Source organism: Phyllobates terribilis, unplaced genomic scaffold (genome assembly GCF_046119375.1).
Source record: "Phyllobates terribilis strain yellow unplaced genomic scaffold, ASM4611937v1 Scaffold_7__3_contigs__length_470593459, whole genome shotgun sequence".
Classification (NCBI taxonomy): domain Eukaryota; kingdom Metazoa; phylum Chordata; class Amphibia; order Anura; family Dendrobatidae; genus Phyllobates; species Phyllobates terribilis.
This window is the reverse complement of record NW_027362767.1, coordinates 145,862,897-145,934,985: the sequence shown is the minus strand read 5'-3', so window position 1 is coordinate 145,934,985 and position 72,089 is coordinate 145,862,897.

Below are 72,089 nucleotides of genomic sequence, written 5' to 3'. Positions count from 1 at the left end.
CGTCTAAGCACAATAGCCAGCCCTCGGTCCCTCAGATGTGGACAAGTAAAAGACCATTTCCTCCTAGCCATGAGAAAGCTAAGAGGTTGAATTTCACCATCTGCAAGCTCTTGGCTACAGAAATGCTGCCTTTCCGCCTGGTGGACACAGAGGATTTTCGAGACCTTATGTCCGTCGCAGTGCCCCAGTACCAGATGCCCAGTCGGCACTACTTCTCAAAGAAAGGTGTGCCTGCGCTCCACCAGCATGTCGCACACAACATCACCGCTTCTTTGAGAAACTCTGTGTGTGACAGGGTGCATTTCACCACAGACACTTGGACGAGTAGGCATGGACAGGGGCGTTACATGTCGCTGACTGGGCACTGGGTAACTATGGTGACAGCAGGACAAGGGGCTGCTGTCCAAGTCTTGCCGTCCCCACGAGTTGTGCGTCAATCCTCTTTATGTCATTTTTCCTCCACTGCTTCTGCCTCCTCAACCTCCTCTCGGTCTTCCACCTGCACCCAAAGCCTGTCTGGTCATGCCACAAGCTTTCTAACTGCGCAGAAGGGATCCTGCACACCTCCTTACTATGCTGGCAGTAGGGCTCAACGTCATCAGGCGGTTTTTACATTGAAATGTCTGGGAAATGTGAGTCACACAGCTGAGGAGTTGTGGTCAGCTCTGGAGAACCAATTTCATGAATGGTTGTCTCCACTGGACCTGAAACCAGGGAAGGCCGTGTGCGACAATGCTGCAAACCTGGGTGCGGCCCTTCGCCGGGGCAATGTCACACACGTGCCTTGTATGGCTCACGTGTTGAACCTGGTTGTCCAGCAATTTTTAGCCCACTATCCCAGACTAGATGGCCTTCTGCAGAGGGCACGGTCGCTGTGTGCTCACTTCCGCCGTTCGCATCCCGCAGCTCAGCGACTTACATCTCTACAGAAGTCGTTGGGCCTGCCACTTCACCGGCTAAAATGCGATGTGCCTACCCGGTGGAATTCAACTCTGCACATGTTGCAGCGACTGTGGCAGCACCGACAAGCCCTGGTGCAATACGTTCTGACGTATAGCCTGGGCCAACGAGATTCAGAGGTGGGGCAAATCACGCTGGAGGAGTGGTCTCAGATCAGGGACCTATGCACCCTTCTGCACAGTTTTGAAATGGCGACGAAGATGTTTAGTGCTGACGATGCCATTATCAGCATGACTATTCCGGTGATTTACATGCTGGAGCACATGTTAAACAGAATTCGGAGTCAGGTGGTGGCACAAGAGGAGGTGGAGGAAGTAGAGGAGGAGGAGTTGTATGCGGAAGGGCTAACATCTGCAAGGTCCAGACGGTCGGCAGCACCAAGGCGGCAGGCATGTGAGGGTGGGGGAGATGATTTTACCAGGGCGCATGGTAGCAGCCAAACTAGTGAGGAAGGTGCAGGAGCCCAGGAAGAAGTGGAGGACGAACTGATGGAAGACTCATCAGATGAGGGAGACCTTGATCACATTTCTGTTGTGCGAGGTTGGGGGGAGAGGACAGAGGAAGGAAGCATGATTGCTACCTCGCCACCAACACAACAGGGACTTGGTGCTCCTGGATGCGCAACACACATGAGTGCCTTCTTGCTGCACTACCTGCAACATGACCCTCGAATTGTGAGAATTAGAAATAATCCTGACTACTGGGTTGCCACACTGTTAGATCCCCGGTACAAAAGTAAATTTGCAGAAATTATTCCTGCCATAGAAAGGGATGCACGCATGCAGGAGTATCAGCAGAGACTGTTGCAGAATCTTACATGTGCTTTTCCACAAAATACCAGTGGTGCACGTAGTGAATCTCACAGTTCCAACTTGCCAACCGTGGGACCGTCAAGTGTTCAGCACTCAAACCGTAACAGAACCACAGTATCTGCTGGTAACATCAATTTTGCGGAATCATTTCACCACTTTTTTAGCCCATCCTTTGCAAGGCCACAGGAGACAAGAAGTCTGACACATAGTCAACGCCTAGAGACGATGGTACAGGAGTATCTCCAAGTAAACATTGAAGCCACGACTGTGTCACTGGACCCTTGCTCTTTTTGGGCTTCCAATCTGGATAAATGGCCGGAGCTAGCCACTTACGCCTTGGAGATCTTGTCATGCCCCGCAGCCAGCGTTCTGTCTGAACGTGTGTTCAGCGCTGCTGGTGGTGTGCTGACAGATAAGCGCACGCGGCTCTCCACTGATAATGTAGACAGACTCACGTTCATAAAGATGAACAAATCATGGATCCGAAACGACTTTTCTACCCCTGTGTCATCCTGGGGAGAGTAAAAGCTTGATGATTGGTTAAAATCACCCTACCAACCGTTTTAAGCTTTCAAATTACTAATCATGTTTATCTGTATCTTGACTGGAAAATAATTTGGGCTTTGTAGCAGTGTGCAGCACTGATCCTATTAGGCCATCTATAATAAGCTTCACCAGATTTAAAATTAAAAATAATTTTTAGCTGCATCTAGCCCGGAAAATAATTTTGGGGCTCCGAGATGCGCAAGACACATAAGTGCCTTCTTGCTGCACTACCTGCAGCATGACCCTCATATTGTCAGAATTCGAAGTAATCATGACTACTGGGTTGCCACACTCTTAGATCCCCCAAACTTTTCGATCAACCTTTTCATTTTAATAAAGACCAAAAAAATGGTCATTTTTTAAATTATAAGCATTAGCAGGTTGTTAGAAACTGAAATCAAACAGTTTTCAACTCAAAACTTTATTCTAGGTGATGTTACATTTTCACATAGGACCCCTTGTTCGAAAGGAGCTTCTGAACTCTCTCGTCCATTGAATTTGTCAGGTTTTGGATGGTTTCTGCTTCAATTGTTTTGCATGAGGACAGAATACCCTCCCAGAGCTGTTGCTTAGATGTGAACTGCCTCCCGCCATCATAGACACTCCTTTTAATGATGCTCCAAAGGTTCTGAATGGGGTAGAGGTCAGGGGAGCATGGGGGTCACACCATAAGTTTGTCCCCTTTTATGCCCATATCAGCCAGAGATGCAGATGTTTTATGTGCAGCATGAGATGGTGCATTATCATGCAGAAAAATGATCTTGCTGTGAAATACACGGTTCTTCTTCTTGAACCATGGCAGGAAGTGCTGTTTGAGAAAATCCACATACATTATGGAGTTCATCTTTAGCGCCTTCAGGGATCCTAAAGGGGCCGACAATCTCTCTCCCCATGATTCCAGCCCAAAACATTACTCCACCTCCTCCTTGTTGGCGCTGTAGCCGTGTTTGCGTGGGGTGTCCATCAACCAGCCATCCTCCACTCCATTCATCTGGACCATCGAGCGCTGCACGGCACTCATCCGTGAACAAAACAGTTTTGAAATCAGTCTTCATGTAATGTTTGGCCCACTGGAGCCGTTTCTGCTTGTGTGAAGTGGATAGAGGAGGTCGACAGGATGGCATATGCACAGCTGCAAACCTCTGAAGGACCCTGCATCTTGTTGTTCGGGGGACGTTGGAGGCACAAGCAGCTTCAAAAACTTGTCTGCTGCTATGACAAGGCTTTTTTGCCGCTGCTGTTTCAACCTGACGTAATTGCCTGTAGGAAAGAGTCCTCAATTTGCCCTTATCAGCACGCACACGTGTGTACTGTGAATCAGCTACATACTTCTTGATTGCCAAGACACTTCATCCTGATCATCGCACAATGTTGATTGTAGTCATGCCTTGACCTAAACACTCCACAATTTGTTGCTTCTCAGCAGCCGACACATCCTTTTTCTTTCCCATTTTGGCAGAAAATGTAGGCTGCTTAATAATGTGAGAGAGCCTTCTTAAGTAGTCTTGCCTTTCATTGGACACACCTGCCAAACTAATTAGCACAGGTGTCTGCAATTGCTTACAGTGATATAAAGAGCCCTGACACACATCACCATCAATGAGTTTAACTGACAAACAAACAAATTCTTCCCTTATCACTCCTAAACACTTTTTGCATAATAATTTGGAACGCGGTGTACATGTGCTTTTCCACAAAACACCAGTGGTTCACGTAGTGAATCTTACAGTTCTAACTTGCCAACCGTGGTCTGTATGGAATTGTTCAATAAAGGGCCCAAAATTAAGATAACATAGATGGGAGAGGTCTCTATGAATAGGAATTCCTAAGTATTTGATACCCTGTGAGGGCCAGGCAAAGGGAAAGTTGGACTGGATGGAATCCTATATGGATTTAGGGAGGGAGACATCGAGGGCCTCAGACTTCGCTGCATTGATTTTAAAATTTTACCATGTAACAAAGTGATCTATTTCAGCCATAACAGCAGGGATGGATATATGTGATTAAGTGATATATACTAGGACATCATCAGCAAATAGAGAGCACTTGTACTCGGTGCCTCCCACCTCAATCCACCTAATATTGGGGTTATGGCGAATTGATGAGAGCAGGTGCTCCGTCACTAGGATGTATAAGAGAGGGGACAGAGGACATCCCTGCCTTGTCCCATTGGTGATTGTGAAAGGTGATGAAAATGTTCTGACGCACCCCCTGGGCCTTGGGACACCCGGAGCCGGACCCTTTTTGGTGGATGCTGGTGGTTGTAGTCTTCGTGGCGGCGATCCGGTTCCGTGGCTCAGGGCGGTCAAACCAGTGGCGGAACTATTTATGTGGTTTTGATGTTTAAATGTCCGACTACGCCACCCGTGGATTGCGGTCAGAGTGAACCGCCGCTACAGGGCAGACCGCTAAGGCTGGTGTTGTGGGTGCAGCAGAGCGTAGCATAACTCCCCACGGGAGGAGTATAGCCTCAGGGCAGTGTATGCGGAGGATGGGGGTGATGGTGCAGGGCAGCAGCAGTAACGACACGGAGTCAGTGATGCAGTTCAGGGCCTTTACTCACAGTTCTTATTATCCAGACCACGTCTGCAGGTAACGGCTGCCCACGTCGTACTGTGCTCACCAGGTGAGGGGCTCAGACAACTCCCAGATAACTTTGGAGCGCTTCACAGGACCCCCTTTGTGTGTCCTTTGTCTGGCCTTTCTTACCAACACTTCTGTCCGGCTGCCTCGGGCCTCCTCTTGGTAAACTTGGCGCCAGTTTCCCTGACCCTATGTGGTGCCTTCCTAGCGGGTGGAGCAAGGGGCTGCGCCACATAAAATGTCAGAGCCTCCGGTTTCTAGCTGAGGGTCGTTTCCTGCCTCCACTAGTTCGGGGACCGGTCTCCCCCTTTGGCCTGACCCCTCCACGCAGGTGGATTCGGGCGTGCGGTGGCGACTCGCCCGTCCGCACCCCTGGGATCCCTTCATTCCTCGTTCCTGGAGCCTTCTCCGCTCCTCTTCCTTCCTTCTCCCTCTTGCAGGCCTGGGCCTCTGTTACTAGGCCCGCCTCCGGAGCAGAGCTCATGCAGAGCCCCTGCTCCCTGCCACTTCTGCTCAGACTTCTCTGCACTGAACTAAGATGGTGCCCACCTTTTATACTCCCTTCTCAATGCACCCAGGAACTGCTTCCTCCCTGCTCCTGCACTGCAGGGTTCCCCTTCCTCAGTGTTCCCTCCCCCCACTCCAGCCAGGGACAGGGACTGTCGTGCCCATCTCAGGGGCATATTGGTCGCCCTGCCCCACGGCAATGTGGTGTAATGCATGCAGGTGTCGGGTCCTGATCTACACTCCATCCTTATCTGAGAGTGAGATATCACACCTCTGGGTGAGGTGCAATACGTCTGTAGCAACCGAGCCCTCGGTGCTACAGTTCCATTTATCTTCAGCCTAGGTGACGTATTGTGATACAGGGTCGTGATTTTGGCTATAAAATGGTCCCCTAGACCCCTACCCCAAGCTTTTTAAGAGAATCATATATGGCGTGCCAGGAGACTCTATGGAATGCTTTCTCAGCATCCAACGAGAGTATCTACTTACAAATTTTTAACTGCATCTAGCCCAGGAAATACTTTGTGCCTAGTAGCAGTGTCTGCTAGTCAGCGGATTATCCCGGCTGTTAAGCAAGCTACACCACCTGTAGTTTGGACACTTAATTTTTTCAAAGGAAATGCTTCGGGACCACGGGATACTCAGTGAAGAGCATCAGGAGGCACCCCAAGGCATAGGGGCTGGGACTGGCACTAGGATGCCTTGCGGTGGACAGCCGAGCTCGATCCTTATAAAGGCTTTTTAACTGCAGCAGCTTTAGTGGACGATACTGGAGCTGGAATTACGCGGCTGCTGGCATGAGACTTGCCCTCCAATAGATCCTTGTAAATGGATTTAAAGTGTATTCATTCAAATTAGAGGGACAATTTAAATTAAAAAGCTTAGAGCTGCCTCCACCACAGGGGGGCTCTCTCGACCCACCAGCGGACAGGCACCAGTATTGGGAGAGGGGGGCTGGCCGTCAGGGTTCACCGCGGCTCTGGCACAAACCCGGCGACACGGAGGTGGCACGGGCAGGAGCGGACTGGCCGTCTCGGCTTCTCACTTTTTGGATTTTAGAAGGGCATGACATGCCTATATCTGTGTCTCCCCCTCCTTTTACTCCTCCACCTCTTTTCTTTTCGCATGACTATATGTACTTGTCACTTTTCCATGTGTTAGTTGTGTCTTCTGAGCAGTTTGTCAGCTTTTGGACACCTTTGAAGGTGTTTTCTATGTGTTTCTATGTGTTTTTGTTTGCCTGCCATTGGTTTTAACGGTGTTCGAAGGTGTTCGACGAACAGTTCGACGAACAGTTCGGCGAACACACGGGTGTTCGACGAACCGAACCGAACTCGAACACTACGGGGGTGGCTCAACACTAGTTACAACACTTGTCATAACACTTAGGGCTCCAGGACTTAATTTCATTGGTAGACCAATCCAGTACAGGATTGTGCAATTTTAACCAGGGCAACCCCAAAACTACTGGAGAAGGCAAATTATTTAATACCACTAAATCCAAATTTTCTTGGTGAATACCATTAATAGTGAGGGGAAATTCATAAACCTTGTGAGTAACACATTTCAAGGGAGAGCCAGCGACAGAAACCACGGCAATAGGGGATGACAAAGGTTTGGGTTTTAAATTAAGTTTTTCCAAGAATCCCCCATCAATCACATTCAGAGTTGAACCACAATCTACAAATACCCGAAATTCAATTAATTCTTCCTGAGCTGCGGTAGTAGCAGAAAGAAATACACCCTTAGTGTTTAAACAGGTTATACGGGCGTAACTGACCTTTTTTTTTTCTTTGTTCATACGAAGCACACAGTTCTTAATGAAATGGTCAGATTTGCCGCAATAAAAGCACAAACCTTCAGAAAACCTGCGGTCTTTTTCCTGAGAGCGGGGTGACATCGCCCCAATCTCCATCGGCTCTCCAGTGTCAGTACAGACCCTCTCAAGACTCGGAGCTGACATGGCAGAGGATTTACTCTCATTAACCCTTGCACGCAGTCTCCTGTCCACCCGTATAGCTAATTGCATTGCCTCCTGCAAGTTTCCAGGTGTAGGATAAGCAATCAGCAGATCCTTAACCCTTTCACCTAGCCCAGCAAGAAACAAACTTTTCAGAGTTGAATCGTTCCACCCCACCTGAGCAGACCACCGACGGAAGTGAGTACAATAATTTTCCACATTACCTGATCCCTGCCTCAAATGTCTCAATTCCGTCTCAGCTGATGAGACACGATCAGGATCATCATACAACAACCCCAAAGCAGAAAAAAAACTATCCACTGATCTAAAGCACGGATCACTAGGTTGGAGAGAAAAGGCCCATCCCTGAGGTTCTTTGCGCAAAAGTGACATTATGAACCCTATGCGCTGTGATTCATCACCAGAGGATCTGGGTCTCAAATGAAAATACAATAAACAAGCATTTTTAAAGGAAAAAAAATCTTGTTGTTCACCAAAAAATAAATCAGGCAATCGTACCTTTGGCTCCACAAAATGCGCTCCAGAACAGCTACTCACGTGTTGTTGGAGCTCAGCCACCTCCAGAGAGAGTCCCTGCAGGCGTTGAGCCAAATCCTGAACCGACACCATGATGGAAACTGGAGGTCTTTCCTTAGAGAAATTTTTTAGGCTGGACTTACTGTTATGATCTGCTACAAGCACTAAGGAAAGACAGGAGATCTGTCCCTACAATAGAACTAAGCTAGATCCCTACGATGTAACGGGGAACCTGATCCTGCGATCAGACCCGCTAAAGTCCTCAGCTAGTCTGAACGAAGACCTATAGATGTGAGGGAGGGATCCCTACAAGAACTAGGGACTGGGAGAAAGATGGACACCTCCTAGCAGAAATTGTAGCAGTAAAAAGACAAACAAACAACATAGAACATAGAGGTCAAAAGACCTAGCAAAACTGACTGAGTAAGGAAAAAAGCACCTGGCTAGCTTAAGAGTAGAAATTACAATGAAGTCCAGCAAGGCCAGAAGGGCGGAGCAGGATTAAATAGGCAAAAAAGGTCATGTGACCAGCATAATAGAAAAAACCTAACAGGAGAGTTCTAACACCCGCTATCCTATATGGTGCCTTCCTAGCAGGTTTGGCGGGGGGTCGCACCAATACATGATCACGACCTCCAGTTCTTGGCTGAGGGATAATTTACCTCCACCAACTTGGGAATCCTGTACCCTTCCAAAGCCTGACCCTTCACCCGATATAGCGCGGGTTTGCAACGGTTGCTGTCCCTTCTGCTCTCTTAGGGTCCCTTCTGCCTTCTTGTTTCTGGAGCCTTTCTACTCCTCTGTCTCTCCTCTTTCCTTCCTTCTTCTCTTCTCCTCTCTGGCCCCGGCCTTCTCTCTAGGCCTGCTTCGTGGAGCTGAGCTCAGGCTGAGCCGCAGCTCCCTGTCAGCTCTCTCTCCCTCCTGCTCTGACTGACTTCACTGAACTCTAAAGATGGCTCCCACCTTTTATCTGTTTCTCTGTGTCTGAGCTCAGGTGACCTGCACCAAATGAGTTCATTCCTGTGCTCCAGAAACCATCCCCTTCTGCTCCTACACCACTGGGTTCTCTCCCCCCTCCCCACTTCAGCCAGGGACATGGTCAGTTGTGCCTGCAATTATATGGGAGCACCGTCGAGCTGTCCCCCGGAAATGGGGTGAGTGTGTAAGTGTGCATGCAGCTAACTGAGCCCTGGTCCACACTTCATCCTTACCTGGGAGTGGAATATCACACCTCTGGTTGAGGTGCAATACCCCTGTAGCAACCGAACCCTCGGGGCGCTACATGGGGGGTACTCGGAGCCGGGTCCTAAGTTGTCGATGGGGTGCAGCCGTGGCCCGGACCTGCTCCGTGCCCAGGGCCGTCACACTAAAAAGAGATGGTACGGGCTCATCCGGGTTGAGTGGCTGATCTCGACTATGCCTCCTGTGGTACCTGGTGAAGGCCACCAGCGCTGCTGCAGTCCTCTGAGGCGGGATGTTGTGGCAGCCGTCGTTGTTAATACTCCCCACAGGCGGAGCAGGGCCTCAGGGCAGAGGAGAGAACAGGATGGCGAGGGTTGTAGTGTAGGAGGTCTGGTGCTGCGTAATGCGGTGTTGTGCAGAATAAAGAGTCCGGAAGCCATAGGGGTTAACTTCCAGGGTTTTTACTCACGTTGAAGAGTACAGCTGCAAGGCTTCTCCCTGCTCCTCGCGGAGTTCTGCGGTCACCAGTAACAAGGGTCCAACAACCTCCGAGTAATACAAGTGTTTAATCAGGACCCCGCAATAGAGTGTTCCTAGACTTCAGACCGGGTCCATTCCTGTCCGTGTGTGTGTAGATAGGCCGGGTCTCCTTCTGAACTTCTCTCAGAAACAGGGTACGGGTGGCAACTCCGCTCTTTCCGTTACCCGGTGGGATCCTCAGGGCCTACCGGGCTTCCCTGACCAGGACGTGGAGTAGCAAGGTCAGGTGTCGGGGGCCGGTACCCGTCTTGCAGCCGGAACCCCTCTGAATAGATCAGAGTAGTGAGGACAGGTGGTGTATACCGCTCCGTCTGCATCCTCCCTGGGATCCATTTGTGGTGGAGCTACACTCCTAAGCTCCGGGCCTTCTTGGTCATGGTCCTTGACCGGGTTGAGACATACATTATCTACAACCTGCCCCTCGACCCAAGGCCAGAGTATGAGGGCTATGTCTCCATCCACTGCAGGTCCACACAGGATCCACGTTCAGGGTGGGAGATCACAGTAGAAGAACAGTCAAAGAACACTGAGCCCAAGATGGCTGAGTATTAAATATGAAATATTCAGTGTCACTAAAATGTGAATCCTCCACCCTCACCCACTAAATGGTTCCCCTATCGCTTGGTTCCCCTCCCTCCCAACTCCAGTAGGGGCAGCAGCTGGTGCATAATAGCCCCCTCTGGTGGGAGAAGTGTGGTGTTGGATGTGGAGGTTGGGTCCTGACTAGAGATGAGCGTTGTTCTACTCGAACTGTTCGCCAATCTCAAATTCGAGCTGTTTTGGGCGGTGTTCGAGCCGGTCGGCGAACACGAACAATTTGAGAAAAATTCGGCTGTTCGAGGTTATGTTCGATAACTGTTCGTGCACCAAAATCATAACTGGATTTTTTCTCAGTAATGATGAAAATTAATGTTAATACGCAGTTTGAGTGTACAGCGGGGCGGGGGGAGGGGCAGGGGATGGATCTCTGCAGGAACAATGAAGATCTCCATTTTTTTTTCTCTTTCCCGCATTTGCAGTGGGGAGGTGCAATCTGTCAGCCTATCAGCAGCGCACACACGGAGCGAAGTGCTTTTTTTCACACAAGCAAGGGCATGTGTGATTGGCAGTGTATGTCACATGTCCTTGCCCTATAAGACCAAGCCATTTTCCCCGTCGCCACCATTTTCTCACTGCTGCAGCTGCGTGTTAGACGGCACCGCTGTTGCTGTGTGCGCTATACCTTGTTAATTTCAAGCCAATTTTCGCACAAATATACAGATAGCTTGGGAGTAGGGAATAGTTGTGATTGCAGTCCTTTTAAGGACTAGGTTACAGCATTTCCTACGACTTTTATCAAGCAGGTCTGTGCTCTTAAATAGATAGATTGTGGGAGTAAAGACTAATTGTAATTGGAGTCCTTTTCAGGACTAGGTTACATCAGTTCCTATCAGTTTTTGCCAGGCAGGTCTGTGCCAGTGCTGTGCAAGTTTTTTTCACAGCATTTGTCTGAATCTAGCAAAGCTAATCCTTTTTGGCCTATTGCAGAGTGTGTTAGTCAGTGGAGTAGCCTATCTGTGTTGCAAGATATACCACCTGTGTATAGAATACCAATTTTTTTACTGCACCTAGTGAAGTAAAATCTTTTGGGCATAGCATCATTCTATTAGTCCATCTATACTGACCTCCATCAGGTTGCAAATTAAAAATAATTTTTTTCTGCATCTAGCTCTGAAAAAATATTTGGGCTTCTAGCAGTGTGTGGGACTTGGTCTATTAGTCCATCTATACTGACCTCCATCAGGTTGCAAATTAAAAATAATTTTTATCTGCATCTACAGTACCTCTGAAAAAATATTTGGGCTTCTAGCAGTGTGTGGGACTTGGTCTATTAGTCCATCTATACTGACCTCCATCAGGTTGCAAATTAAAAATAATTTTTTTCTTCATTTATCTCTGAAAAAATATTTGGGCTTCTAGCAGCGTCTGGGACTTGTTCTATTAGTCCATCTATACTGACCTCCATCAGGTTGCAAATTAAAAATAATTTTTTTCTGCATCTAGCTCTGAAAAAATATTTGGGCTTCTAGCAGTGTGTGGGACTTGGTCTATTAGTCCATCTATACTGACCTCCATCAGGTTGCAAATTGAATAAAAAAATTTTCTGCATCTAGCTCTGAAAAAATATTTGGGCTTCTAGCGGTGTGTGGGACTTGGTCTATTAGTCCATCTATACTGACCTCCATCAGGTTGCAAATTAAAAATAATTTTTTTCTGCATCTAGCTCTGAAAAAATATTTGGGCTTCTAGCAGTGTGTGGGACTTGGTCTATTAGTCCATCTATACTGACCTCCATCAGGTTGCAAATTAAAAATAATTTTTTTCTTCATTTAGCTCTGAAAAAATATTTGGGCTTCTAGCGGTGTGTGGGACTTGTTCTATTAGTCCTTCTATACTGACGTCCAGCAGGTTGCAAATTGAATATAATTTTTTTCTGCATCTAGCTCTGAAAAAATATTTGGGCTTCTAGCGGTGTGTGGGACTTGGTCTATTAGTCCATCTATACTGACCTCCATCAGGTTGCAAATTAAAAATAATTTTTTTCTTCATTTATCTCTGAAAAAATATTTGGGCTTCTAGCAGTGTGTGGGATTTGTTCTATTAGTCCATCTATACTGACCTCCATCAGGTTGCAAATTAAAAATAATTTTTTTCTTCATTTATCTCTGAAAAAATATTTGGGCTTCTAGCAGCGTCTGGGACTTGTTCTATTAGTCCATCTATACTGACCTCCATCAGGTTGCAAATTAAAAATAATTTTTTTCTGCATCTAGCTCTGAAAAAATATTTGGGCTTCTAGCAGTGTGTGGGACTTGGTCTATTAGTCCATCTATACTGACCTCCATCAGGTTGCAAATTGAATAAAAAAATTTTCTGCATCTAGCTCTGAAAAAATATTTGGGCTTCTAGCGGTGTGTGGGACTTGGTCTATTAGTCCATCTATACTGACCTCCATCAGGTTGCAAATTAAAAATAATTTTTTTCTGCATCTAGCTCTGAAAAAATATTTGGGCTTCTAGCAGTGTGTGGGACTTGGTCTACTAGTCCATCTATACTGACCTCCATCAGGTTGCAAATTAAAAATAATTTTTTTCTTCATTTAGCTCTGAAAAAATATTTGGGCTTCTAGCGGTGTGTGGGACTTGTTCTATTAGTCCTTCTATACTGACGTCCAGCAGGTTGCAAATTGAATATAATTTTTTTCTGCATCTAGCTCTGAAAAAATATTTGGGCTTCTAGCGGTGTGTGGGACTTGGTCTATTAGTCCATCTATACTGACCTCCATCAGGTTGCAAATTAAAAATAATTTTTTTCTTCATTTATCTCTGAAAAAATATTTGGGCTTCTAGCAGTGTGTGGGATTTGTTCTATTAGTCCATCTATACTGACCTCCATCAGGTTGCAAATTAAAAATAATTTTTTTCTGCATCTAGCTCTGAAAAAATATTTGGGCTTCTAGCGGTGTGTGGGATTTGTTCTATTAGTCCATCTATACTGACCTCCATCAGGTTGCAAATTAAAAATAATTTTTTTCTGCATCTAGCTCTGAAAAAATATTTGGGCTTCTAGCAGTGTGTGGGACTTGGTCTATTAGTCCATCTATACTGACCTCCATCAGGTTGCAAATTAAAAATAATTTTTTTCTGCATCTAGCTCTGAAAAAATATTTGGGCTTCTAGCAGTGTGTGGGACTTGGTCTATTAGTCCATCTATACTGACCTCCATCAGGTTGCAAATTAAAAATAATTTTTTTCTTCATTTAGCTCTGAAAAAATATTTGGGCTTCTAGCAGTGTGTGGGACTTGTTCTATTAGTCCTTCTATACTGACCTCCAGCAGGTTGCAAATTGAATATAATTTTTTTCTGCATCTAGCTCTGAAAAAATATTTGGGCTTCTAGCGGTGTGTGGGACTTGGTCTATTAGTCCATCTATACTGACCTCCATCAGGTTGCAAATTAAAAATAATTTTTTTCTGCATCTAGCTCTGAAAAAATATTTGGGCTTCTAGCAGTGTGTGGGACTTGGTCTATTAGTCCATCTATACTGACCTCCATCAGGTTGCAAATTGAATAAAAAAATTTTCTGCATCTAGCTCTGAAAAAATATTTGGGCTTCTAGCGGTGTGTGGGACTTGGTCTATTAGTCCATCTATACTGACCTCCATCAGGTTGCAAATTAAAAATAATTTTTTTCTGCATCTAACCCAGCCAATAGTTTTGGCCTAATACCACAGTTTGGCCACTCAGCTCTGCTCGGTTACCATCCATTGTTTTTTTGTGCAAACAACTCCAGAGTTGTGAATTAGTTAACCACCAAAATGAGTGGAAAAAGGCCTGCTGCTGGTGGAAAGGGGAATAGGCGTGTTGGGAAGGGGAAAAAAGGTTGTGTCCGTGGGGTAGGTGCAGAAGAAAGACCATCTTCCAGCCAAACTAAAATGTCTACTTCTTTTAGCGGACAATGTGATAAGATCCCTTTCTTACGGCCACGCCAATCGCTACAAATTCCAGATGAGGCACAAAAACAGCAGGTGCTTCAACGGATATCAAGTGTTCCTTTAAGTGGGCTCTCCTCCACATCAACTTCAACATCACAAATACTCCAGTCCTCAAAGGTGTCACCCAAATCGCACTTGCTTCCTCACAGCTCCCAAATCTCCAGCTGCCCGTCTGAGTATGAGGTAGAACAGATGGTTGAGTCTGCAGAGCTGTTTACTCATACTATAGCCTGGGAATCAGAGGTCGACTCCAGCGCTTCTGTGAATCCAGACGAGGAAATGATCTGCACTGATGCCCAGAATCTTTATGAGTCGGATCCAGGACCAGACGCAGAAGGTTCTGACCATAATGTAGACCCTCATTCCCAAACTGTAACTCCTGTTGGTGGAGACAATGAGGAAGACGATGATAAGACTCAAATACCTGATTGGAGCGACAACTTTAGTTTTTTGTCAGGGCAGGAACAGGTTGGCTCTGAGGACGACGGGTGTGATAACGCACAGGGTGATGATGATGAGGTCGGAGATCCCACTTACTGTCAACCCACAGTCAGCCAAGAGATGAGGTCAGCAGAGGAGGTGGAGGAAGATGCTAGTGACGACGAGGTCAGGTTGCGCCTTCCTGGACAGAGACGTAGTACTGGAAGCACGTCAACAACTGCATCCTCAAACACAACTCTGCCTCTCACCACAAGTCGTGGTGGCTCTTCAGGTCGCATGGGTGCTAAGCCTTGCATAGCCTGGGCATTTTTTCAGATCGATAAAGATGACCCAACTCGTGTTATCTGTAACATTTGTCAGCAAAAGCTAAGTAGAGGCCAAAAAATACATAGTTTGAGTACTTCATGCATGAACCGGCACATGGACATGAAGCATAAGTTGCAGTGGGAAGCTCAGTGTGCTACAATGCGGCCTAGCCGGCCGGGCCAACCACCGTCTGCCATATCTTGTGCATCCGCGGCCTCTTCATCCTCTGTGACTGGGGGGACAGCAGTCACACCTGTTTTGGGGCGCAGACCTGCCACCTCTTTACCCGCAACAGCCAGCGTGATTGGCAGGTCATCATTTTCTTTGGAGGTGGTAACACCAGCTGGTCTTGAGCGCTGTCCGACATCGATAGCACCACCTTTGGATCAAGGCAACCTAACATGTCCGCCTGCATCTTCCTCACAGACCGGCAGTTTGCCGGGGACACCCTTATCAACCCCGTCTAAGCACAATAGCCAGCCCTCGGTCCCTCAGATGTGGACAAGTAAAAGACCATTTCCTCCTAGCCATGAGAAAGCTAAGAGGTTGAATTTCACCATCTGCAAGCTCTTGGCTACAGAAATGCTGCCTTTCCGCCTGGTGGACACAGAGGATTTTCGAGACCTTATGTCCGTCGCAGTGCCCCAGTACCAGATGCCCAGTCGGCACTACTTCTCAAAGAAAGGTGTGCCTGCGCTCCACCAGCATGTCGCACACAACATCACCGCTTCTTTGAGAAACTCTGTGTGTGACAGGGTGCATTTCACCACAGACACTTGGACGAGTAGGCATGGACAGGGGCGTTACATGTCGCTGACTGGGCACTGGGTAACTATGGTGACAGCAGGACAAGGGGCTGCTGTCCAAGTCTTGCCGTCCCCACGAGTTGTGCGTCAATCCTCTTTATGTCATTTTTCCTCCACTGCTTCTGCCTCCTCAACCTCCTCTCGGTCTTCCACCTGCACCCAAAGCCTGTCTGGTCATGCCACAAGCTTTCTAACTGCGCAGAAGGGATCCTGCACACCTCCTTACTATGCTGGCAGTAGGGCTCAACGTCATCAGGCGGTTTTTACATTGAAATGTCTGGGAAATGTGAGTCACACAGCTGAGGAGTTGTGGTCAGCTCTGGAGAACCAATTTCATGAATGGTTGTCTCCACTGGACCTGAAACCAGGGAAGGCCGTGTGCGACAATGCTGCAAACCTGGGTGCGGCCCTTCGCCGGGGCAATGTCACACACGTGCCTTGTATGGCTCACGTGTTGAACCTGGTTGTCCAGCAATTTTTAGCCCACTATCCCAGACTAGATGGCCTTCTGCAGAGGGCACGGTCGCTGTGTGCTCACTTCCGCCGTTCGCATCCCGCAGCTCAGCGACTTACATCTCTACAGAAGTCGTTGGGCCTGCCACTTCACCGGCTAAAATGCGATGTGCCTACCCGGTGGAATTCAACTCTGCACATGTTGCAGCGACTGTGGCAGCACCGACAAGCCCTGGTGCAATACGTTCTGACGTATAGCCTGGGCCAACGAGATTCAGAGGTGGGGCAAATCACGCTGGAGGAGTGGTCTCAGATCAGGGACCTATGCACCCTTCTGCACAGTTTTGAAATGGCGACGAAGATGTTTAGTGCTGACGATGCCATTATCAGCATGACTATTCCGGTGATTTACATGCTGGAGCACATGTTAAACAGAATTCGGAGTCAGGTGGTGGCACAAGAGGAGGTGGAGGAAGTAGAGGAGGAGGAGTTGTATGCGGAAGGGCTAACATCTGCAAGGTCCAGACGGTCGGCAGCACCAAGGCGGCAGGCATGTGAGGGTGGGGGAGATGATTTTACCAGGGCGCATGGTAGCAGCCAAACTAGTGAGGAAGGTGCAGGAGCCCAGGAAGAAGTGGAGGACGAACTGATGGAAGACTCATCAGATGAGGGAGACCTTGATCACATTTCTGTTGTGCGAGGTTGGGGGGAGAGGACAGAGGAAGGAAGCATGATTGCTACCTCGCCACCAACACAACAGGGACTTGGTGCTCCTGGATGCGCAACACACATGAGTGCCTTCTTGCTGCACTACCTGCAACATGACCCTCGAATTGTGAGAATTAGAAATAATCCTGACTACTGGGTTGCCACACTGTTAGATCCCCGGTACAAAAGTAAATTTGCAGAAATTATTCCTGCCATAGAAAGGGATGCACGCATGCAGGAGTATCAGCAGAGACTGTTGCAGAATCTTACATGTGCTTTTCCACAAAATACCAGTGGTGCACGTAGTGAATCTCACAGTTCCAACTTGCCAACCGTGGGACCGTCAAGTGTTCAGCACTCAAACCGTAACAGAACCACAGTATCTGCTGGTAACATCAATTTTGCGGAATCATTTCACCACTTTTTTAGCCCATCCTTTGCAAGGCCACAGGAGACAAGAAGTCTGACACATAGTCAACGCCTAGAGACGATGGTACAGGAGTATCTCCAAGTAAACATTGAAGCCACGACTGTGTCACTGGACCCTTGCTCTTTTTGGGCTTCCAATCTGGATAAATGGCCGGAGCTAGCCACTTACGCCTTGGAGATCTTGTCATGCCCCGCAGCCAGCGTTCTGTCTGAACGTGTGTTCAGCGCTGCTGGTGGTGTGCTGACAGATAAGCGCACGCGGCTCTCCACTGATAATGTAGACAGACTCACGTTCATAAAGATGAACAAATCATGGATCCGAAACGACTTTTCTACCCCTGTGTCATCCTGGGGAGAGTAAAAGCTTGATGATTGGTTAAAATCACCCTACCAACCGTTTTAAGCTTTCAAATTACTAATCATGTTTATCTGTATCTTGACTGGAAAATAATTTGGGCTTTGTAGCAGTGTGCAGCACTGATCCTATTAGGCCATCTATAATAAGCTTCACCAGATTTAAAATTAAAAATAATTTTTAGCTGCATCTAGCCCGGAAAATAATTTTGGGGCTCCGAGATGCGCAAGACACATAAGTGCCTTCTTGCTGCACTACCTGCAGCATGACCCTCATATTGTCAGAATTCGAAGTAATCATGACTACTGGGTTGCCACACTCTTAGATCCCCCAAACTTTTCGATCAACCTTTTCATTTTAATAAAGACCAAAAAAATGGTCATTTTTGAAATTATAAGCATTAGCAGGTTGTTAGAAACTGAAATCAAACAGTTTTCAACTCAAAACTTTATTCTAGGTGATGTTACATTTTCACATAGGACCCCTTGTTCGAAAGGAGCTTCTGAACTCTCTCGTCCATTAAATTTGTCAGGTTTTGGATGGTTTCTGCTTCAATTGTTTTGCATGAGGACAGAATACCCTCCCAGAGCTGTTGCTTAGATGTGAACTGCCTCCCGCCATCATAGACACTCCTTTTAATGATGCTCCAAAGGTTCTGAATGGGGTAGAGGTCAGGGGAGCATGGGGGTCACACCATAAGTTTGTCCCCTTTTATGCCCATATCAGCCAGAGATGCAGATGTTTTATGTGCAGCATGAGATGGTGCATTATCATGCAGAAAAATGATCTTGCTGTGAAATACACGGTTCTTCTTCTTGAACCATGGCAGGAAGTGCTGTTTGAGAAAATCCACATACATTATGGAGTTCATCTTTAGCGCCTTCAGGGATCCTAAAGGGGCCGACAATCTCTCTCCCCATGATTCCAGCCCAAAACATTACTCCACCTCCTCCTTGTTGGCGCTGTAGCCGTGTTTGCGTGGGGTGTCCATCAACCAGCCATCCTCCACTCCATTCATCTGGACCATCGAGCGCTGCACGGCACTCATCCGTGAACAAAACAGTTTTGAAATCAGTCTTCATGTAATGTTTGGCCCACTGGAGCCGTTTCTGCTTGTGTGAAGTGGATAGAGGAGGTCGACAGGATGGCATATGCACAGCTGCAAACCTCTGAAGGACCCTGCATCTTGTTGTTCGGGGGACGTTGGAGGCACAAGCAGCTTCAAAAACTTGTCTGCTGCTATGACAAGGCTTTTTTGCCGCTGCTGTTTCAACCTGACGTAATTGCCTGTAGGAAAGAGTCCTCAATTTGCCCTTATCAGCACGCACACGTGTGTACTGTGAATCAGCTACATACTTCTTGATTGCCAAGACACTTCATCCTGATCATCGCACAATGTTGATTGTAGTCATGCCTTGACCTAAACACTCCACAATTTGTTGCTTCTCAGCAGCCGACACATCCTTTTTCTTTCCCATTTTGGCAGAAAATGTAGGCTGCTTAATAATGTGAGAGAGCCTTCTTAAGTAGTCTTGCCTTTCATTGGACACACCTGCCAAACTAATTAGCACAGGTGTCTGCAATTGCTTACAGTGATATAAAGAGCCCTGACACACATCACCATCAATGAGTTTAACTGACAAACAAACAAATTCTTCCCTTATCACTCCTAAACACTTTTTGCATAATAATTTGGAACGCGGTGTACATGTGCTTTTCCACAAAACACCAGTGGTTCACGTAGTGAATCTTACAGTTCTAACTTGCCAACCGTGGTCTGTATGGAATTGTTCAATAAAGGGCCCAAAATTAAGATAACATAGATGGGAGAGGTCTCTATGAATAGGAATTCCTAAGTATTTGATACCCTGTGAGGGCCAGGCAAAGGGAAAGTTGGACTGGATGGAATCCTATATGGATTTAGGGAGGGAGACATCGAGGGCCTCAGACTTCGCTGCATTGATTTTAAAATTTTACCATGTAACAAAGTGATCTATTTCAGCCATAACAGCAGGGATGGATATATGTGATTAAGTGATATATACTAGGACATCATCAGCAAATAGAGAGCACTTGTACTCGGTGCCTCCCACCTCAATCCACCTAATATTGGGGTTATGGCGAATTGATGAGAGCAGGTGCTCCGTCACTAGGATGTATAAGAGAGGGGACAGAGGACATCCCTGCCTTGTCCCATTGGTGATTGTGAAAGGTGATGAAAATGTTCTGACGCACCCCCTGGGCCTTGGGACACCCGGAGCCGGACCCTTTTTGGTGGATGCTGGTGGTTGTAGTCTTCGTGGCGGCGATCCGGTTCCGTGGCTCAGGGCGGTCAAACCAGTGGCGGAACTATTTATGTGGTTTTGATGTTTAAATGTCCGACTACGCCACCCGTGGATTGCGGTCAGAGTGAACCGCCGCTACAGGGCAGACCGCTAAGGCTGGTGTTGTGGGTGCAGCAGAGCGTAGCATAACTCCCCACGGGAGGAGTATAGCCTCAGGGCAGTGTATGCGGAGGATGGGGGTGATGGTGCAGGGCAGCAGCAGTAACGACACGGAGTCAGTGATGCAGTTCAGGGCCTTTACTCACAGTTCTTATTATCCAGACCACGTCTGCAGGTAACGGCTGCCCACGTCGTACTGTGCTCACCAGGTGAGGGGCTCAGACAACTCCCAGATAACTTTGGAGCGCTTCACAGGACCCCCTTTGTGTGTCCTTTGTCTGGCCTTTCTTACCAACACTTCTGTCCGGCTGCCTCGGGCCTCCTCTTGGTAAACTTGGCGCCAGTTTCCCTGACCCTATGTGGTGCCTTCCTAGCGGGTGGAGCAAGGGGCTGCGCCACATAAAATGTCAGAGCCTCCGGTTTCTAGCTGAGGGTCGTTTCCTGCCTCCACTAGTTCGGGGACCGGTCTCCCCCTTTGGCCTGACCCCTCCACGCAGGTGGATTCGGGCGTGCGGTGGCGACTCGCCCGTCCGCACCCCTGGGATCCCTTCATTCCTCGTTCCTGGAGCCTTCTCCGCTCCTCTTCCTTCCTTCTCCCTCTTGCAGGCCTGGGCCTCTGTTACTAGGCCCGCCTCCGGAGCAGAGCTCATGCAGAGCCCCTGCTCCCTGCCACTTCTGCTCAGACTTCTCTGCACTGAACTAAGATGGTGCCCACCTTTTATACTCCCTTCTCAATGCACCCAGGAACTGCTTCCTCCCTGCTCCTGCACTGCAGGGTTCCCCTTCCTCAGTGTTCCCTCCCCCCACTCCAGCCAGGGACAGGGACTGTCGTGCCCATCTCAGGGGCATATTGGTCGCCCTGCCCCACGGCAATGTGGTGTAATGCATGCAGGTTTCGGGTCCTGATCTACACTCCATCCTTATCTGAGAGTGAGATATCACACCTCTGGGTGAGGTGCAATACGTCTGTAGCAACCGAGCCCTCGGTGCTACAGTTCCATTTATCTTCAGCCTAGGTGACGTATTGTGATACAGGGCCGTGATTTTGGCTATAAAATGGTCCCCTAGACCCCTACCCCAAGCTTTTTAAGAGAATCATATATGGCGTGCCAGCAGACTCTATGGAATGCTTTCTCAGCATCCAACGAGAGTATCTACTTACAAATTTTTAACTGCATCTAGCCCAGGAAATACTTTGTGCCTAGTAGCAGTGTCTGCTAGTCAGCGGATTATCCCGGCTGTTAAGCAAGCTACACCACCTGTAGTTTGGACACTTAATTTTTTCTAAGGAAATGCTTCGGGACCACGGGATACTCAGTGAAGAGCATCAGGAGGCACCCCAAGGCATAGGGGCTGGGACTGGCACTAGGATGCCTTGCGGTGGACAGCCGAGCTCGATCCTTATAAAAGCTTTTTAACTGCAGCAGCTTTAGTGGACGATACTGGAGCTGGAATTACGCGGCTGCTGGCATGAGACTTGCCCTCCAATAGATCCTTGTAAATGGATTTAAAGTGTATTCATTCAAATTAGAGGGACAATTTAAATTAAAAAGCTTAGAGCTGCCTCCACCACAGGGGGGCTCTCTCGACCCACCAGCGGACAGGCACCAGTATTGGGAGAGGGGGGCTGGCCGTCAGGGTTCACCGCGGCTCTGGCACAAACCCGGCGACACGGAGGTGGCACGGGCAGGAGCGGACTGGCCGTCTCGGCTTCTCACTTTTTGGAATTTAGAAGGGCATGACATGCCTATATCTGTGTCTCCCCCTCCTTTTACTCCTCCACCTCTTTTCTTTTCGCATGACTATATGTACTTGTCACTTTTCCATGTGTTAGTTGTGTCTTCTGAGCAGTTTGTCAGCTTTTGGACACCTTTGAAGGTGTTTTCTATGTGTTTCTATGTGTTTTTGTTTGCCTGCCATTGGTTTTAACGGTGTTCGAAGGTGTTCGACGAACAGTTCGACGAACAGTTCGGCGAACACACGGGTGTTCGACGAACCGAACCGAACTCGAACACTACGGGGGTGGCTCAACACTAGTCCTGACCATCACACTGTTCTTACCTCAGAGGAGGAACACTACACTCCATTAAAGAAGTGCAGTATCCCTGTGGCGGTCGAACCCTCAGGGGCGCCACATAGATAGGAACTCTCCATGATTGCAAACAGTACATTGACATAGTTTTGCAAGTTTGTCATGACGCCCTCTACAGTCATTGTGAAACGCATCATGGAGACTATATAGTGGTAGATACCAGTCCTGCAGCACATATAGAACAGGGGGGCGAACCTATGGCATGTGTGCCAGAGGGGGCATGTGTGACAACCCAGGGGTCTGGTTGCCACAGTAATAGAGATATTATGTCTGAGAGCAAGTGGGAGGTTTCTCTGGTCAGGAGCCCTAAACATGCAACACGGCCCACCCAGACCTGGGAGGGGAGGAATCTGCCCTTATAAACTGGGTCTGGGGCGGGATTAGAGAGTGAAGCTGCAGACAGAGTCAGAGTCTGGAGAGGGAAAGTGAGATCAGGAGCTCTGGAGGAGCAGTAGCTGAAGTCCAGGGGCTGGAGCTGAGCAGAGCTCGCCCTGGACGAAGACACTAAAACCGGACACAGGAGTCCGAGGCTGTGGGGACTGATATACACCCAGCAGCAGAAACCAGCCGGCAGGGGATTCCAGGTCCTCTGGCCATAGAAGCCCGGAGGCTCAGTCACAAAGAAGGGACCAGCGCCGCCATCTAGGAGCGGAGGCTAACAGAAGGCCCCAAGTCACCAGCCATACGGGTGAGCACCACACGGTATACTCAGGGACGTGGGCTACTTGTAACCGCTGACAGCAAGGTAGCCAGGAATAGTGCAGATAAACGGGGAGGCCTACAACTCCACCTGGCCAGGGGAACTCCTGCTTGCTCGCAGACTGACCAGGCCCCTTATACTAGCCAGTACTCCCGGGAGGGTCTGCCTTGTACCATCAGTAAAGACCCTGAACTGCACCACACGTCTCTGTGATTCCTTGCCGCACCAGCACCATTAGTACTGGGACGCTCACACCATCACTCCCATCATCTCTCACATTAGCTGCCCTGAGGCAATACTCCTCCCGTGGGGAGTTATCCCATACTCGGCTGCGCAACCAACATCAGCCTCAGCGGTCGGCAGCGCAGCGGCGGTTCCCACTCACCGCAATCCACGGGTGGCGTAGTCGGACACTTATTACAACATTTAGACTGCCACTGGTTTGACCACCCTGGGCACGGACCGGGTCACCGCCACGGAGAACTACAACCCCCAGCGATCCGGCTCCGGGTATTCCCCCTGCACTGCAGCAGCAGCACAGGCCCAGGGGGCGCGTCAACTTTGGCGTAGTCGGCAGGATCTCGTGCCCGCAACCACCGGGTACTGCGTGCCTGAAAAAGACTTTTGAACTTACCTGTGGTGAAGTTTCCCGCCGTCCGGAGTCATTTCCCGCCGTCCGGAGCCGTTTCCCGCCATTAGACGCCATCTTGGACCGTTTCCCGCCGTCTTCTGCCTTCTTCCCGCCATCCGCAGCTGCTTCCCGCCATCGGACGCCATCTTCGGGACGCCGAGCAGGAAGAAGAGGGGCGTGGACGCCGAAAGCGCGCGGGATCCGAAGCTCCGCCCCACACAGTGACGCTGCGCAAGGTCCTGGAAGGGAGGAAGAGCGACGCTGACGTCATCGGAGCGCGACGCCAGGTCCTCAACCCCGACGATCGACTGCGGAGCCGCGGCCTACGGAAGAAGAGCATCGCAAGGTAGGCCACGGTCCACTAGGGGGGAGGAGGATGCCGGATACCGAGGGGAGCTCCACTGCCACAGCCACCGCCACCGCAACCGCTGCCGCAGTCATGCCGTTCACCATGCCCTATATCCCGGGGGCAGCCTGGCTACCCCAGTACTCAGGGGAGTCACATACCCTAAATGACTTTAGAGAAAGACTGGATAGCCTCTTCCAGGTGTACCCCCTCACAGAAGAGCAAAAAGTGAGCATCCTGGTGGCCCAATTAATCGGGGCAGCCCAAAGGGAGGTAAAGTCCTGGCCACCTGGGAGGAAGAGGACTGTCAGAGAGATACTAGCCCGGCTAAAAGACACATTTGACACCCGCACTTCAGCCGAAATAAAACTAAGATTTTATGGGTGCAAACAACGGGCACATGAGAGTATAAGAGACTATGCGCTAAACCTACAAGAGGCCCTGAGAGCCATTAAGCAGGCAGACCCTGACAGCGTGGGAAATGAAGATAAGCTGTTGACTGAACAATTTATTGAGGGTCTACTGTGCAATGTCCACCGAACCCAGTTGCGGGCAATGGCCTTACAGGACCCTGACCTGGACTTTGCACAGTTCAAGGACAGAGCCATCCGGGTGCTCCGAGAACCGGCACCAGGTGGCGCTGTGACCCACAGGCGCCCTGCTATCACTTACCACCAGGAGACGGCGCCCTTGTCTGCAGGGCCTGTGGGAGCTGATGCGCAGGCTTTAAACAGTGACCCGGCTACAGACCTGCACCATCAGGTCCAAGAGCTGACTAAGAGCGTTGCCGCGCTAACCAGAACTGTGCAGTCTTTACAGGTCTCTTCTCCAGGAAAGATCCAGCTGGCATCCGGACCAGAGGACGTCCCGTGGCGCCGACTGAGGAGGACCCCACCGGCCAGAGGAAGACCCAGTGACAGATACAACGAAGACGGACGACCCATCTGCCGCCGCTGCAATCAACCCGGACATGTGGCAAGGTACTGTCATTTAAACGGGCACAACCTGGGGTAGAGGGCCAACCCCCAGGCACAAGACCATCAGGCCCATCAAACTGGCGTGATAAATACGTGGGGGGACGTCCAATCTTGCCTGTGGTACTGGATGGCATTCCTATGAGTGCCCTACTAGACACCGGGTCACAGGTCACCACCATCCCGTACGTGCTCTTCAAGCAGTACTGGAATGACTCGGACATAACCCGCTACCCAGATGACGACCTGAGTATCATCGCCAGCAATGGTCAGCCCGTGCCGCAGGTGGGATTCAAAGAGGTGACCATTAAGATCGGTAAAGTCGAACTGGCGGCACAAGGACTGATAATAGTGGACATAGACCGTCATGAGAGTCACCCTAGAATAACCTTGGGAACTAATGTGATTGAAAATTGTCTTGCAGAGGTGATTCTCATTTTACAGCAGGTTGCCAAGAACGCCAGTTCCGGCCAGCAGCGTGTGCTCCAAAAAGAGATCCGGGCACTGATGAAGCGGCAACAAGTAGAACTATCTGGTGGTGAGATAGGTAGCGTGAGAATGTGTGACCCGTTCCCTATTGCCATGCCCCCAAAAAGTGAGATGATGATTTGGTGCCGGGCAGCTATTGGTCTGAGAGGTAGAGACTACCAAGCAATGGTAGAACCCGTCTACTCAGACAGTAGGCCCACCATTTTGACAGCACGGGGGGTGGTCGATGTGCGCCATGGGAGGGTGCCCGTTCGCATCATAAATATCGGGGAGAGAGAAGTATACCTGCCCCGGTATGCCACGCTAGCCAAATTGTTCACCATAAACCAGAATTCTGTACAGGCCGTGGAACCCTTGCCTCCATCTCAACCAGAGGAAGGTAACGGCTCTAAGAAACCAATGGAGGACTGGTGTCAGCAACTGCATTTGGGTACTGACTCCACTCCCTCACACCAGAAACAGGGAGTCTATCGGGTGGTTCGAGAGTACGAGAGAGTGTTTAGTAAACACCCGCTAGACTTCGGGTGAGTAAAGGGGGTAGAACACCACATCCCCACGGGAGACCATCCTCCCATAAAGGAGAGATACCGACCCGTACCCCCTGCACACTATCAACACGCCAAGGGGATGCTTAGAGACATGAAGGAGGCTGGGGTAATCAGGGACAGCTGTAGCCCCTGGGCAGCTCCACTAGTCTTAGTGAAAAAGAAAGACAACACTATGAGAATGTGTGTAGACTACAGGAAGGTCAACCGTATCACACACAAAGATGCGTACCCGTTACCAAGGATAGAAGAGTCCTTAGCTGCATTAAAATCTGCTAACTTCTTCTCTACTTTGGATCTCACTAGCGGGTACTGGCAGGTTCCTGTAGCAGAGGCAGACCGGGAGAAGACCGCATTCACCACCCCGATGGGTCTCACTGAATTTAACTGCATGCCGTTCGGGCTCTGCAACGCACCAGGAACCTTCCAACGGTTGATGGAATGCTGTCTGGGACACCGGAACTTCGAGACGGTCCTGTTATACCTGGACGATGTCATCGTCTATTCCAAGACCTACGAGGACCACCTGAAACACCTGGCAGAAGTGTTCGAAGCTCTGGCAAACTACGGCCTAAAGGTGAAACCCTCCAAGTGTCACCTCCTGAAACCAAAGGTGCAGTACCTGGGACACGTGGTGAGTGCTGACGGAGTGGCTCCCGACCCTGATAAGATCACCGTGATTAAGGACTGGCCAAGACCCTCCAGCATAAAGGAAGTGCGGCAGTTCCTCGGGTTGGTAGGCTACTACCGAAGATTCATTCCCGGTTTCACCAAAATGGCAGCCCCTATGCAGGACCTCCTGATAGGTCAATCTCGGAAAGCCAAAAACCAGAAGCCGCCCTTCAGGTGGGAAAAGCTGGAAGAGGAGTCCTTCTGCCAGCTGAAGATGGCCCTCACGGGGGATGAAATCCTGGCATATCCAGACTACAGCCAGCCCTTTATCCTCCACACGGACGCAAGCAACATCGGGCTAGGAGCTGTACTGTCCCAGATCCAGCAAGGGAAAGAACGGGTAATCGCTTACGCCAGCCGAAAGCTACGGCCCACGGAGAGGAACCCTGAGAATTATAGCTCATTCAAGCTGGAGTTCCTGGCAGTAGTGTGGGCAGTGACCGAACGTTTCAAGCATTACCTTGCCTCCTCCAAATTCACCGTGTACACGGATAACAACCCGTTGACGCACCTGGACACTGCAAGTCTCGGTGCCCTGGAACAGAGATGGAAGGCCCGCCTGTCCAACTTTGAATTCACCATCAAATACCGGGCAGGACGCTCAAATGCCAACGCGGATGCCCTGTCTAGAATGCCGAACTTACCGGACGTAGGAGAAGATCCAGAAGATCTGGAAGAAGTTGAGCTCCCTGCGTTCCACCGTCATGGGATTACCCTGTATTCCCACCGTGTGAAGGACAGGCGCTCCGTGATGTTCAATCCCTTGCCCCACTACAACTGGGCGGAGACGCAAGACAGTGATCCCGCAGTCCGTTTGGTGAAGGAAATGCTGACCCAGGCCGATGCCAGTCTTGACCCAGACGCTCCGGAGGAGACCAAGCAACTGTGGAAGGAGAAAAGTAAGCTGTTCCTCTACAGGGAGAAGCTGTGCCGGAGAATGGTTAACTCTCGAACACATGAGTTGACCTGGCAGGTAGTGGTCCCAAGACGAGACGCGGCTATGGTTCTGGAGGCATACCACAACGGAGCAGGACACTTCGGATGGAAGAAGCTGGAGTTCTTGTTGCGTGAACGGTTCTACTGGGTAGGCATGAGAGGAGCCATCGAGAGGTGGTGCAGAGACTGTGGCCCGTGCCACCTGAGATGAAAAGACCGTGCCAGCCAGAAGACTCCCCTGCAGCCCATCATCACCAGACAGCCACTGGAACTGGTAGCCCTAGACCATGTGAAACTGGCTCCAAGCAGATCTGGGTATGTCTACGCCCTCACAATCGTGGATCATTACTCCCGGTTCCTGGTGGTGGTCCCGGTCAAGGACTTAACGGCTCAAACAGCAGCTAGAGCCTTCCAGCAGCACTTCTGCCGTCCACACGGGTACACGGACCAAGTGCTGACAGACCAAGGACCAGCCTTTGAAGCGGAGGTCTTCCAGGAGTTCTGCAACCTGTATGGCTGCAAGAAGATAAGAACAACGCCCTATCACCCTCAAACCAATGGACTCTGCGAGAAGATGAACCAGGTGGTGATAGATCTGCTAAAAACACTGCCCCTGGAAGAACGCAGTCTGTGACCTGAGAAACTGCCCGATCTGGTGGACCTGTATAACCACATCCCTGTAGGTTCCACCAACTGTACCCCGGCTTACCTAATGAGAGCAAGACCTGGTAAGCTGCCTATCGACCTGGATATGGGAGTCCTGACGCCTGAGGACACCTCGCCAGAGGCAGACTGGGATACAGAACGGCAGCAGCAGTATCGGAAAGTGCAGGAGAGCGTCGAGCGAAGTCTGTCTCAAGCTAGAGAAAGGCAAGAGAAGGCTTATAACCAGTATGCTCCCGCTGTTCCCCTGGTACCAGGAGAGCAGGTCTTGAAGAGGAAGAGGCGGCTCCACAAGTTGGACGACCAGTGGGAGAAGGACCCGTACACCGTACTGCCATCAAGCCATGAGAACCCAAAAATCTGCGTAATCAGTAAGGATGGAGGAGAAACCACAGCCATTGTCTCCAAAGACCACCTGAAGAAGTGTCCCGAGCAGCTGCAAAGCCCTGAAGAAGATCAAGAAAACCCTCAACCCGCAGAGGAAAGGGAAGAAATGATCAGTACCGTACTCGGAGACTTCCCCCGGTCTTGGACACAAGTAAACGGCGCTGTCGTGGTACCCGTCCTTACCTTTCTCCAGCCAGCCCCGCAAGTGCCTACAGAGGAACTGGTAGAGCTGGAAGAGCAGCCGGCCCAAGAGGCAGAAGAGTCCACACCAGCAGTACAGGAGGAACAACCCTCTGCTAGTAGTGAGCCTGCCGTGCCCCTAGTGAGCCAAAGAGTGCGCAGACAGCTGCCCATCTTGCCCATAACACCTCCTACACCCTGTAGTGCAGAACCAGTTAGTGAGCTGCGTAGGTCCACTAGAGTCACTAGAGGTCAGATGCCCGCTCGCTGGAGAATCTAAACTAATGCACTGTGAATTTAACTGTTAACTGTTTATGGTTTATGTTTGTTGCCTGTTACTAATTATGTTTCTCAGTTACCCTGCAGATTTATTTGAACTAACAGGTTATGGACACTGGATAACCGGAACAATGCTTGTAGATAGTTGCACCTTGGTGCCTCTTGCGAAGACGGTCGCAGAAGAGAAAACCTGTCTGGCGTGGCCTACTTGCGGCCCAAAGTAGCTAGCTCTACCCTTGCAGCCACGCCCAAGGACAATGCAAGGGGTTTGCTTTGGACAGGTCCCCTATTTTGTGCCAAAACTTCGCCTTGTTGGGTGACATGGACACCCCCTCTGTTTCATAAACTTCACCTTGGGTGATATGGACACCCGGTCACGGAAACGCCGTGACCTCTACAGACTAAAGCTTCTTGTAAATATGTTGTCTTGTTATTGTTATACCTTGTATTTATGTTTCTTTAAAAATGTGTTTAGTCCCGGAGTACTAAAATTTACTAGGGGGGAATGTGACACCCCAGGGGTCTGGTTGCCACAGTAATAGAGATATTATGTCTGAGAGCAAGTGGGAGGTTTCTCTGGTCAGGAGCCCTAAACATGCAACACGGCCCACCCAGACCTGGGAGGGGAGGAATCTGCCCTTATAAACTGGGTCTGGGGCGGGATTAGAGAGTGAAGCTGCAGACAGAGTCAGAGTCTGGAGAGGGAAAGTGAGATCAGGAGCTCTGGAGGAGCAGTAGCTGAAGTCCAGGGGCTGGAGCTGAGCAGAGTTCGCCCTGGACGAAGATACTAAAGCCGGACACAGGAGTCCGAGGCTGTGGGGACTGATATACACCCAGCAGCAGAAACCAGCCGGCAGGGGATTCCAGGTCCTCTGGCCATAGAAGCCCGGAGGCTCAGTCACAAAGAAGGGACCAGCGCCGCCATCCAGGAGCGGAGGCTAACAGAAGGCCCCAAGTCACCAGCCATACGGGTGAGCACCACACGGTATACTCAGGGACGTGGGCTACTTGTAACCGCTGACAGCAAGGTAGCCAGGAATAGTGCAGATAAACGGGGAGGCCTACAACTCCACCTGGCCAGGGGAACTCCTGCTTGCTCGCAGACTGACCAGGCCCCTTATACTAGCCAGTACTCCCGGGAGGGTCTGCCTTGTACCATCAGTAAAGACCCTGAACTGCACCACACGTCTCTGTGATTCCTTGTCGCACCAGCACCATTAGTACTGGGACGCTCACACCATCACTCCCATCATCTCTCACATTAGCTGCCCTGAGGCAATACTCCTCCCGTGGGGAGTTATCCCATACTCGGCTGCGCAACCAACATCAGCCTCAGCGGTCGGCAGCGCAGCGGCGGTCCCCACTGACCGCAATCCACGGGTGGCGTAGTCGAACACTTATTACAACATTTAGACTGCCACTGTTTTGACCACCCTGGGCACGGACCGGGTCACCGCCACGGAGAACTACAACCCCCAGCGATCCGGCTCCGGGTATTCCCCCTGCACAGCAGCAGCAGCACAGGCCCAGGGGGCGCGTCACATGCAGAGCCCTCCTGGTGGGCACGCGCACCATTTCCTCAGCACTGCCACCACTCTCCTCAGCCCGCGCACCATCCCTCTCTCAATAGAGCCACGGCCTGATGATAGCTGGGCACGCGGCCTGATGGGAGCCGGCCACGCGGCCTGAGGAGAGTGGCCGCTGCGCTAGTGAAGGGCTGAAAAGGGTGAGGAGATGGCGCACGTGCCCATAGGTAGGACTGTAATATGTGAAGTCCAGATCAGCGTTGGAACGGGCAGAGGTGAGTAGTTATTATTATTTTAATCTGGGGCCATTACACGATGTGGAGCATTGTGTGGGGCCCATTGCACTGTATGGAGGACTATGTGGGGCCCATTATCCTGTATGGAGGACTATGTGGGGCCATTATACTGGATGGAGGACTATGTGGGGCCCATTATCCTGTATGGAGGACTATGTGGGGCCATTATACTGTATGGAGGACTATGTGGGGCCCATTATCCTGTATGGAGGACTATGTGGGGCTCATTATCCTGTATGGAGGACTATGTGGGGCCATTATACTGTATGGAGGACTATGTGGGGCCCATTATCCTGTATGGAGGACTATGTGGGGCCATTATACTGGATGGAGGACTATGTGGGGCCCATTATCCTGTATGGAGGACTATGTGGGGCCATTATACTGTATGGAGGACTATGTGGGGACCATTATCCTGTATGGAGGACTATGTGGGGCCATTATACTGTATGGAGGACTATGTGGGGCCCATTATCCTGTATGGAGGACTATGTGGGGCTCATTATACTGTATGGAGGACTATGTGGGGCCCATTATACTGTATGGAGGACTATATGGGGCCATTATACTGTATGGAGGACTATGTGGGGCCCATTATCCTGTGTGGAGGACTATGTGGGGCCATTATACTGTATGGAGGACTATGTGGGGCCCATTATACTGTATGGAGGACTATATGGGGCCATTATACTGTATGGAGGACTATATGAGGCCATTATACTGTATGGAGGACTATATGGGTCCATTATACTGTATGGAGGATTATGTGGGGCTCATTATTCTGTATGGAGGATTATGTGGGGCTCATTATTCTGTATGGAGGACTATGTGGGGCCCATTATACTGTATGGGGGACTATGTGGGGCCCATTATTCTGTATGGAGGACTATGTGGGGCCCATTGTACTGTATGGAGGACTATGTGGGGCCCATTATTCTGTATGGAGGACTATGTGGGTCCCATTATTCTGTATGGAGGACTATGTGGGTCCCATTATACTGTATGGAGGGCTATGTGGGGCCCATTATTCTGTATGGAGGACTATATGGGGCCATTATAGTGTATGGAGGACTATATGAGGCCATTATACTATGTGGAGGGCTGTGTGGGGATTACAGTTGGAGAATCATACTGGGATGGGGTCACTGTTCTTTGTTGGGGGGATTGAGGGAGGGGGGTACAGTAGGGTCATTATACTGTGCGTGTGGAGGAATTCACTGTGGGGGTATCGTACTGTGTTTGGGGACAGTTTTGTTGGCATCATACTTCTATCTGTATTATTCAGTTTCTTTTATCCTTTGTTATTACATATTTAAATTGGGCCATATGCTTTTTACTGCTTTTACATAACATTATATTATTCCTCTATAATTCCAAAAGTGAATTGTTTTATTTGATAAGGAAAGACGTCCTCAATTGTAGACATTTTTTTTTTAATAAATATCAAGGTTGGCCCGCGACTTTGTCCAAGCTTTTAACTTTGGCCCTCTGTGTATTTCAGTTTGACATCACTTGGTTAAAGGTTTATTCTCATCATGATAAAGGGTTACAATTGCAAAGAGGCTGTAAAAACTAACAACTTTGCAATTTGACTTTTGATTAAAAATCGCCTGCAATCGGTGGCTGGTATCTGAGGCTTGGAGTGCAGCGCTTACAAGCTCTCTGCTATAGACTCTATAGCGCGCTAATGTACGAGTTGTTTTTCTAAACTAAAACCTCAGTATTCAGGTTAAATTGCCATGTTGGCACTTTGCGATAAATAAATGGGTTTTATATTGCAGTTTGGGCTCTCGGTCTCCAAAAGGTTCACCGTCACTGGTATAGGGTGTCAATAGGGTATAGACTTTCGGTTTAGTTCCCGGTAATCACAACAGAGTCTCAACGTACCGTCCTTCTTCCTAACACAGACAATAGGAGAGGAATAAGACGACTTCGACTTTTGGACCCAGCCTCTGTTGATTAGATCTTGTAAATATTCTTTCACTTCACGGTGTAATGGTTTTGGCACAGACATGTAACTTCTGGAGTCGTGTCTTTCAATTTGATTTTCAATTGCAACGACGGGATACAGCTTATATTAGAGTCATCTTTGGAGAACGCATCACACTCTTCTCTCCGCATCTGTTTTGCTATCGCTAAATCTAAAGCACACAAGTGTTCCAGGGGTACTGGGGGAACCCAGCACCCTGAAGTGGGCCGTGCAATTTCCTCCCCTGTGGAATTCCTGTTCCTTGGTGGGGAGACTGAATTCACGGTAGACCCCAGGGCTGGTCTCACACTGGCTGGATATACCGTTTTATCGGTTTTCGATGTGACCTAACACAGTCTTTGGATCCAGCCTAATTTTGTGTTTCGTAGTATTCATCACTAGTGTTGAGCGATACCTTCCGATATCAGGAAATATCGTATCGGATTGGATCGGGCCGATACCCAAAAAGTATCGGATATCGCCGATTCCGATACCGGAAACCAATGCAAGTCAATGGGACACAAATATCGGAATGAAAATAAACCCTTTCTTTCCTTGTAGGTTAATTCTACATGAAGTAAAACAACTAAGAATAATGTAGAATGACATGAAAAGCCGGCAATTCATCAGCGGCATACACCGGTACCCGACAATTTACAACAGAAAGAATAGAGCTTCACACATAGATTAGATAGATAGAACCATGTCAGTCACATATATAATAAGTACAGTGACAGTGTTGCTTACTGTACTTGTCATTTAGTGTAAAGGATTTATTTTAAAAAATATTAGTGTTTTCGTGCACCGTCTCTTTAAAAAAGCCGGCCGGCAATTCAGCAGCGGTACCCGACAATTTAGAATAGAAAGAATAGAGAATCACACATAGATTAGATAGATAGAAACATGTCAGTCACATATATATGAAGTACAGTGACAGTGTTGATTACTGTACTTGTCATTTAGTGTTAAAATAAAGGATTTATTTAAAAAAAAATTGGCGTGGGGTTCCCCTTAATTTTAGGCTCTAGCGGAGGTTAAGCAGACAGCTGGGGCAAATGTTTGAAGCCTGGGAAGGGGGTAATACCCACGGAGCTTCCCAGGCAACTAATATCAGCCCCCAGCTGAATACCTAGCCTTTACTAGCTATTAAAATGGGGGAACCCCCCCAAAAAAATAACGTGGGGTCCCCCCTAATTTAATAGCTAGCAAAGGCTAGGCAGACAGCTGGGGGCTGATTTTAATAGCCCAGGAAGGGTGCCATGAATATTGGCCCCCTCCCAGGCTAGAAACACCAGCCGTCAGCCGCCCCAGAAATGGCGCATCCATAGCATGCGCCAATTCTGGTACTTAGCCTCGCTCTTCCCACTGCCCTGTAGTGGTGGCAGTGGGGTAATAGGGCTGTGGTTGATGTCAGCTTATAATGCCAGCTGACATCAAGCCCAGGTTAGTAATGGAGAGGCGTCTATAAGACACCCCCATTACTAACCCCATAGTCAAAGTTAAAGAAAAACACAAACACCCAGAATAAAGTCCTTTAATTGAAATAAACACACAATTCTTTATTGTTCTAAATTAAACCATACTTACCATCACGCCCATTCCAGCTGAAGCCAACGATCTCCTGGAATAAAAGAAAAATAATAAAGCAACCTCATCCTTACCTTTCCATGGATCCCACGACAGCTTCAGCTCTGCTACATCGAGATGACAGGCTGGACCGCAGCAGAACGCTGCCATCCAGCTTGTCATCCCGCAGACACTGAGAAGCGCAGGCATGCTTGCGCTCCTCAGTGTCTCTCTGTGACGTCATCCAGATGAGCCGAGTTCATGTCCAATGAACTCAGCTCACCTCATGCACGTCACTGACAGCGTGGGAAAATTCTCACGCTGAAGCGCTGAGTGCAGGAGAATTTTCCCACGCTGTCAGTGACGTGTATGAGGTGAGCTCATGTCCAATGAACTCAGCTCACCTCATGCACGTCACTGACAGCGTGGGAACATTCTCCTGCACTCAGCGCTTCAGCGTGAGAATTCTCCCACGCTGTCAGTGACATACATGAGGTGAGGTCATGTCCAATGAACTCAGCTCACCTCATGCACGTCACTGACAGCGTGGGAAAATTCTCACGCTGAAGTGCTGAGTGCAGGAGAATTTTCCCACGCTGTCAGTGACGTGCATGAGGTGAGCTGAGTTCATTGGACATGACCTCGGCTCATCTTTATGCCGTCACAGCGAGACACTGAGGAGTGGAAGTATGCCTGCGCTTCTCAGTGTCTGCGGGATGACAGGCTGGATGGCAGCGTTCTGCTGCGGTCCAGCCTGTCATCTCGATGTAGCAGAGCTGAAGCTGTCGTGGGAGCCATGGAAAGATAAGGATGATGTTGGTTTATTATTTTTCTTTTATTGCAGGAGATCGTTGGCTTCAGCTGGAATGGGCGTGATGGTAAGTATGGTTTAATTTAGAACAATAAAGAATTGTGTGTTTATTTCAATTAAAGGACTTTATTCTGGGTGTTGTGTTTTTTTAAATACTTTACTAGAAATTCATGGCGGTCATGTCTAATATTGGCGTGACCCCATGAATTTCGGGCTTAGGGCCAGCTGATAATGCCAAGCTGGCCTTAACCCCTTTATTACCCAGTGAGCCACCGCACCAGGGCCCTGGATGAGTTGGGTACAGCGCCAGAAGATGGCGCTTCTATGAATGCGCCATTTTCTGGGGCGGCTGCGGACTGCAATTTGCAGCGGGTGGGGCCCAGAAAGCTTGGGCCTCCCTGCGCTGCAGATTCCATCCCCCAGCTGCCTAGTTGTACCTGGCTGGGCACAAAAATAGGGCGAAGCCCCACGCATTTTTTTTTTAAATTATTTCATGAAATTCATGGAATAATTAATAAAAAAAGGGCTTCCCTATATTGTTGTGTCCAACCAGGTACAAATAGGCAGCTGGGGGCTGGAATCCGCAGCGCAGGGAGGCCCAAGCTTTCTGGGCCCCACCCACTGCAAATTGCAGTACGCAGCCGCCCCGGAAAATGGCGCGTTCATAGAAGCGCCATCTTCTGGCGCTGTACCCAACTCATCCAGGGCCCTGGTGCGGTGGCTCACTGGGTAATAAAGGGGTTAAGGCCAGCTTGGCATTATCAGCTGGCCCTAAGCCCGAAATTCATGGGGTCACGCCAATATTAGACATGACCACCATGAATTTCTAGTAAAGTATTTAAAAAAAACACAAACACCCAGAAAAAAGTCCTTTAATTGAAATAAACACACAATTCTTTATTGTTCTAAATTAAACAATACTTACCGTCACGCCCATTCCAGCTGAAGCCAACGATCTCCTGCAATAAAAGTAAAATAATAAAGCAACATCATCCTTACCTTCCCATGGTTCCCACGACAGCTTCAGATCTGCTACATCGAGATGACAGGCTGGACCGCAGCAGAACGCTGCCATCCAGCCTATCATCCCGCAGACACTGAGAAGCGCAGGCATGCTTGCGCTCCTCAGTGTCTGGCTGTGACGGCATCCAGATGAGCCGAGGTCATGTCCAATGAACTCGGCGCACCTCATGCACGTCACTGAGAGCGTGGGAAAATTCTCACGCTGAAGCGCTGAGTGCAGGAGAATTTTCCCACGCTGTCAGTGACGTGCATGAGGTGAGCTGAGTTCATTGGACATGACCTCACCTCATGTATGTCACTGACAGCGTGGGAGAAGTCTCACGCTGAAGCGCTGAGTGCAGGAGAATTTTCCCACGCTGTCAGTGACGTGCATGAGGTGAGCTGAGTTCATTGGACATGACCTCACCTCATGTATGTCACTGACAGCGTGGGAGAAGTCTCACGCTGAAGCGCTGAGTGCAGGAGAATTTTCCCACGCTGTCAGTGACGTACATGAGGTGAGCCGAGTTCATTGTCGGCTCATCTGGATGCCGTCACAGCCAGACACTGAGGAGCGCAAGCATGCCTGCGCTTCTCAGTGTCTGCGGGATGACAGGCTGGATGGCAGTGTTCTGCTGCGGTCCAGCCTGTCATCTCGATGTAGCAGAGCTGAAGCTGTTGTGGGAACCATGGAAAGGTAAGGATGAGGTTGCTTTATTATTTTACTTTTATTGCAGGAGATCGTTGGCTTCAGCTGGAATGGGCGTGATGGTAAGTATGGTTTAATTTAGAACAATAAAGAATTGTGTCTTTATTTCAATTAAAGGACTTTTTTCTGGGTGTTTGTGTTTTTTTTAAATACTTTACTAGAAATTCATGGCGGTCATGTCTAATATTGGCGTGACCCCATGAATTTCGGGCTTAGGGCCAGCTGATAATGCCAAGCTGGCCTTAACCCCTTTATTACCCAGTGAGCCACCACACCAGGGCCCTGGATGAGTTGGGTACAGCGCCAGAAGATGGCGCTTCTATGAACACGCCATTTTCCGGGGCGGCTGCGGACTGCAATTTGCAGTGGGTGGGGCCCAGAAAGCTTGGGCCTCCCTGCGCTGCGGATTCCAGCCCCCAGCTGCCTTGTTGTACCTGGCTGGACACAAAAATAGGGCGAAGCCCCACGTATTTTTTTTTTTAATTATTTCATGAAATTCATGGAATAATTAAGAAAAAAAGGGCTTTCCTATATTGTTGTGTCCGGCTAGGTACAAATAGGCAGCTGGTGGTTGGGGGCAGCCCGTTCCTGCCTGCTGTACCTGACTGGACACAAATATAGGGCGAAGCCCCACATAATTTTTTTTTAATTATTTCATGAATTTCCTGAAATAATTAAAAAAAAATTGACGTGGGGCTTTGCACTATATTTGTGTCCAGCCAGGTACAGCAGGCAGGAACGGGCTGCCCCCAACCACCAGCTGCCTATTTGTACCTGGTTGGACACAATATAGGGAAGCCCTTTTTTTCTTAATTATTCCATGAATTTCATGAAATAATTAAAAAAAAAAAAAACATGGAGCTTCTCCCTATTTTTGTGTCCAGCCAGGTACAACTAGGCAGCTGGGGGATGGAATCTGCAGCGCAGGGAGGCCCAAGCTTTCTGCCCCCCCCCCTGCTGAAAATTGCAGTCCGCAGCCGCCCCGGAAAATGGTGCGTTCATAGAAGCTGGATGCTGTACCTGGCTGGCATACAAAAATATGGCGAAGCCCACGTCAAAAGTTTTGGGAAAAATTAATTAAAAAATAAATAATAATTTAGGGACTGCATCTTTATTAACTCCTCAAATGTCATTTAGTGTTAAAATAAAGGATTTATTTAAAAAAAAAATGGCGTGGGATCCCCCATAATTTTAGTCTCTAGCGGAGGTTAAGCAGATGGCTGGGGCAGATGTTTGAAGCCTGGGAAGGGGGTAATACCCACGGAGCTTCCCAGGCTACTAATATCAGCCCCCAGCTGAATACCTAGCCTTTACTAGCTATTAAAATGGGGACCCCCCCAAAAAAAATGACGTGGGGTCCCCCCTATTTTAATAGCTAGCAAAGGCTAGGCAGACAGCTGGGGGCTGATATTAATAGCCCAGGAAGGGTGCCATGAATAATGGCCCCCTCCCAGGCTAGAAACACCAGCCGTCAGCCGCCCCAGAAATGGCGCATTCATAGGATGCGCCAACTCTGGCACTTAGCCTCGCTCTTCCACGCTGCCCTGGTGCAGTGGCAGGGGGTAATAGGGCTGGGGTTCATGTCAGCGCCAGCTGCCTTGAAGCCCAGGTTAGTAATGATGGGCGTCTATAAGACACCCCCATTACTAACCTACAAAGTGTTAAAAAGAAAAAACACACTACACCCAGAAAAAAATAATTTATTTGAAATAAAACACACCATTTTATTTAATTCTTAGTTTACTAAAAATAATAGTTACCTGTCCACATTCCTGCGCTGATCTCCCATGCACAGCTGTCACATCTGGAGATGGTGACAGCTGTGCATGGCTGCTGTAAGCTCACACTGCCGGGAACACGTCCGCTCCCGGCAGCGGGAGCCACTGACTGAGGTCACCGGAGTGCATTCAGTCAGCGCAGCTCCGGAGACCTCCTTTACGGCACTGCTGTACCGTGGGAATTTCTCACGATACAGCAGGGCCGTAAAGGAGCTAACCGGAGCAGCGCTGCCTGAACTCCGGTGAACCCTTACGGCCCTGTCATTCTAGCGGCGGCAGCTTTACGGCCCCGTCATTCTAGCGGCGGCAGCGGTTCAGAGCGGTCACATTCTATGTGGCTGCTCTGAACTGGAGATCATCGTGGGACACTCGTGGACTACTCCGGAGGGGTAAGGATAAGTGTGGCACCCCAGGGGTCTGGTCTCCACAGTAATAGCAATGTTATGTCTGAGAGCAGGTGGGAGGTCTCTTGGTCAGGAATCCTATGCATGCCACACCTCCTGCCCAGTCCTGGGAGGGGAAGAACTTCCCCTATATAAAACTGGGGCTGAGGCAGGGTTAGAGAGAAGAAGAGTAGAGAAGAAGAGGAGCAGCTTAGGAAAGAAAGATCAGGAGCTCAGTGGGAGCAGTGCTAAAAGGAATCAGGGGCTGGCAGCTGAAGAGCTCGCCCTGATTGAAGAGTTACCACCGGACCCGGAGTCCGAGGCTGTGGGGATTAACCTTGACCCAGCAGCAGAAACCGACCGGCAGGGGATTTCAGGTCCTCTGGCCAAGAAACCCGAAGGCACGGTCACACACGTGGGACCAGCACCGCCGTCGTGGAGCGGAAGCCACTAGAAGGCCCCGAGTCACCGGCCATACGGGTGAGCACCACACGGTACACTCAGGGACGTGGGCTACCTTTACCGCCTCTAGCAAGGAAGCCAGAAGAGTACAATTAGTTGGGGAGGCCTACAACTCCGCCTGGCCAAGGGGGATCCCATCTGCTCAAGGACTGACCAGGCCCCGACCGCTAGCCAGTACTCCGGGAGGGTCTATCTTTGTCACCAGTAAAGACCCTGAACTACACCGCATCGTCTCTGAGTGGTTCCTGCTACCCCCATCATCCACGTCGGCTGCCCTGAGGCCATACCCCTCCCGTTGGGGGTTACACCATCCACACTGCACCATCCTTCCACCGGCCTCAGCGGTCTGCCCTGCAGTGGCAGCTCCATAGCTGCATTCAACGGGTGGCGTAGTCGTCCTACATCTACTGCTAATACACCGCCACTTAGTCTGACACCCTGGGCACGGACCGGGTCACCGCCACAAGGACTACTACCCCCAACAGGCCCGGCTCCGGGTAGTCCCCGCGTGCGCAACGCTACACCAAGTAGGCCCAGGGGCGCGTCAACTTTTGGCGTAGTCGGCAGGATTTCGTGCCCGCAACCACCGGGTACTGCGTGCCTGAAAAAAGAGACTTTTAAACTTACCTGTGGCGAAGATTCCCGCCATCCGGCGCCATCCTCAGCCTTCTTCCTGCCTTCCGTGGAGTTTTCCCGCCGTTGGACGCCATCTTGAAGACGCCGCGCGGGAAGAAGAGGGGCGTGGATTCCAAAAGCGCGCGAGAACTGAAGCCCCGCCTCACGTCCAGACGTCGCGTAAGGTCCTGGAAGGAGCCCAGCAGACGCTGACGTCACAGGAGCGCGACGGAAGGTCCTCATCCCTGACGATCCACTGCGGAGCCGCGGCCTACGGAAGAGGATCATCGCAAGGTAGGCCACGGTCCACTAGGGGGGAGGAAGATGTCGGATACGGAGGAGAGCTTCACTGCCTCAACCCCCGCCAGCGCCACCGCTGCTGCAGTCATGCCTTTCACCATGCCCTATATCCCGGGAGCAGCCTGGCTACCCCAGTACTCAGGGGAGTCACATACCCTGAATGACTTTAAAGAAAAGCTGGATAGCCTCTTCCAGGTGTACCCCCTCACAGAAGAGCAAAAAGTGAGCATCCTGGTGGCCCAACTAACCGGGGCAGCCCAAAGGGAGGTAAAATCCTGGCCACCTGGGAGGAGGACTGTCGCAGGGATACTAACCCGGCTGAGGGACACCTTTGATACCCGCACCTCAGCCGAGATTAAGCTTAGATTCTATGGGTGCAAGCAGCGAGCACATGAGAGTATAAGGGACTATGCACTAAACCTACAAGAGGCCCTGAGAGCCGTTAAGCAGACCGACCCTGACAGCGTGGGAAACGAGGACAGGCTGTTGACCGAACAATTTATAGAGGGACTATATTGCAATGTCCACCGAACCCAGTTGCGGGCCATAGCCTTACAGGATCCTCATCTGGACTTTGCACAGTTCAAGGAGAGAGCCATCCGGGTGCTCCGAGAACCGGCACCGGGTGGCGTTGTGACCCACAGGCGCCCAGCTATCACTTACCACCAGGAGGCGGCGCCCTTGTCGGCAGGGCCTGTGGGGGCTGATGCGCAGGCTTTGAACAATGACCCGGCTCCAGACCTGCACCATCAGGTCCAAGAGCTAGCTAAAAGCGTTGCTGCGCTAACCCGAACTGTGCAGTCTTTACAGGTTTCCACTCCAGGGAAGATCCAGCTGGCATCCGGACCGGAGGACATCCCGTGGCGTCGACCAAGGAGGACCCCACCGGCCAGAGGAAGACCCAGCGACCGATACAACGAGGACGGACAACCCATCTGCCGCCGCTGCAATCAACCCGGACATATGGCAAGGTACTGTCCTTTAAACTGGCACAACCTGGGGTAGAAGGCCAACCCCCAGGAAAAAGATCACCAGGCCCATCGAACTAGCGCGACAAATATGTGGGAGGACGTCCAGTCTTGCCTGTGGTACTGGATGGCATTCCCATGAGTGCCCTACTGGACACCGGGTCACAGGTCACCACCATCCCGTACGTGCTCTTCAAGCAGTACTGGAATGACTCGGATATAACCCGCTACCCTGACGACGACTTGAGTATCATTGCCAGCAATGGTCAACCCGTGCCGCAGATCGGATTTAAAGAGATGACCATTAAAATCGGTAGAGTCGAACTGGCAGCACAGGGACTGATCATTGTGGACATTGACAAGCGCGAGAGTCACCCAAAGATAACTCTAGGAACTAATGTGATTGAAAATTGTCTTGCAGAGGTGATTTTCATTTTACAGCAGGTTGCCAAGAACGCCAGCTCCGGCCAGCAGCGAGTGCTCCAGAAAGAGATCCGGGCACTGATGCGACGGCAACAAGTGGAACTCTCCGGCGGTGAGATTGGTAGCGTAAGAATGTGTGACCCTTTCCCTATTGCCATACCCCCGAAAAGTGAAATGATGATTTGGTGCCGGGCAGCTATTGGTCTAAGAGGTAGAGACTACCAAGCAATGGTAGAACCCGTCTACTCAGACAGTAGGCCCACCATTCTGACAGCACGGGGGGTAGTTGATGTACGCCATGGGAGGGTACCCGTTCGCATAATAAATATTGGGAAAAGGGAAGTATACCTGCCCCGGTATGCTACGCTAGCCAAATTATATACTATCAACCAAAATTCTATACAGTCTGTGGAACCCTTGCCTCCATCTCATCTGGAGGAAGGTAACGGCTCTGAGAAAATAATGGAGGATTGGTGTCAGCAACTACATTTGGGTACTGACTCCACTCCCTCCCACCAGAAACAGGGAGTCTACCGGGTGGTTCAAGAGTACGAGAGAGTGTTTAGTAAACACCCGTTAGACTTCGGGCGAGTCAAGGGGGTAGAACACCACATCCCCACGGGAGACCATCCTCCCATAAAAGAGAGGTATCGGCCCGTACCCCCTGCACACTACCAACACGCCAAGGGGATGCTTAGAGACATGAAGGAGGCTGGGGTAATCAGGGATAGCTGTAGCCCCTGGGCAGCTCCACTAGTCTTGGTCAAAAAGAAAGACAACACCATGAGAATGTGTGTAGATTACCGGAAAATTAACCGTATCACACACAAAGATGCGTACCCCTTACCAAGAATAGAGGAGTCTTTGGCTGCTTTAAAATCTGCTAACTTCTTCTCCACCTTGGATCTCACTAGCGGGTACTGGCAGGTTCCTGTAGCAGAGGCGGATCGGGAGAAGACCGCATTCACCACCCCGATGGGACTTAGCGAGTTTACCTGCATGCCGTTTGGACTCTGCAACGCACCAGGAACCTTCCAGCGATTGATGGAGTGCTGTCTGGGACACCGGAACTTTGAGACGGTCCTGTTATACCTGGACGATGTCATCGTCTACTCCAAGACCTACGAGGACCACCTGAAGCACCTGGCGGAAGTGTTTGAAGCTCTGGCAAGTTACGGCCTGAAGGTGAAACCTTCCAAGTGTCACCTCCTGAAGCCAAAGGTGCAGTACCTGGGACACGTGGTGAGTGCTGAAGGAGTGGCTCCCGACCCTGATAAGATCACCGCAATTAAGGAATGGCCAAGCCCCTCCAGCGTAAAGGAAGTGAGGCAGTTCCTCGGGTTGGTAGGCTACTACCGAAGGTTCATACCCGGTTTCACCAAAAAGGCAGCTCCTATGCAGGACCTCCTGATAGGCCAGTCCAGGAAGGCCAAGAACCAGAAGCCACCCTTCAGATGGGAGAAGCTGGAAGAAGAGTCCTTCCGCCAGCTGAAGATGGCCCTCACGGGGGATGAAATCCTGGCGTACCCTGATTATAGCCAGCCCTTTATCCTCTACACCGACGCCAGTAACATCGGGCTAGGAGCCGTACTGTCCCAGATCTAGCAGGGGAAGGAACGGGTAATTGCTTACGCCAGCCGAAAACTGCGACCCACCGAAAGAAACCCTGAGAATTACAGCTCATTTAAGCTAGAGTTCCTGGCAGTGGTGTGGGCAGTCACCGAAAGCTTTAAGCACTACCTCGCTGCTTCCCGGTTCACCGTGTACACGGATAACAACCCGTTGACACACCTGGACACTGCAAGACTCGGTGCCCTAGAGCAGAGATGGATGGCCCGCTTGTCCAACTATGAGTTTACAATCAAATACCGGGCAGGACGCTCCAATACCAACGCGGACGCCCTGTCCAGGATGCCGAACCTACCGGACGTAGGGGAAGATTCAGAGGAACTAGAGGAAGTTGAACTCCCCGCGTTTCACCGTCATGGGACTATCCAGTATTCCCACCGTGTAAGGAGTAAGCAATCCGCTACGTTCAACCCATTACCTCATTACAACTGGGCGGAGACACAAGACAGTGACCCGGCCGTCCGACTGGTAAAGGAGATGCTGACTCGGCCAGATGCACGCCTTGACCCAGACGCTCCGGAGGAAGCCAAGCAACTGTGGGCTGAGAAGAGTCGACTGTTCCTTTACAAGGGAAAGTTGTGCCGCAGAATGGTTAACTCCCGGACGCATGAACTAATCTGGCAAGTAGTGGTGCCAAGAAGAGACGCAGCTATGGTGATGGAGGCATACCACGACGGAGCTGGGCATTTCGGATGGAAGAAGCTGGAGTTCCTGCTGCGCGGGCGGTTCCATTGGGTAGGCATGAGAGGAACCATCGAGAGGTGGTGCAGAGATTGTGGCCCATGCAACTTAAGAAGGCGGGACCGTGCCAGCCAGAAGACTCCCCTGCGGTCCATCATCACCAGACAGCCGTTGGAACTGGTAGCCTTGGATCATGTAAAACTGACCCCAAGCAGAAGTGGCTACGTCTACGCGTTAACCATCGTGGATCACTACTCCCGGTTCTTGGTTGTCGTCCCCGTCAAGGACTTCTGCCGTCCGCATGGATACCCGGAGCAGGTGCTGACGGACCAGGGGCCTGGCTTTGAAGCGGAGGTCTTCCAGGAGTTCTGCACCCTGCATGGCTGCCGGAAGATTAGAACAACAAACTAATGGACTTTGTGAGAAAATGAACCAGGTGGTGATAGATCTTCTGAAAACCTTGCCCCTGGAAGAACGTAGTCTGTGGCCTGAAAAGCTGCCCGACCTGGTGGACCTATACAACCACATCCCTGTAGGTTCCACCAACTGTACCCCGGCTTACCTAATGAGGGCAAGACCTGGTAAGCTTCCTGTTGATCTGGAGATGGGAGTCCTGACACCCGAGGACACTTCACCAGAAGCCAACTGGGACACTGAGAGGCAGCAGCAATACCGAAAAGTACAGGAGAGCGTGGAGCGTAGTCTCTGTCAAGCTAGGGAAAGACAAGAGAAAACTTACAACCAGTATGCTCCCGCTGTTCCCCTGGTGCCCGGAGAGCAGGTCTTGAAGAGGAAAAGACGGCTCCACAAGTTGGACGACCAATGGGAGAAGGACCCGTACACAGTACTGCCCTCAAGCCACGACAACCCAAAGATCTGTACAATCAGTAAAGACGGAGGGGAAACCACAGCCATTGTATCCCGGGATCACCTAAAAAAGTGTCCCGAACAGCTACGGAACCCTGAAGAGGAACAAGAGGACCCTCGACCCGTAGAGGAAAGGGAAGATATGGTTAGTACAGTGCTCGGAGACTTCCCTCGGTCTTGGACTCAAGTCAATGGTGCTGTTGTGGTACCCGTCCTCACGTTCCTCCAACCAGCATCCCAAGTGCCTACGGAGACACAGGTAGAACTGGAAGAACAGCCGGTCCAGGAGGCAGAAGGCCCCACACAAGCAGACCAGGAAAATCAACCCTCTGCTTATAGTGAGCCTGCCATACCCCTAGTGAGCCAAAGAGTCCGTAGACGGCTGCCCAGTTTACCCTTGACAGCTCCTATACCCTGTAGCTCAGGACCAATCAACCAGCTCCGTAGGTCCACTAGGGTCACTAGAGGCCAGTTGCCCATACGGTGGAGGATCTAAATGTTCAAGTTATTTTATTAATGTTTACCTGTTATTGTTGCTTGTGTATAATTATGTGTTTCTAGTTATTTATAGGAGTCTTTGGTGGATTTACCGGGAATCCTTTGTGCATATAGTTGGAGCGTAACCCAGGACGGACTGAAAAACTGTTAAGGACTCGGGGCAGGACAGACCCCTACCTGGTTACGTCTCCCTGTGTTGGTGAAATGGACACCCTTGTTTTCCTCAAAAGTTACACCCGGTTGCGGACACGCCGTGACCACCTTATGTGTTGTCTCTATCAGAATGTTATTGTTTGCACCTTGTTATGTTTACAAAAGTATGTTTAGTCCCGGAGTACTAACTTTCACTAGGGGGGAATGTGGCACCCCAGGCGTCTGGTCTCCACAGTAATAGCAATGTTATGTCTGAGAGCAGGTGGGAGGTCTCTTGGTCAGGAATCCTATGCATGCCACACCTCCTGCCCAGTCCTGGGAGGGGAAGAACTTCCCCTATATAAAACTGGGGCTGAGGCAGGGTTAGAGAGAAGAAGAGTAGAGAAGAAGAGGAGCAGCTTAGGAAAGAAAGATCAGGAGCTCAGTGGGAGCAGTGCTAAAAGGAATCAGGGGCTGGCAGCTGAAGAGCTCGCCCTGATTGAAGAGTTACCACCGGACCCGGAGTCCGAGGCTGTGGGGATTAACCTTGACCCAGCAGCAGAAACCGACCGGCAGGGGATTTCAGGTCCTCTGGCCAAGAAACCCGAAGGCACGGTCACACGCGTGGGACCAGCACCGCCGTCGTGGAGCGGAAGCCACTAGAAGGCCCCGAGTCACCGGCCATACGGGTGAGCACCACACGGTACACTCAGGGACGTGGGCTACCTTTACCGCCTCTAGCAAGGAAGCCAGAAGAGTACAATTAGTTGGGGAGGCCTACAACTCCGCCTGGCCAAGGGGGATCCCATCTGCTCAAGGACTGACCAGGCCCCGACCGCTAGCCAGTACTCCGGGAGGGTCTATCTTTGTCACCAGTAAAGACCCTGAACTACACCGCATCGTCTCTGAGTGGTTCCTGCTACCCCCATCATCCACGTCGGCTGCCCTGAGGCCATACCCCTCCCGTTGGGGGTTACACCATCCACACTGCACCATCCTTCCACCGGCCTCAGCGGTCTGCCCTGCAGTGGCAGCTCCATAGCTGCATTCAACGGGTGGCGTAGTCGTCCTACATCTACTGCTAATACACCGCCACTTAGTCTGACACCCTGGGCACGGACCGGGTCACCGCCACAAGGACTACTACCCCCAACAGGCCCGGCTCCGGGTAGTCCCCGCGTGCGCAACGCTACACCAAGTAGGCCCAGGGGCGCGTCATAAGGTTGTGGTTTATTATTGTATATTTTATTACAGGAGATCGATGGCTTCGGGGAATTAGGTGTCTAGGTGAGTATAGGTGTAGTTTTCTATTTTTTACTTTATTTTAGGTGGCGATCGGCGGGGACAGGTAATGTATGAACTAATTTATTGTAGGTAACCACTGGCCACCAATGACATGTATTTAAAATTTATTGGGGCACAGTAGGGCAATTTATATAGCAGGATCAGGCTGACGGGAACTACTGCTCCCATCGAGCTGATCCTGCTGGCACGAGTGGACGGGGGACAGACATAGGCCGATGGGAGTAGTAGTGTCACATCGGCCTATGTCTGCCTGCACGCACAGACACCGCGCACACCCGCACAAACATCGCACAGACACCCACACACACTAATCATGACCGGTCTGATGGTCTGCGAGGTGTGGCTGACCTGTGCGACCGTGGGAAAGTTCATGTGAGTTCATGCAATGCAGTCAAGCATGAACTCACATGAACCCTCTGAGGGCACCGCGGCGACTTCAAATGAACAGCTGATCGGCATCACCTGATACCACAGCTGTTCATTTGAAATAACCGGCGGGAAGGCGCAGCACAGAACGGGAAAGCCGGCGGTGAAGTCTTTTCACTGCCGGCTTCCCCGCCCGGGTCCTTCGCTCCTTGGTGCTGCGCTCCCCGCCCGGTCCTAATTTACGATTGGGATTGGAGGTGGCGAGGGGAGCGGAGGATTGGGATGGGAGGCTGCGGGGAAGCAGTATGGGGCTGTGTGATTGTTTAAAAGCCGGCGGCTATTTACCGCGCGCCGGCTTTTAAACAATCAGGAGAATTCTCCCCCGCTGGGATGGCATTCTGATGACAGGCTGGATCTCACTGAGCGCTGCCACCCAGCTTGTCATCCTTCAGAGACACTGCAGAGCGCAGGCATTATGGGAACTTCCGATTCCGGTATTCGATATTGTAAAAGTATCGGAATTAAGTATCGGAATTCCGATACCGTCACAGCCAGACACTGCAGAGCGCAAGCATGCCTGCGCTTCTTAGTGTCTGCGGGATGACAGGCTGGATAGCAGCGTTCTGCTGCGGTCCAGCCTGTCATCTCGATGTAGCAGAGCTGAAGCTGTCGTGGGATCCATGGGAAGGTAAGGATGATGTTGGTTTATTATTTTTCTTTTATTGCAGGAGATTGTTGGCTTCAGCTGGAATGGGCGTGACGGTAAGTATGGTTTAATTTAGAACAATAAAGAATTGTGTCTTTATTTCAATTAAAGGACTTTTTTCTGGGTGTTTGTGTTTTTTTAAATACTTTACTAGAAATTCATGGTGGTCATGTCTAATATTGGCGTGACCCCATGAATTTCGGGCTTAGGGCCAGCTGATAATGCCAAGCTGGCCCTAACCCCTTTATTACCCAGTGAGCCACCGCACCAGGGCCCTGGATGAGTTGGGTACAGCGCCAGAAGATGGCGCATCTATGAACGCGCCATTTTCTGGGGTGGCTGCGGACTGCAATTTTCAGCAGGGGGTGGGGGGCAGAAAGCTTGGGCCTCCCTGCGCTGCAGATTCCATCCCCCAGCTGCCTAGTTGTACCTGGCTGGACACAAAAATAGGGAGAAGCTCCATGTTTTTTTTTTTTTGAATTATTTCATGAAATTCATGGAATAATTAAGAAAAAAAGGGCTTCCCTATATTGTTGTGTCCAACCAGGTACAAATAGGCAGCTGGTGGTTGGGGGCAGCCCGTTCCTGCCTGCTGTACCTGGCTGGACACAAATATAGGGCGAAGCCCCACATCAATTTTTTTCTAAATAAATCCTTTATTTTAACACTAAATGACATTTGAGGAGTTAATAAAGATGCAGTCCCTAAATTATTATTTATTTTTTAATTAATTTTTCCCAAAACTTTTGACGTGGGCTTCGCCATATTTTTGTATGCCAGCCAGGTACAGCATCCAGCTTCTATGAACGCGCCATTTTCTGGGGCGGCTGCGGACTGCAATTTTCAGCGGGGGGGGCAGAAAGCTTGGGCCTCCCTGCGCTGCAGATTCCATCCCCCAGCTGCCTAGTTGTACCTGGCTGGACACACAAATAGGGAGAAGCTCCACGTATTTTTTTTTTTAAATTATTTCATGAAATTCATGGAATAATTAAGAAAAAAAGGCTTCCCTATATTGTTGTGTCCAACCAGGTACAAATAGGCAGCTGGTGGTTGGGGGCAGCCCGTTCCTGCCTGCTGTACCTGACTGGACACAAATATAGGGCGAAGCCCCACATAATTTTTTTTTAATTATTTCATGAATTTCCTGAAATAATTAAAAAAAAATTGACGTGGGGCTTTGCACTATATTTGTGTCCAGCCAGGTACAGCAGGCAGGAACGGGCTGCCCCCAACCACCAGCTGCCTATTTGTACCTGGTTGGACACAACAATATAGGGAAGCCCTTTTTTTCTTAATTATTCCATGAATTTCATGAAATAATTAAAAAAAAAAAAAACGTGGAGCTTCTCCCTATTTGTGTGTCCAGCCAGGTACAACTAGGCAGCTGGGGGCTGGAATCCGCAGCGCAGGGAGGCCCAAGCTTTCTGCCCCCCCCCCCCCTCCCGCTGAAAATTGCAGTCTGCAGCCGCCCCGGAAAATGGCGCGTTCATAGAAGCTGGATGCTGTACCTGGCTGAGATACAAAAATATGGTGAAGCCCACGTCAAAAGTTTTGGGAAAAATTAATTAAAAAATAAATAATAATTTAGGGACTGCATCTTTATTAACTCCTCAAATGTCATTTAGTGTTAAAATAAAGGATTTATTTAAAAAAAAATGGCGTGGGATCCCCCATAATTTTAGTCTCTAGTGGAGGTTAAGCAGATGGCTGGGGCAGATGTTTGAAGCCTGGGAAGGGGGTAAAACCCATGGAGCTTCCCAGGCTACTAATATCAGCCCCCAGCTGAATACCTAGCCTTTACTAGCTATTAAAATGGGGGACCCCCCCAAAAAAAATGACGTGGGGTCCCCCCTATTTTAATAGCTAGCAAAGGCTAGGCAGACAGCTGGGGGCTGATATTAATAGCCCAGGAAGGGTGCCATGAATAATGGCCCCCTCCCAGGCTAGAAACACCAGCCGTCAGCCGCCCCAGAAATGGCGCATTCATAGGATGCGCCAACTCTGGCACTTAGCCTCGCTCTTCCACGCTGCCCTGGTGCTGTGGCAGGGGGTAATAGTGGTGGGGTTCATGTCAGCGCCAGCTGCCATGAAGCCCAGGTTAGTAATGATGGGCGTCTATAAGACACCCCCATTACTAACCTACAAAGTGTTAAAAAGAAAAAACACACTACACCCAGAAAAAAATAATTTATTTGAAATAAAACACACCATTTTATTTAATTCTTAGTTTACTAAAAATAATAGTTACCTGTCCACGTTCCTGCGCTGATCTCCCATGCACAGCTGTCACATCTGGAGATGGTGACAGCTGTGCATGGCTGCTGTAAGCTCACACTGCCGGGAACACGTCCGCTCCCGGCAGCGGGAGCCACTGACTGAGGTCACCGGAGTGCATTCAGTCAGCGCAGCTCCGGAGACCTCCTTTACGGCACTGCTGTACCGTGGGAATTTCTCACGATACAGCAGGGCCATAAAGGAGCTAACCGGAGCAGCGCTGCCTGAACTCCGGTGAACCCTTACGGCCCTGTCATTCTAGCGGCGGCAGCTTTACGGCCCCGTCATTCTAGCGGCGGCAGCGGTTCAGAGCGGTCACATTCTATGTGGCTGCTCTGAACTGGAGATCATCGTGGGACACTCGTTGACTACTACGGAGGGGTAAGGATAAGGTTGTGGTTTATTATTTTATATTTTATTACAGGAGATCGATGGCTTCGGGGAATTAGGTGTCTAGGTGAGTATAGGTGTAGTTTTTTATTTTTTACTTTATTTTAGGTGGCGATCGGCGGGGACAGGTAATGTATGAACTAATTTATTGTAGGTAACCACTGGCCACCAATGACATGTATTTAAAATTTATTGGGGACACAGTAGGTCAATTTATGTAGCAGGATCAGGCTGATGGGAACTACTGCTCCCATCGAGCTGATCCTGCTGGCACGAGTGGACGGGGGACAGACATAGGCCGATGGGAGTAGTAGTGTCACATCGGCCTATGTCTGCCTGCACGCACAGACACCGCGCACACCCGCACAAACATCACACAGACACCCCGCACACACACCCCGCACACACACTAATCATGACCGGTCTGATGGTCTGGGAGGTGAGGCTGACCTGTGCGGCCGTGGGAAAGTTCATGTGAGTTCATGCAATGCAGTCAAGCATGAACTCACATGAACCCTCTGAGGGCACCGCGGCGACTTCAAATGAACAGCTGATCAGCATCACCTGATACCTCAGCTGTTCATTTGAAATAACCGGCGGGAAAGCGCAGCACAGAACGGGAAAGCCGGCGGTGAAGTCTTTTCACTGCCGGCTTCCCCGCCCAGGTCCTTCGCTCCTTGGTGCTGCGCTCCCCGCCCGGTCCTAATTTACGATTGGGATTGGAGGTGGCGAGGGGAGCGGAGGATCGGGGTGGGAGGCTGCGGGGAAGCAGTATGGGGCTGTGTGATTGTTTAAAAGCCGGCGGCTATTTACCGCGCGCCGGCTTTTAAACAATCAGGAGAATTCTCCCCCGCTGGGATGGCATTCTGATGACAGGCTGGATCGCGCTGCCATCCAACTTGTCATCCTTCACAGACACTGCAGAGCGCAGGCATTATGGGAACTTCCGATTCCGGTATTCGATATTGTAAAAGTATCGGAATTAAGTATCGGAATTCCGATACCGCGAATATCGGCCGATACCCGATATTACAGTATCGGAATGCTCAACACTATTCATCACCGGTACTGTCACTCAAGCAAACCCACCTGTAGGAATCGTAAGCACAGTCTCACTTTGAACTAGGCCTTCCGGAAGTTCTGAGCAGTCTTTTCTGGACTTTTCTTCCCGGTTCTACCCGGACTCCACACCTCACCCCCACCATTTGGTTTGCAGGGATGATGGTTGGGTGCAAACCTACCTTGACTTCTTTTAGGTCCATTGTATTCTGTGCTTTCTTTACTCTATGGGTCACATTTTCCGCCATGGCGTTGGGTATGGCAAGTGATGTGGCAATTGCATCCACCACCAGTGTCCCTGTATTTCGTGATGACCTCAGTGATTACATTATAACCCAGGATAGGATCCTCCGCACGTTATGATCACTGGTCATGAGGAAAGGTACCAAAAGATCAATGGTGTTGCTGTTCTTCATGGCCCTCAGTTGGAAAGTCACTTCCACCCAGCCTATGAAAGGGATTTCGGTCTGGTTGACAGCTTTACCGTGGAGTTCCACTGGTCCAAAGAGTTCTTTTAGTGACCGAAATCAAGTATGTGGCAGGTAGCGCCTTCTCCATTCTTCATTTAAAAGGCTCGCTTGGGCTCCTGTGTCCCACAGTGCTTTTACCAGGAGTCCATCTAGCTGGCACTGTATAAAGCATCTGTCACAGATTAGGCTGATGAGGCTATCTTTACTGATTGAGGAATCCTCCTCCCAGGAGTACATTATTTGACCTCCGCACTGGGCATTAAGTAACTGATGCCCCTGTCTCTCTTGCAGCTGTTGTAGACGGGAACACACTTGGGGATAGTACTGACGCAGCCGTTTTCCCTCATGCGCCGTTCTGGGGTTTGGTGACATTTGGATTTGCTTCTGGGGCCTCCTCCGTGTCGCGGTTACCAGTCGCCCCGCACTGGCAACCTCCTGTCTTTTAACCCAAACGACCGTGACCATTGGCATTCCTTATAAAGGAAAGATGAAAGGTGTCGGTAGCTCCGCACTCCTCCGTTAGAACAGATGATACAGAATCCAGTACTTGTGTTGTAAGTTTATTCTTTTGACAAGCTAAAAGCAGACGCGTTTCCTGGACGTCCCGTCCACTTCATCAAGTGCATAGCTTAAGAGATGTTAACAGCAGAGAACGTATATACACATGGAAAGTGAAAAAAACTGGCGCCAAAGCACCAGCCACCGTTTTCATTAAAAAATTAAACCTTTTCATATTCCTTAAAGAAGTGTGTCTCTTAGCGTCATTAAGAGAACAATTATAAAAAAGTAATGAGAATTATATAAAATTGAAATAAAAATTGAAACATCTTCTATATAAGTTCCATAATGTAAAAATATATATTTTTTTATGTATGATTGATTCGAGCCCGTTGTATCTTGGTGCCCTATACCATACCAAGACAACATCCATGGTCAGTACCTCTAGACAGTGGAAGTATCTGATAGTTGGTGGATGTTGTTTAGCTGCCTTTTAAGAGGGATATAGTTATATGATGTTACTAACAAGGAAGACATGATTATAGAAAAATGTATATTTATAGTGAAACACTGACAAGTGTATGCATATGCATCCAACATTGCCAATATCTCTATCACTGAGATAGAATAGAAATATGCTCCATGCCACTAATAAAGCCTATGCGGTGTACCAATGATTTTGGTCGGACCATGGTTCACATCCGCATCATGGAGATAGAGCATGATTGTATTTTATGCCACTCCTGAGACCTAAATGTCCATGGCTTATTTCCCCAGGTAATAGATCATCAAATGATCATGTGAGTCAATCGGATAGATGAATGGATAGCCTCCTGTACATCGTGCGATATAATCTAATCCTAAGAAGCAGGGCCGGCTCCAGGTTTTTCTGGGCCCCGGGCGAAAGAGTCTCAGTGGCCCCTTTAACACATACCACGATTCATGATGCAGAGATACGGCGGGGAAATATATATATAGTACAATGCAAAGATTTCACTTCTTACATTACATGAGTGATATCTATTGTAAATTCCACAATAGCTCAGAAACCGGTGAATCGCTCCACACAGAATACTGGCCCCCCATATAAGACTCCATACGGAATACTGGCTCCCATATAAGGCCCCATAAGGAATACTGGCCCCCATATAAGGCCCCATACGGAATACTGGCCCCCATATAAGGCCCCATACGGAATACTGGCCCCCATATAAGGCTCCATGCGGAATACTGACCCCCATATAAGGCTCCATACAGAATACTGGCCCCCATATAAGGCTCCATACAGAATACTGGCCCCCATATAAGGCTCCATACGGAATACTGGCCCCCATATAAGGCTCCATACGGAATACTGGCCCCCATATAAGGCTCCATACGGAATACTGGCCCCCATATAAGGCTCCATACGGAATACTGTCCCCCATATAAGGCCCCATACGGAATACTGGCCCCCATATAAGGCCCCATACGGAATACTGGCCCCCATATAAGGCCCCATGCGGAATACTGGCCCCCATATAAGGCTCCATGCGGAATACTGACCCCCATATAAGGCTCCATACGGAATACTGGCCCCCATATAAGGCTCCATACGGAATACTGGCCCCCATATAAGGCTCCATACGGAATACTGGCCCCCATATAAGGCTCCATACGGAATACTGGCCCCCATATAAGGCTCCATACGGAATACTGTCCCCCATATAAGGCCCCATACGGAATACTGGCCCCCATATAAGGCCCCATACGGAATACTGGCCCCCATATAAGGCCCCATACGGAATACTGGCCTCCATATAAGGCTCCATACGGAATACTGGCCCCCATATAAATCTCCATACGGAATACTGGCCCCCATATAAGGCTCCATACAGAATACTGGCCCCCATATAAAGCTCCATACAGGATACTGGCCCCCATATAACGCTCCATACAGGATACTGGTCCCCTTATAACGCTCCATACAGGATACTGGCCCCCATATAATGCTGCATGCAGGCTGTTACCCCCCACATAATGCCCCATACAGGCTGTCCCCCCGTTATAATGCTCCATGCAGGCTGTTACCCCTGACATAATGCCCCATACAGGCTGCCCCCCCCCTTATAATGCTCCATGCAGGCTGTTCCCCCCCACATAATACACTATGCAGGATGTCACCCCCCCTCTTTATAATGCCCCATGCAGGATGTCCCCCCCCTCTCTTTATAATGCCCCATGCAGGATGCCCCCCCCCTCTCTTTATAATGCTCCATGGAGGATGTCCCCCCCTCTCTTTATAATGCCCCATGCAGGATGTCCCCCCCTCTCTTTATAATGCCCCATGCAGGATGTCCCCCCCTCTCTTTATAATGCCCCATGCAGGATGCCCCCCCCCCACTCTGTATAATGCTCCATGGAGGATGCCACCCCCCCCTTCTCTTTATACTGCCCCATGCCTTCATACATTAAAAAAAAAAATCAAATACTCACCTCCCTTCTCCTCACCTGCTGCCCGCTGCTCGGGTCCGAACTCCAGCGTTGTCGGCGTCTTCCCCCTCAGCGCTCCCTGTGACGGCTCAGGGGAGGGCGCGGTGTAAAGACGTCACCGCGCCCTCTGACCTGAGACGTCACAGGGAGCGCAGAGCAGGAAGACAGCTGATCTGCGGAGGCACGGGGAGAGGTAAGTATCCGGCTGCCGGGGCCCTGAGCAAGCGGCGGAGAAGGGCGGGCGCTGACACCACTCTCCTCCGCCCATAGCCCAGCGGGGTGCGCGACCGCCAATGGGCCCCTCTGCCTGCTCAGGGCCCCGGCATTTGCCCGGGTGCGCCGGGTGCTGACGCCGGCCCTGCTAAGAAGTTTTAATCAGTCAGAGGGGGATGACCGAGCAAGTGAAGAAATGAATTGACATGGGCTGATACTGTATATTCCATGCTTTTGATTGTCAGGGACCGCACTGGTGTGTTGTGGTCCTGAGCAGGAGAAAAGCCTGTGCCCGCACTGGTGAGTTGTGGTTGATGTGGGAGAACCACTTATTATATAGACCAGGGGTCCTCAAACTTTTTAAACAGGGGGCCAGTTCACGGTCCCTCAGACCATTGGAGGGCTGGAATATAGTTTTTAAAAAAAAATATGAACAAATTCCTATGCACACTGCACATATCTTATTTTGTAGTAAAAAAAACAATACAGGAACAAATACAATATTTAAAATGAAGAACAAGTAAAGTTAAATTAACCGGTATTTCAATAGGCAGGTAAATGTCCCCAATAGGCAGCATAGGTCCCCAATAGGCAGGTAAATATCCCCAATAGGCAGGTAAATGTCTCCAATAGGCAGGTAAATGTCCCCAATAGGCAGGTAAATGTCCCCAATAGGCAGCATAGGTCCCCAATAGGCAGGTAAATGTACCCAATAGGCAACATAGGTCCCCAATAGGCAGGTAAATGTCCCCAATAGGCAGGTAAATGTCCCCAATAGGCAGGTAAATATACCCAATAGGCAGCATAAGTCCTCAATGGGCAGGTAAATGTTCCCAATAGGCAGGCTGTTTGCCCCTTATAATGCCTATGCAGGCTGTTCCACCCCTTATAATGCCCCATGCAGGCTGTTCCCCCCTTATAATGCCCCATGCTGGATGCCACCCCCATATAATGCCCCATGCAGCATGTCACCCCCCCATATAATGCCCCATGCAGAATGTCACCCCCCCCATATTATGCCCCATGCAGGATGTCCCTTTCCCCCCATATAATGCCCCATGCAGGATGTCCCTTTCCCCCCCATATAATGCCCCATGCAGGATGTCCCTTTCCCCCCCATATAATGCCCCATGCAGGATGTCACCCCCCCATATAATTGCCCATGAAGCATGTCACCCCCCCCTATTATAATGCCACATGCAGCATGTCACCCCCCATATGCCACATGCAGCATGTCACCCCCCCATATAATGCCCCATGCAGCATGTCACCCCCCCATATAATGCCCCATGCAGCATGTCACCCCCCATATAATGCCCCATGCAGCATGTCACCGACCCATATAATGCCACATGCAGCATGTCACCCCCCCCATATAATGCCACATGCAGCATGTCACCCCCCCCATATAATGCCACATGCAGCATGTCACCCCCATATCATGCCCCATGCAGGATGTCACCCCCCCATATAATGCCCGATGCAGCATGTCACCCCCCATATAATGCCCCATGCAGCATGTCACCGACCCATATAATGCCACATGCAGCATGTCACCCCCCCCCCATATAACGCCACATGCAGCATGTCACCCCCATATCATGCCCCATGCAGGATGTCACCCCCCCATATAATGCCCCATGCAGCATGTCACCCCCCATATAATGCCCCATGCAGCATGTCACCGACCCATATAATGCCACATGCAGCATGTCACCCCCCCCATATAATGCCACATGCAGCATGTCACCCCCCCATATAATGCCACATGCAGCATGTCACCCCCATATCATGCCCCATGCAGGATGTCACCCCCCCATATAATGCCCCATGCAGGATGTCACCCCCCCCCATATTATACCCCTTGCAGGATGTCACCCCCCCCCCATATTATACTCCTTGCAGGATGTCACCCCCCCCCCATATAATGACCTATGCCTCCATACATAAAAATAAAAAAAAAAAAATCCAATACTCACCTCACTTCTTCTCACCTGCTGCCGCTGCCGCTGCTCTACTCTTGTCTGGACTCCAGCGTCTCCGGCGGCGTCCCGCTCTGCGCTGCCTGTGACGGCACTCGGGAGGGCGCGGTGTAAAGACGTCACCGCACCCTCTGACCTGAGACATCACAGGAAGCGCAGAGCAGGAAGACAGCGGATCTGCAGAGGCACGGGGAGAGGTAAGTATCCGCCTGCCGGGGCCCTGAGCAAGCGGGGGGAAGGGCGGGCACTGACACCGCTCTCCTCCGCCCATAGCCCAGCGGGCCGGATAAAAGTCCTCCGCGGGCCGCATGTGGCCCGCGGGCCGTAGTTTGAGGACCCCTGATATAGACTCATCGGATATCCTTTTAGAGCGTGTGGGATGGGAGCAAGCTAGAGAAGAAATGGATGTGTGACAAGTGGTGACGGAAGGAGCTGCGATGCAACACCCTAGCAGGTAAATGGGGATATTGAGCCTTCATAACAGTGTTTTTAGAGAAGGTCTCTGTAACCTCATTTAAACCCCGTGGTTTCAATGTGCTCAGTTTGTATATCCAGTAGACCTTCTTTCTATTTAGATTTTGTATTCTATTAGGGGTAGTATCCAGAATATGTTCTATGGGCATGATTTTCAAGCTTCTGAAATCCTTGTTGTGTTGATGGGCCATATGTCGGGATAACCCATGCTTCGGAAAACCCGTGACTACGTTGTGTCTATGAGAGTTCATCCTTTAGTGAAAAGGTTGTGTGGTCCTACCTATGTATTGTTTGCCGCAGGGGCACTCTATTAGATATATTATAAAGTCCGTGTCACAGGACATATTGCAATTAATTTTAAACACCTCCCCAGTTGATGGTGAGATGAAAGTGTCAGTCCCATGCATGATGTTTATGCAGCACATACAATTCCTTTTCCCACATTTGGTAATGATTTTTTTCTTAGTTTTCGTTTCATCTTCTCTCGCTATATGGGAGGAGTGAACTCTGCTGGGAGCTAAAATGTTTCTGAGGATAGGTGTCCTTCTGTAGATGATGGAGGGTTTCTTTGGTAAGATTTCCCTAAGAACCGGATCATTTAATAAAATGAACCAATTCTTTTATAGAATTTCTCTGAACAGTTTATGTTGACAGTTGTAAGTGGTGATAAATTTCACACTATGTTCAAATTTTGTCTTTTCTGCCCTGGACCCGGTGAGGAGGGAGTCCTGGCTACAGGTATCTCTCACTTTTTCAGAAGATCCCCTGATTAGATCCCTAGGGTAACCTTGCTCGAGAAATTTCTCTTTCAGGGTACCTGGTTGATCTCTAAAATCTGATTCTGAGCTACAGTTCCTCCTGATCCTCTGGAATTGGTTGTACGGTATATTGCGCAGCCATTTGTTGTAGTGTCCACTGTTATAGTGGATGTAACTGTTGGTATCTACCTTTTTGAAAAAGGTTTTATTGTGAATCGTCTGACGTTCTATAAAAAGCGTGAGATCTAAAAAGTTGATACTATCTACACCGAGTTAAGAGTTGAAATTAATGCCCCACCGATTGTTGTTGAGGAACTCAGTAAAGGCTAACGGTTCTATGATGCTCCTATTGATGATAAAGATCAGATCGTCAATGTATCTTTGGCAAAAAACAATCCCCTCATGCTCTATCTCCATGATGCGGACATGAACCATGGTCCGACCAAAATCATTGGTACGCCGCATAGGCTTTATTAGCGGCATGGAGCATATTTATATTCTATCTCAGTGATAGGGATATGGGCAATGTTGGACGCATATGTGGCACCCCAGGGGTCTGGTTTCCACAGTAACAAGCAATGTTATGTCTGAGAGCAGGTGGGAGGTCTCTTGGTCAGGAATCCTATGCATGCCACACCTCCTGCCCAGTCCTGGGAGGGGAAGGACTTCCCCTATATAAACCTGGGGCTGAGGCAGGGTTAGAGAGTTCAGAGGGAGAGTTGAGCCAGGAGGGCTGACAGGGAGCTGTGGCTCCAGCTGGGCCCAGCTCCTGGGCCATGCCAGAAGTAGAGAAGAGAAGCAGCATAGGAAGAAACAACAGGAGCTCTGTGGGAGCAGTGTTACAAAGAGTCAGGGGCTGGCAGCTGCAGAGCTCGCCCTGACTGAGAAGATTTCTTACCGGACCCGGAGTCTGAGGCTGTGGGGACTAACTCCTACCCAGCAGCAGAATCCGTCAGGCAGGGGATTTCAGGTCCTCTGGCCAAGAAACCCGAAGGCACGGTCACACGCATGGGACCAGCACCGCCGTCGTGGAGCGGAAGCTACTAGAAGGCCCCGAGTCACCAGCCATACGGGTGAGCACCACACGGTACAATCAGGGACGTGGGCTACTTATACTCGCTTCTAGCAAGGTAGCCAGAAGAGTATCGTTAGTTTGGGAGGCCTACAACTCCGCCTGGCCAGGGGAGATCCCATCTGCTCAAGGACTGACCAGGCCCCAACCGCTAGCCAGTACTCCGGGAGGGTCTATCTTTGTCACCAGTAAAGACCCTGAACTACACCGCATCGTCTCTGAGTGGTTCCTGCTACCCCCATCATCCACGTCGGCTGCCCTGAGGCCATACCCCTCCCGTTGGGGGTTATACCATCCACGCTGCACCATCCTTCCATCGGCCTCAGTGGTCTGCCCTGCAGCGGCAGCTCCATAGCTGCATTCAACGGGTGGCGTAGTCGTCCATCATCTACCGCTGATACAGCGCCACTTAGTCTGACTCCCTGGGCACAGACCGGATCACCGCCACGAGACTACAACCCTCAAGAGATCCGGCTCCGGGTAAGCTCCCGCGTGCGCAACGCAGCGCGACACAGGCCCAGGGGCGCGTCAACTTTTGGCGTAGTCGGCAGGATTTCGTGCCCGCAACCACCGGGTACTGCGTGCCTGAAAAAGACTGTTCAAACTTACCAGTGGTGAAGATTCCCGCCATCCGGCGCCATCTTCAGCCTTCTTCCCGCCATCGGTGAAGATTCCCGCCATCCGGCGCCATTTTCAGCCTTCTTCCCGCCTTCCGTGGAGTTTTCCCGCCGTTGGACGCCATCTTGAAGACGCCGCGCGGGAAGAAGAGGGGCGTGGACTCCAAAAGCGCGCGAGAACTGAAGCCCCGCCTCACGTCCAGACGTCGCGTAAGGTCCTGGAAGGAGCCCAGCAGACGCCGACGTCACAGGAGCGCGACGGAAGGTCCTCAACCCTGACGATTCACTGCGGAACCGCGGCCTACGGAAGAGGATCATCGCAAGGTAGGCCACGGTCCACTAGGGAGGAGAAGGATGCCGGATACGGAGGAGAGCTTCACCGCTTCAACCCCCGCCAGCGCCACCGCTGTTGCGGTCATGCCTTTCACCATGCCCTATATCCCGGGGGCAGCCTGGCTACCCCAGTACTCAGGGGAGTCACATACCCTGCATGACTTTAGAGAAAAGCTGGATAGCCTCTTCCAGGTGTACCCCCTCACAGAGGAGCAAAAAGTGAGCATCCTGGTGGCCCAATTAACCGGGGGGCAGCCCAAAGGGAGGTAAAGCCCTGGCCACCTGGGAGGAGGACTGTCGCAGAGATACTAACCCAGCTAACCGAGGAGGAGCTGCAGTACTACCAATACGAGGAAAGCCAAGAGGACCCGGACGGGTCTGAGGACTACCCTCAGGAGGGAGCACAAAGAGGACATAGCTACTGAAGGGAAGTAGCGTGAATAAAGAGCTGTACATAGTTACCCGTTAGGGTACAAGGACTGCTGCTAATTAAAATATGGTCCCCGTTGGGATTAGTGAATTGTTCCCCGTGTGTCCCTATCCCTTACCAGGCTGAGGACTGTGAGCAGCCATCCCCTATCCCTTACCAGGCTGAGGACTGTGAGCAGCCAATCCTTATCCCCACTGGCCGAGGACTGAGAGCGGCCATATCCTGTAAATAATTATGTGTTTCTAGTAATTTATAGGAGTCTTTGGTGGATTTGCCGGGAATCCTTTGTACATAGTTGGAGCGTAACCCAGGACGGACTAAAGACTGTTAAGGACTCGGGGCAGGACAGACCCCTACCTGGTTACGTCTCCCTGTTTTGGTGAAATGGACACCTTGCTTTTCTTCAAAGACTGCACCCGGTTGCGGACACGCCGTAACCATCTTTATGTGTTTTTCTTATTGTATTATTATTGTTTATACCTTGTTATGTTTTTCTAAAACTATGTTTAGTCCCGGAGTACTAAATTTCACTAGGGGGGAATGTGGCACCCCAGGGGTCTGGTTTCCACAGTAACAAGCAATGTTATGTCTGAGAGCAGGTGGGAGGTCTCTTGGTCAGGAATCCTATGCATGCCACACCTCCTGCCCAGTCCTGGGAGGGGAAGGACTTCCCCTATATAAACCTGGGGCTGAGGCAGGGTTAGAGAGTTCAGAGGGAGAGTTGAGCCAGGAGGGCTGACAGGGAGCTGTGGCTCCGGCTGGGCCCAGCTCCTGGGCCATGCCAGAAGTAGAGAAGAGAAGCAGCATAGGAAGAAACAACAGGAGCTCTGTGGGAGCAGTGTTACAAAGAGTCAGGGGCTGGCAGCTGCAGAGCTCGCCCTGACTGAGAAGATTTCTTACCGGACCCGGAGTCTGAGGCTGTGGGGACTAACTCCTACCCAGCAGCAGAATCCGTCAGGCAGGGGATTTCAGGTCCTCTGGCCAAGAAACCCGAAGGCACGGTCACACGCATGGGACCAGCACCGCCGTCGTGGAGCGGAAGCTACTAGAAGGCCCCGAGTCACCGGCCATACGGGTGAGCACCACACGGTACACTCAGGGACGTGGGCTACTTATACTCGCTTCTAGCAAGGTAGCCAGAAGAGTATCGTTAGTTTGGGAGGCCTACAACTCCGCCTGGCCAGGGGAGATCCCATCTGCTCAAGGACTGACCAGGCCCCAACCGCTAGCCAGTACTCCGGGAGGGTCTATCTTTGTCACCAGTAAAGACCCTGAACTACACCGCATCGTCTCTGAGTGGTTCCTGCTACCCCCATCATCCACGTCGGCTGCCCTGAGGCCATACCCCTCCCGTTGGGGGTTATACCATCCACGCTGCACCATCCTTCCATCGGCCTCAGTGGTCTGCCCTGCAGCGGCAGCTCCATAGCTGCATTCAACGGGTGGCGTAGTTGTCCATCATCTACCGCTGATACAGCGCCACTTAGTCTGACTCCCTGGGCACAGACCGGATCACCGCCACGAGACTACAACCCTCAAGAGATCCGGCTCCGGGTAAGCTCCCGCGTGCGCAACGCAGCGCGACACAGGCCCAGGGGCGCGTCACATATGCATACACTTGTCAGTGTTTCACTATAAATATATTGTAATGCAGCGGCTTGCGGCATTACTGTAATGGTCCAGGGTGTGGTTTGGCTGACCATGTACCTCCCCCTCAGGTGACTGATCACAGGGCCTGTGCACACAGAAGGTCTGATCACATAACTGTGACATCAACACAGTTCCTGTGTGCACTGGAAGATATATAAACCCTGGTAGTTTTGAAACAAGGGTGAAAGGCGTGAGGCCTGTTCCCCGTGTGGGACACCGTTAGAGTGTGAGGCCTAGTGAAGCCTGGTGAAGCCTGAAAGGCAGAGGCTGGATCCTTATGTGTAAGAGATGCCAGTAGCCTTGGAGGGCAAGAGGCTTGGAAGGCAAGAGCCCTGGAAGGCAGAGACTGGATGTTATGTGTGAAAACATACCAGTAGCCTTTGAAGGTATGAGGGCTGGAGACCCCCATCTGGGAAACCGTAAAGCCACAGCGGTGGCAGAACAAATCTGACTGAAGCAGCTACGACCCGGCAAAGGTAAAAACACTACTTGATGTGGACATTTATATTGTTACCTTGCTGAAGGCTGTATCGGGAGCCAAGTGGACATATCTGTCACTGGAAAGGCTCTTGGACATTATATGTGTAATATGTCGGCGAGCCACTGAAATGGACTCGGTTACAAGCAGTTATGAAGTGTAAAAAACTGCTGGATTGTGAAATACCGGAAAGTCGTTGCATGTGTGTGTGGCGCCCCTGCGGGTTCAGTCGCCACAGAGGTACTTCATCTCACCCAGAGGTGTGGTATCCCACTCTCAGGTAAGGATAGAGTGCTGCCCGGGACCCTAACACCTGCATCCAACACGTCCACTTCAGTAGGGCAGGGCGAGATTGCTCCTAAGGGAGAGCACCGTCCCTGGTCCCTGGCTGGAGTGGAGGGGAACCAAGTGAGGGGGAACCATGTAGTGGGTGTGGGTGGAGGACGTAGATCAGGGGAGCACATGAAAGGAAGCTGTATAAAAAGGGGAGCCAACTTAGAAAGACAAGCCAGTCAGAGAAGGAAAGTGAAAGGAGCAGAGGCTCTGCAGGAGCTCTGCTCCGGAGGCGGGCCTAATGAGAGGCCCAGGACTGAGAGAGGAGAGGGAGCAGGAGAAAGGCTCCAGGAACAGAAGGGATCCCAGGGGTACGGGCAGTGCTGGAGGTCACCCGTACGCCCGAATCTGCCAGACGGTGGAGGGATTGAGCCGCAGAGGGGACCGGCCCCTAAACTAGTGGAGAACTAAAAGGCTCAGCTAGGAACCGGAGGCTGCTCTACTTGCATGGTGCAGTGGCCACATCCGCAACTATATCGCCGAAAAGGTGGCCACATAGGGTCCAGGGGACTGCAGGTCGCCCGACAAGACCCGAGGCTACCGGATTGGGACACTGGTTGCGAGGAGCAGGGCAGAAGGGCGAGAGCCAGCGCAGGAAGACGACTGAGGAAGGCACTTAGAAAGGGGTCCTGTCAGGCACTCTTGAATTACCTGAGGGATTGCTGAACCCCAGCCTGGTGAACGCAGCACGACGTGGGAGGTTGTGGTCCAGACCCTGTAACCTGAGGAACTTATCAACTGTGAGTAAAATCGGAAGACTGCACCCCACTGTCTCTGTGATTATTGCTGCACCATCAACCCCTGCACTACAACGCCCAGCATAACCTATAACATCTACACTGCCCTGGAGCTAAGCTCTACCTGTGGAGAGCCACACCATCCCTGCTGCACTCACATCAGCTCCAGAGGACCTGCTCCGCAGCGGCGGCTCCCTTAGAGTGGGCGTGGCTGCAGGGCTTAAGTGATCCTGGTGCTGGACCACGTCTTCGGCCACGCCAAACGGGTTTTTGTTCTGAGGTCTGCGGTTGCAATATAAAACCAATAGAGAGCACTTTAAGAAGCGCAAGCTATATACAAAGTCAGTCTTTGGCTGCTCACAGTCCTCAGCCTGAAGTCTGTATACCCTGACGGGTAATTACGCACACAAAAATGTTCAGTTTGTACCCTTATTTACAATGTTCAGTCCCACCTACTGGTACCTAGTAGTCGGGTCCCCGCCGGGGGTACTTTTGATTTTTGCTGGCTGACCCAGCCAGGTCATCAGCCTTGAACTGTGGGGGCGTGTCCTCTTCCTCCTCGACCACGCGGTATACCTGGAGGGCATACCACCCGCGTTCTCCGTGATGTCGAGTATAGGTGACACGGTCACCGGGGTACAAGTTCGGGTCGGGATGGCCCTGTTCCAGATAGGGCTCAACATCCCGCCGGTTCACAAAGATATCCCTGCTGAAGTTGGGATAGCGGATGAAGCCCCACCCAGCCTTCAAGTCGAATTTTACGACCAGTCCCTCTTCATGGGGACTAGGGTGGGCAGATTCCGCTTGCCGGACCTGGGCTTTTGCGGCCTTGTTCCTGGCCTCTAACCGCTCACAGCGCGCCCGCCGGGTGCGCCGCTCCTTCTCCAGTTGTAGGAGCTCCCGTCGGCAGAACTCCTTCCTTGCCAGCGCCTGGGCTTGGGTCTCCTCCGGGAACCCCATCAGGTCCCCCCCCTTGTTGTCCCACCTATACTCTTCCCCGCCGGGGCAGGCAACCGGGGGCGCTGGTGTCGGGAGTAGCGGGTGCTGCTGCTGGTCCTCAAACTTGTCGGACCAATCGAAGGAGGGCGCGCCGTACACCCATTTGGGTGCCGGAGGTGGCAGTTCCGGAAGGGAGCCGAGAAAAAGGCCCGCGGAGTCGTCGCCCGGGGGTGGAGGTTCCGGGAGGGAGCCGAGCAGGAGGTCCTCGGAGTCAGCGCCCGGGGGTGGAGGTTCCAGGCTTAGCAGCTGCTCCAGGGTGTACATGGCTGAGTACGGGGGATGCTGCTGTAGGAGGCCCAGGAGCAGGTCGGCGCTTGCAGCGCCCGGGACAGGGGAACTCTTCCTACTTGCTCCTGTGCTGCACACAGCCTCCTGGCGATCATCTGGCTCCGCCGGGGCTGGGGCGCCGCTGATGGTACCCATGGCTGGCTGCCGCCGAGCTGCTAGCTTCTCCAGCAGCTCCTTCTTCCACCTGGTGACCGCTGCTTGCTGGGCCCATTCCACCTGTTGGCTCAGCTCCTGGATCTCGCTCTGGAGGAACTCCGCATCCTCCGGGGAAAGTTTACTTGTTTCTCCCTCCAGGGTGAGGGGGGACACTTGCTGTTGCAGGCCAGAGGCGGAGGCTTGATCCTGACTTCCGTCCATGCTGGCTGCCGGGTGCGGTCTGTCTAGACTGGTGAAGACCACACCCTGTCTCCATTCCTTCTCTGCTCCTCCCCTCCCCTTTCGGGGGCGGTTCCATGGCAGCCTGCTGTCGGTCACTCCCTGGGACGTCCTCCCCGCCTTGATGGACACATCTATGCGGACGGTCACAGTTGCAAGGGGCGGGTTGTGCTTTTGGCGCCATTCTGGGACCCGGCCCACGATGGGAGGTTCCATATTGTTGTCTTTGATCACGCACATAATGGCGCCCGTTCTTCTGGGGCGGGCGCCACACATTCAATGTGGAAAGACAGTCCATGTAAGGCACACAGTACCCGGTGGCAACGGGCACGAAATCCTGTTTGTGACGCCAGAGATTGACGCGCCCCCAGGGCAGTGGGGTACTCGGTGTCCGGGCCTATGGATGCTGGGGGGGAATATGTCACAGTGGCTGGCCCGGTCCGTGGCCCAGGGCAGTCAATAAAAAGGGGATAGTTTGGGATTTGTAGTTTGATCGTGACACCACCTGTGGTTTCTGGTAATTTGTACCAGCGCTGCTGCAGACCTCTGAGGCAGTTTTATAGGGCAGCTAGGATGGAACAGCTCCCCACAGGTGGAGCAGGCCTCAGGGCAGTGTAGATGAAAATGGTGGGTGGTGCTGGGGCTTGTAGTGCAGGAGAGAAGGCACAGCAGAAATAACTGATGGAGGCAGTGCGGTGCAGTCATCCGAGTTTTACTCACAGTTCTTGTTCAAGGTTCTCAGGTACACTGTACGGGTGTCAGCCTCCCGCGTCGCACTGCGCCCACCAGAACAGGGGTTCAGCTCTGCCTCAGATATGTCAGGAGTGCTTGACGGAACCTCGCTTTCTTTATGTTCCTAACTAGACCGTCTTCCCGCTCTGGGTCTTCTCCCTCCTGCCCTGCGCTTCCCACACACAGTCCCGATCGGGTGCTCTGAATTCCCTCTGGGCAACCTGGAGTTCCCGGACCTACTTGACCCTCACGATGACTAGGGTGAGACTGTGGCGACTGCACGATGGAAGTGCAGAAGCCTCCGGTTTTTCCAGCCGAGACCTGGAGTAACACGGCTGGTCCAGGGGCCGGTCCCCTTCGTGGGGCCTGATCCCTCTGACACCTGGCAGATTCGGGGCGTACGGGTGCCGTCCTGCACTCACCGTACCCACTGGGATCCCTTCTGTAAAACAGAGCCTTTCTCCTCTACTCCCCTCCTGGGCCTCTATCACTAGGCCCCACTTGTGGAGCAGAGCTCCTAACGAGACTCTGCTCCCCTCCTTACTGCTCACTCACTTACTGAACTGCCCTCCTACTTTAAGATGGCTTCCCTTTATATACCTCCTACAATGGTGCTCCCCTACTCTACATCCTCCACCCACACCCACTACTGGTTCCCCCTACCTTTGGTTCCCCCCACTCCATCCAGGGACAGGGCTCAGCAGGAGACACAGTGCATCTTGCCCTTCCAGCCGGCCTGGAGCAGTGTAGTGTTGAATGTGGGTGTTGGGGTTCCGGGCAGCACTCCCTCCTTACCTGAGAGAAGGAGACACCACACCTCTGGGTGAGGTGCAGTACCTCTGTGGCGACTGAACCCTCAGGGGCGCCACAATAGCCTTATTGTATTTAAATGTGTAGCTAAAGTGACTTTGACCTGTATTTGTGCTGTTGGGCTTTGCATTATTTCGGCATTCAGCGTCTCAATATCTTATATTTGTCTCCATTGATTTATTATAGACTGAAAGAAGCTGTAAAGAGTGATAGAAATGTGAGGCCACTATACGCCTTCCCTCCCTCCGTACCCACTGGTAACTGTGGCAGAGGTGGTGACATGTTGTGTGCTGTCGGTGAGAAGAAGCCTTACCTTTATAGAGAATGATTGTTCTAGGTTCCTCGAAGCAGCATCAAGATTGTCAAGTATCCAAGTCCTAAGTTCTTCCAGAAGACCTTAATGTAGAGCTTGGGTGCCTTTTCAGAACTCCTATTTAACTGGGTAGTCACATAAACAAAATTTATCACCTGTCTACAGGATAGATGACATATGTATGTATGCTCAATGGGGGTCTAGCAGTCTAGACCCCCCCCCACTATTCTTGAAATCATAGGCCCGAAGTCCCCTGTGTCGAAGGCGCAGTAGTGATCATGTGTGACCACCATGCCTGTAAACAGTGATTAAAAGAGACGTGGTCATGTGGCACCCCAGGGGTCTGGTTTCCACAGTAATAGCAATATTATGTCTGAGAGCAGGTGGGAGGTCTCTTGGTCAGGAATCCTATGCATGCCACACCTCCTGCCCAGTCCTGGGAGGGGAAGGACTTCCCCTATATAAAACTGGGGCTGAGGCAGGGTTAGAGAGTTAAGAAGGAGAGTTAAGAAGAGGAGAAGCAGCTATAGGAAAGAGAGATCAGGAGCTCTGGGGAAGTCGTGCTAAAAGGAATCAGGGGCTGGCAGCTGTAGAGCTCGCCCTGATTGAAGAGTTACCACCGGACCCGGAGTCCGAGGCTGTGGGGACTAATCCTTACCCAGCAGCAGAAACCGACCGGCAGGGGATTTCAGGTCCTCTGGCCAAGAAACCCGAAGGCACGGTCACACGCGTGGGACCAGCACCGCCGTCGTGGAGCGGAAGCCACTAGAAGGCCCCGAGTCACCGGCCATACGGGTGAGCACCACACGGTACACTCAGGGACGTGGGCTACTTTTACCCGCCTCTAGCAAGGAAGCCAGAAGAGTACAATTAGTTGGGGAGGCCTACAACTCCGCCTGGCCAGGGGAGATCCCATCTGCTCAAGGACTGACCAGGCCCCAATCGCTAGCCAGTACTCCGGGAGGGTCTATCTTTGTCACCAGTAAAGACCCTGAACTACACCGCATCGTCTCTAAGTGGTTCCTGCTACCCCCATCATCCACGTCGGCTGCCCTGAGGCCATACCCCTCCCGTTGGGGGTTATACCATCCACGCTGCACAATCCTTCCACCGGCCTCAGCGGTCTGCCCTGCAGCGGCAGCTCCATAGCTGCATTCAACGGGTGGCGTAGTCGTCCAACATCTACTGCTAATACTCAGCCACATAGTTTGACTCCCTGGGCACGGACCGGGTCACCGCCACGAGACTACTACTCCCAACAGGCCCGGCTCCGGGTAGTCCCCGCGTGCGCACCGCTACACCAAGTAGGCCCAGGGGCGCGTCAGTCACACATGCTCACTATTGCTCTATTCACATAGTGAACTGTGGGTAGGTGGTCCCCCAAACAGCAAACATCTATCACAATGCATAATGAGCATATCCACAAATCCAGTGCATTGTATAAATGAAGTAAAGTGCCGGGTGCTCAAATAAAATGTACAACAGTGGAGTCAACATACTCCTACCAAGTGAAGTAATATATTGCACAAGCCCCAAACCTCACAACATCAAATGCAAAAACAAATAGATAAAGCAGAATAACATCTATATTAAAATACAAGCGTTTCGCAAGACCCTTTGTCAAGAGACATCAGACTACCTGTTTATCCAAGCATGTACCTATAATGAGAGCCAAAACACATATGAAGGGAATAATCAAGTCATTTTAGTATGTGTTAAAAAGGGGTAATGTTTATTTGGCCCATATTATAATTATTTGATTATTCACTCCATATATCCTTTCTCTTTTACCCCCCAATTGGTACATTACATGCCTGGATAAATTGGTGGTCCAATGTGCCTGTCACTATTCTCTTAACAAAGCATCTATGGTATACACATGGTACAGTATATGTCCCCCATCCTGGTATACACCCCCCCATCCTGGTATTCCTGGTATATGTCCCCCATCCTGGTATACGTCCTACATCCTGGTATACGTTCTACATCCTGATATATGCTACCATCCTGGTATACGTCCTCCATCCTAGTATACGCCCCTCCATCCTGGTATATGCCCCCATCCTGGTATACGTCCTCCATCCTGGTACATGCCCCCATCCTGGTATACATCCCCTATCCTGGTATATGCTCCCCCACCTGCTTTATGTTCCTCCATCCTGGTTATAGTTCCCCAATACTTGTATATGTTCCCCCATCCTGGTTATAGTTCCCCCCATCCTGATATATGCCCCCCCATCCTGGTATATGCTTTACCATCCTGGTATCTGCCCCCATCCTGGTATATGCTCCCCCATCCTTGTATCTGCCCCATCCTGGTCTATGCTCCCCCATCCTAGTATCTGCCCCCATCCTAGCATCTGTCCATCATCCTGGTATATGCTCCATCATCCTGGTATATGTCCCCCATCCTGGTATATGAACCCCATCCTTGTATATGCTCCCCCATCCTTGTATATGCCCCTCCATTCTGGTATATGCTCCACCATCCTGGTATCTGCCCCCATCCTGGTATATGCTCCCCCATCCTGGTATCTGCCCCCCATCCTAGCATCTGTCCCTCATCCTCGTATATGCTCCACCATCCTGGTATATGTCCCCCATCCTGGTATATGCATCCCCATCCTTGTATATGCTCCCCCATCCTGGTATATGTTCCCCCATCCTGGTATATGTTCCCCCATCCTGGTATATGAACCCCGTCCTGGTATATGTCCACCATCCTGGTATATGCTCCCCCATCCTTGCATATGCCCCCCATTCTGGTATATGCTCCACCTTCCTTGTATTTGCCCCCCTTCCTGGCATCTGTCTCCCATCCTGGTATATGCTCCACCATCCTGGTATATGTCCCCCATCCGGGTATATGTTCCACCATCCTGGTATATACGCCCCCATCCTGCTATATGTTCGCCCATCCTGGTATATGTTCGCTCATCCTTGTATATGTTCCCCCATCCTGGTATATGTCCCCCATCCTGGTATATGCTCCCCCATCCTGGTATATGCTCCCCCATCCTGGTATATGCTCCCCCATCCTGGTATATGCTTCACCATCCTGGTATATGCTCCACCATCCTGCTATCTGCCCCCTATCCTTGTATATGCTCCCCCATTCTGGTATCTGCTCCTCATCCTTGTATATGCCCCCCCATCCTGGTATATGCTCCCCCATCCTTGTATATGAACCTCATCCTGGTATATGTCTCCCAATCCTGGTTTATGCTCCCCCATCTTTGTATATGCCCCCCATCCTTATATATGTCCCCCATCCTGGTATATACTCCCAAATCCTGGTATATGCTCCCCCATCCTGGTATATGCTCCCCCACCTGGTATATGTTCCCCCATCCTGGTATATGTTCTCCAATCCTTGTGTATGTTCCCCCATCCTGGTATATGCTCCACCATCCTGGTATCTGCCCCCCCATCCTGGTATATGCTCCACCATCCTGGTATATGCTTCTCCATCCTGGTATATGCTCCCCCATCTTGGTATATGCCCCCCATCTTGGCATATGCCCCCCATCTTGGTATATGCTCCCCCATCCATGTATATGCGCCCCATCCTGGTATATGCTCCCCATGCTGGTATATGAACCCCATCCTTGTATATGCGCCCATCCTGGTATATGCTCCCCCACCTGGTATATGTTCCCCCATCCTGGTATATGCCCCCCATCCATATGCCCCCCATCCTTGTATATGCTTCACCATCCTGGTATCTGCCCCCATCCTGGTATATGCTCCCCCATCCTGGTATATGCTCCCCCATCCTTGTATATGCTCCCCCATCCTGGTATATGCTCCCCCATCCTGGTATATGCTCCCCCACCTGGTATATGCTCCCCCATCCTGGTATATGCCCCCATCCTTCTATATGCCCCCCATCCTGGTATATGCTTCACCATCCTGGTATCTGCCCCCATCCTGGTATATGCTCCACCATCCTGGTATATGCTCCCCCATCCTGGTATATGCTCCCCCATCCTGGTATATGCACCCCCATCTTTGTATATGCTCCCCCATTCTTGTATATGCTCCCCCATCATGGTATATGTTCCCCCATCCTGGTATATGTTCCCCCATCCTGGTATATGAGCCCCATCCTGGTATATGTCCCCCATCCTGGTATATGCTCCACCATCCTGGTATCTGCCCCCCCATCCTGGTATATGCTCCACCATCCTTGTATCTGCCCCCCATCCTGGCATCTGTCTCCCATCCTGGTATATGCTCCACCATCCTGGTATATGTTCCCCCATCCTGGTATATGTTCCCCCATCCTGGTATATGCTCCCCCACCTGGTATATGTTCCCTCATCCTGGTATATGTTCTCCA